The sequence below is a fragment of the Akebia trifoliata genome, chromosome 6 (genome assembly GCF_017979445.1).
Source record: "Akebia trifoliata isolate Shusen 1 chromosome 6, ASM1797944v1, whole genome shotgun sequence".
NCBI classification, from domain to species: Eukaryota; Viridiplantae; Streptophyta; class Magnoliopsida; order Ranunculales; family Lardizabalaceae; genus Akebia; species Akebia trifoliata.
Genome location: NC_141380.1, coordinates 28,495,265 through 28,567,353, shown reverse-complemented (window position 1 = coordinate 28,567,353; position 72,089 = coordinate 28,495,265). Strand labels below are relative to the sequence as shown.

Below are 72,089 nucleotides of genomic sequence, written 5' to 3'. Positions count from 1 at the left end.
CAAATATTTACTCAAAAAATTCCCAAAGAAGTCTAATAATTTCAAGTAACCAAAATCATGAAAACTAGCCAAAGGACACGACAATAAGTTTTTACTAAAATTCAACCATCTTTAATCCATTAGTAACTTAACACACACACCTCTCTCTCTCACTCACACACACACACATATTCAAAGGAAAAAAAATAAGAAATCTTAAACTCAACTTAAACAAACTACAACAATAAACTTAACACATTGTTATAAATGCCGGGGAAGAAGATTCACACTTACATATAAAATTAGAATTAAAAAGACCTCCACCAATCCAACCTCTCCAAAGGGTTTTTAAAATAGTAAAAAAAAAAGTGATGAAAAAACAGCGACCCCTACTTCAACAACTTAAATCAAATCTCATCTACTATAAGACCCTCTCCCTGTAACTTACAGATCACTCAATTCATCAATAAGAACAACATCTTCCCAATTCAGAAAACCCCAATCGATTTGACCTTCTAGGACTTGGAGATTATCGTTTGGAGCTGCAATAGAAGAATCAGAGCTTCGCTTCATCAACTTCTTCTTCTTCCCCGTCATCCACCTTTTCTTAGAAAACAAACCCATGATTGAGAAGATAATTTTCTTGAAAATTTTGACTTTGACCTGTCCTCGCTTTGGTGGAAACCTTGCATTTCCCTGAGACATTGAAATGGATTTTAGAGACATAATTAATTGAAGCTTGGTGAAGATGAATAAAAGAAGATAAAAGTAAGTTCGGGTTTTATAGGAATCATAATTTTTAGAGGAAATTTCTTGGTGATAATGTCTCCATGAACAATTCTTGAAATCAAAGTTTTTGAATATGGGACACATCGGATGAACTTAAAAATCTATTTTTCACCATTCATTGTGATTGGAACACGTGGCGTATGAGTCTCTCTAATTTTCCAACCTTGGGCCCTTACAATTTACTTGAAAGGAACTGTCTTTGTCACCGGAAAATGCTGAAATGATTAAAAGTACTTACTGCGATTCTCACAGTCTGATGCGGAATGTGCGCATAACCATAGGGCTATTTTCTCGCGATACGATTAAAAACCATCTACGGTTATATATGCATATCCACGTCAGAATTGTGATAATCACAGTAAATACTTTGTCACACCAGCACGACTCGTAAATAAAATAGCGGAACCCACGTAGGTTTTACGTAACACTCAAAACCGAGAAAGTGGAAACACGGGATTCCACTTTCCCATCATAGTATAACTGCCTCTCTCTCTCTCTCTCTCTCTCTCTACTATGAGTAATACTAACCTTACTAATTTAGTAAGATTTTCAATCTTACTAAGTGTCACTGAGTTCACTTTATGGCATCCAAAAACATGATTCGATGCCACATGGATTTAGAGGGAAAAATTTTATGAACTTCAAAACAAATACTTATTTTTCACCATAAAAATTTTAATTTTAAATTTAGGAATTCAATAGCAATCCATTTTGAAAACCTTGGATGAAGCCAAAACAAATAATTTTTTGAATTTTAATTTTTTAGATATGAGATTTTTAATAAAATATAGAGGGATGTAGTGTTGGATTGCCAATTTGGTAATCTATTTGAATTCAACAGTCCTTGTTAGTAAGGAAAGTGTTTCTCCTCTACTTTGCTCAGCTCAATTTTCTCACACTAATCCATCAAAATTATTATTTTCAAAATTAAGATTTCTCTTGAAAGTCTCATACATCTTCACTTGAGCTTCTTTGTCATTTCCAATTTCTGTAGGTTTCAATTATAATTTTATAAAAAATCATTTTGATTTTAGAATGGACATTATTTGTTATATATATATATGGAAATGTCACCCAACAATTTGCCCAACATGTTTTGTCCTACATGGGTTAGAAATTTTGGAATGGGCTGATTTTTGGTGAGGATGACCTCTACGGTTAGAAGATCATCATCACCAAAAATCAGTCCATTCCAAAACTTCTAACCCCATGTTTACAAGTTGAAAAATCATGGACCGTCCATTTCTTATAAATCATTTGTGATGGGGTTAGAAGTTTTTGGAATGGACTGATTTTTGGTAAGGATGATCTCCTCACCATAGAGATCATCCTCACCAAAAATCAGCCTATTCCAAAACTTCTAACCCATGTAGAACAAAACATGTTGGGCAAATTGTTGGGTAAATGGTTGGGTGCCGAACGGAACCCATATATATATATATATATATATATATATATAGGGTCAGGTTCAAAGGACAACCATTTCTACACACATATAGACAACGTGTTTTGTCTTATATGGGCAAAAATGTTTGGAATGGACTGATTTTTTGTGAGGATGATCTCTGTGATGAGGAGATCATCCTTGCCAAAAATCAGCTCATTATGAAACTTCTAGACCGTCCAATTTTTGTTGAAAAATTATAGACCGTCCAATTTTTGTAAATCAATTTTGATGGGGTTACAAGTTTTGGAATGGGATGATTTTTTGCCAGGATGATCCCCTCATCATAGAGATCATCCTCACAAAAAATCAGTCCATTCCAAACATTTTTGCCCATATAAGACAAAACACGCAGTCTATATGTGTGTAGAAATGGTTGTCCTTTGAACCTGACCCATATATATATATATATATATATATAACTAAACAATTCCACAACTAAGTCAAGAAATATTTTTGTCCGCACTTTATGACATCATCCTAAAGTTAGATTGAATGCTAAAGGAATCTTGATATCGAAATTTCAAGAACTTTCAAAAAAATTTCCACCTCGGGTCAAGATTTTTTGGCATTTTTTTCTTTCTTCAAAATATGATTTATGCCATGAGTGGCATATTTTTTAAATTATGAAGAAATATTACTTACTTTCAGTTATAATTTAGTCATATTTATATTTTTATTTACAATGTAATATTAAATTCAAGTTTGGATCATAATATACATGCATCAATGTCACACAAACATGTAGACCAAACCCATATCAAGATTAATGTTAGACAAACAACATGAAAGCTAATCTGGTTTAAGATTATCAGCATAAGGTCAAGGAAAATTCAATTCAGGATATGTAAAATGATTTTGGTAACAGTCAAACAAACCCTTAAGGAAAATAGTGTTACTAAGAGAAGCTTCTAACTCGAAGGCCCACTTTACTTTAAAGAAAATAGTGCTGCTAAGAGAAACCCTTGTCGTTATAAAACACAAGGTGATTTAAATTTATTTCACTTCCCTTCATTTCAGTCAAATTGGGAACACCTCCTTGAAAATGCCATATGTAATCCAATGGAGTGGGTTTTTCAAAGTTTTTCCCATACCACTAAGGTTGTCCAAGTGGAGGGTCGAAAGATAGGGTTCATTGAATGTCGTATAGATTCTATTTGTTGTTCCTACTTTCTTATACAAATTCCCTTCATTCGGTCAAAACTTTGGACCTTTCACATCATATTAAGTAAATTGATCATGAAATGTTGGATTTTTTTTCTTCTATCAACTTGATCTTAAAATGTTTCACTACCATTTTCACATGGATAATATTTCAATGATTATTTGAGTCATTCTCATATTGATGATTGTGGTAATTTCTTTTTAAAATGTCATTTTAGATAAATGAGCAAACTTTTGAGTTGAATCTCCAAAACCATTTCCCAATCTTCAATGCAAGTGTAGTATCTGTTAGTATCTGTGACGTTAGATTATAGATACTAAACAAAAAATGATGTGAAATAAAATAACAAAGTACATTCTAAATGTCATAAAATATACTATCTTAATGTTGAAATGAGCGAGGCTTGTATTGGACACAATAGTCTTAAGATAGATTTCGCCCCTGTGATGTGCTAACAGTCTCTAGATGTCTGTCTCCCAAGATACAATGTTCTACACTTGTACAAGACAACACTCCAAGTGTACACGTACAATTGAATTTATATTGTAACTAGTATTCTCAATGATAAACAAAGAAATCTCTTGAATGCAAAAAGGGCGTTATGCAAATAAAAAATTCAAAAATTGAATGAGGAAAGTAATGTTAAATACAAGTTCTTATCCAAACAGTCATCAGAAGTTGTGACTTTTCGAACAGACACACCTGTCAGTAGAGTTTGGGTTTGGGTTGTGAATGATTGTACACATGTCTGTAGAGCTGAGTTTCGAACAGCAAAAGTGAGCTTCACACGCACCAACGTGAGGTTTAAATCCGAAGATTTGTACCCCCCATGTGCGCGCATCGCATACACACACATGCGCAATAAGGTTTTTCGGACCAAGGGGTCCAAATCCCTTTTAAAACCCATGAGTCTTTATGTGCATGTGGGCTGTGGACACGTGATTTATTCAATTTTGAATATATTAACCACTTTAGGAGGGTTTGGAGTCGCTACCATTCATATTTGAAATGGGTGTGAATGGTCACCCAGATTGCATTTTTTGAAAAATCATGTTTTTTGGCATTTAATGGCTCTCATACGGATATGGCTCATTTGGTCCAACTTTTGATTCAAGGTAAGAGAGTCCATTTTATGGAGTAGGGAAGGTATTATGCACTCTACTCTATCCACAGTTGGTGGTAACCTCGAACTCTATCTATTTTTGAAAATAAAAATAAAATAGAAATGAATCGAAAAATATGATATGTGCTCTCAAGTATGAGAGACTTTAATATTGATTCAAATCATTGAGGACATCCTTATTGAAATTGGGGCCTTTTGATAGTTCAAACCATTGGTAGTGTGTGTAGGTGTAAAGAGGGGAAGAAGTAGAAGAGGGAAGTGGAGAGGAGAGAAGGGGGTGATCCTTGTCTAAACCCACCTTGAACTTAATTTGATCTTCTTTATCCTCCCAAAATATGAGTCTTCTTTTCTTGATCTTGATTATGATTATGAGTTAGACTTTTGATGGTTAAAGGTTGAATTGATAGAGTTGAGAGTTGAGAGTTGAGATTAGAGGGTTGAGTATGATAATGAGATAGATGGATTTTTTCTTATGAGACTTGATGGTGTTTCTCAAATTTTCATTAGGTAGTGAGAATTGAGAATGAGAGGGGTTTTATAGAGTTATGAGTTGTTTTTAAGGGTAAAGTTGGGTGAAATGAGAATGAGTGGTAAAATGGTGTGGGGTTTAAGAGAAATGTAGAGGTAAATTAGAAGGATTTGGAGGGTATGTATGTAAGAAGGTTAAATGGGTTGTTTTACAACTCAAATGGATTGGATCTTTCAACCCATTTGGGTTGAGTGTTAGGTGAAGGATAATAAATGGTGAGGATGAAGTGTAAGAGAGTGATGGATGGATTGAGCGTTTGGGGAGTGGTGTTTGGATTTGAGAGAATGGGGTGGTGTAAAAGGGTTATTGATAATATTTTGAGAGGGTATGGGAGATGATGTCATTTGTTAAAATGGGTGAAAATAAAGGGTTGAGATGAATTAATAGAAGAGTGTGATTATTTGATTTGAGAGGAGGGTGTGGGTTTAGATTGTAGATGTAGGTTTTGTAAGGAATGATGATGGTAAATTAGGGGGAGGTATAGGTTATAGGTGAGGGTAGATTAGATTTTTTTAAGGAAAAGGTGATGGGTTGATGTAGGTAGATTAGGGAGGTGAGTTGGGGTGGTGACATGTGTCCCATCTTGATGATTGTGGTGATTGGTTGTGATGTTGGGTTGGGTTGAGTTGGGTTTGGGTATTGAGTTGGGCTTTTGACTTTGGAGTTTGGTAGTGGATTGGACTTTGGGCTTTTTTTACTTTTACTTTTCTTTCTCTTTCACTTCCATTCAAACATTAAGATAAATCCCATATTAATCCAACAGTATCGAAAACACTCTAATAAAAATAAAACGAATAAGAAAAGTTGGTTTTCTATTTGAGTCATACTAAAGTGACCTCAAGATTGTACCTCATATCGTGCTTTCCATAGCTATTTATTTTGGGATATTTACGAAAAAGTAATCAACTTTAGACGAATTTACGATAACAAATTCGGAGGTTTTTAAAGTGACTATTTTGCAAACAGGTTTAAAGTGACTAATTGAAAATTGTCACTTTAAACTTTCGGAATTGTCACTTCAAAATTGTCGAATTCAATATTGTTCTGATTTTTTTTCTTTTAAACAAAAACATGATCATTTACATTTTGGTAATTAATCTTAATAGGCTCAGGTTGATTTTTGGTAAAGTCATGCACATTTTGAAGTCACTACTTTCATCAAAATTATTGATCCATCTCCATGTGCTAATTGAAAAATAGTTAAGAGGTTTTATGACATAGAAAATTGTTATTTCAAAATATATTTGAGTCATTTCTTTTTCGATAAATTACACTTTCATCCCTTGTGTTTTGGCATAATTCCATTTTGACCCCTTAAGATAATTGCACTTACCTCACCAACAGTTAGCTAGGTTCATTTACACCTTCCATCCACTTGCAACAGTTAAAAAAAATGATTTTTTTATTATATAAAGGCTATTTTACTTTTCATCTAACCCTTTTTAAAATGTTATTCTTTTTTTTTTATATAAGTATAGGGTTGTGAAATAAATTCAAAACTCCACGTGACAGGTAACAAAAAAAGCAAACATGAGACGACCTTGTTAACATGTATCCTAAGGTCACACGTTAAGCTTCAATAAATATATCTTAGAAATTAAATTTCCTACTCTCAAATGCTTATTTTCAAGTTGTATTTATTGCACCTTAGCGTGTGCCCTTAGAGCACATGTTAACAAAATCCTATTTTAAAAATTAAATTGAAAATTGGATCAAAAATTCGTTAATCTGATTGGACCAATGTTGGATCCTGATTCAATTTGGTTTGACCAATTAACATTTATGTAAAATTAAAAAATATATTAGTGGTCCAACCAATTTGATAAATTTTATGTGAAAGAAAGAATAAGGGTCCATGATGAAGCAGTCCAAATGATATAACTTGCCAGCTAGTGTGAGAAAATATTTTGACTTGACTAAAATTAATCTGAAAACAACTAAAAAACATATATCATTTTTGCATCTAATGTGGATGTTGTAGACATATCTTTTCTTTATGCTTCTCAATAGTTATTACCAGGACTGTTAATTTTTACAATTTATATAAGAGAAATCAACATCATCAAGAATTGCCATATTTAATTATGAGGATCTTAATTTGTGATATATGAAATGCAATAGATGATTATACAACACATGCTTGAGGTAAATGTCCTAATAGGTTGATGAACGAATGACGTAACCTTGTTTGTATATTTGTTTCAGTTTGATTTATGATTATCTCACAGACACTAACCAATAAGGGGATGGTGAGATGGCCAAGACCATGCCTCAAAACTAGAGGTCCACAATTTGTGAAAGCGCCCTCGATCCGCGGGTACGGATCTAGTTTTTAGTGTTTTGGGAGTCGCCTCCTAGTTTTACGGTCTAGGAACTGAAACATGACTCAAAATAGATAAAGAAGTACCGATTTGCAAAAAAAAAATGGGTCCGAGGATCATGTTACGGGATTGAAAAGTGTTAGGCATCAATCCTGCCCGACGAACGTCGATCTCTACTTTCTCAAAAATTTACATTGCAAAAATAATAACCTAAAAATTAAAATAAAAACAATACCTTTTTTTTACCTGAGTGACTGCGACGGTCGATTCCCTCAAAATTGGTGGAGAGCGTTCATCATGTGAGTTTTCCTATTTTTCTCTCTATTTGACTAGGTTTCTGGATGTTTTTTGAGTAAAAAAATGGGGCTTGGTTGCTAGGTAGAGATTTGGGGTTTCAAATTTAGGGTTTTGGGAAGATTTGAAAAAGTTTTTGGCCTCACTTTCCTAAGTTTTTTCTAAACCTGCAAGTTTAGGTTTTAGAGGTTCCTTTTTGTAAAAAATTTTTGGGAGTTTTTCCGTTTGACTAGGTTTCTTCAAGATAAGGTTAAATTGTTTAATTAAAGTTTAATTAAGTCTCTTGAATTAGGGGTTTTAGTTCTTACATGCAATGAAAAGTTTTTAATTTTTTGGATAATCCCCTAATTATATTTTTAATTCTTTGGGACCCTAAATGGAATGGTCTCTTATAAATTTTATGTGGGCCCCACTTAAATAAATGGGCCACCACTTAAAATTTGGCTCGTGGACTTAATTAATTGGTTTTATGTGTTCAAATTTTTAATTCAATTTATTAAGATTTTACTTTACGTTAATTAATATTTTAATTATTAATTTTGAAATTTTAAATTTTTAGGATTGGAAAAATTATCGCATTGCCTTCAAAGAAGGTTTTTCAGTTAAGAGGTTGATTTTTGACGTTTTGAAATGTTTTGAAATCTATTTTTTGTAAGAAATTCAATGGGAGTATTGATTTGTGTCGCTTATGGGTCTTTGACGTTAAATGATTATGTGCTCTAGAGGACGTTTTCGTAATTTTATCGAATTTGGTTAAAATCGGTAAAATAGTTTATTTGATTTTAATTTATTGTTTTATGTGTTTGAAAGGATTTTCCTAATCGTAATGTAGGCTCTAGGGATATTTTGAAGTTAAGGGTATTTTGATAATTTAGTCATTTTTTAGTGATTTTTCTCGTAAAACTTCTTTTTGTCTCAAAATGATGATTTCTATGATTTTGGGTCATATTTTCCTAGCGTAGCGTGGTTTCTAAAATTTTACTTACTTGAGATATCTCATCCGAATTTTTGAAACATACCTAACAACAACAAAAACATTGGAATATTCATCCATTATTGGGAACCATCACAATTTACACTTAGTCATTTTGCTCAAACAAATACAACATGGTAATTAACTAAGGAGATGTGTGTAAACTACTTTCGAAGATCTCTAAAAAATAGCTAGTTGAAAAGCTAAGAATCTCTCAGAAGGAGGAAGACTTATGTTGTTTTTTCATGTTCTCTCCTCAATCCTGATATACTTGATTTCCATCCTTCCCATTCCAAAGTCGATTTCCTCTTCTTTGGAAGCTTTTTTTGCAAACTTCTTTTGAGGTCAGGATGAAGATTGCAATAAAGTTCATTTGGTGGGCTGGAATAAGGTGTATAAATTAAAGTTTGAAGGGGGTTTGGGTCTTAAAAATCTCCAAGATATCCATAAGATCGGAACGATCAAGATTTGTTGGAATTATGGAAAAGTGCTTATGGGTCAATTTTCCGAATGAGAAGTATGGGGGCAATTGTAATTGGTGGAATGTTTACTTACAATCTGGGGGTACTACAGATTGGAAAAGTGTTAAAATGATATATGTAGCATACATTCTTGAGATAAAAATTTGTGGTCTCGAAAGGAACAAATATATCTCTTTTCCACCATAATTGGATGGGAAATGACTCTTTAATTGATCGATATCTTGAAGGAAGTTTATCTCTGAAAATTTGCGATATGTGATGTAGGGTTCTTGGAAGGCAAATGCGATCAGACATTATATTCAACTGAGAAGGTGGTGTGGATGGAGGCTATATCAGGAGGATTTTCTTCGAAGGAATTCGATTCGAGAAAAAGAGGTTGAGGATCCTTCTTGGACAACAATCTAGACAATCAAAGTACCTACTAAAATATAGACATTTTCTTGGAAGGTTCTGCATAACGCGTGTCCTGTGGACTTTGTGTGGAAACATCGAGGGCTCAACTTTCTTTCGAGATGTCCTTGTTCCCAAACTCACGAGGAAACCATAGATCACTTATGATTCTCATGCCATGTTACGGCTAAAGTCTGGAGATTTTTTGTTCTTCATCTTCTTGATTCAATGATGGTTAATGAATAGAAGAAGGTTACAGAGGTGGGTTGGCCAAAGGAAGAGCCAATACAAGAACGTGGTGAGCATGGTTCGTTTTATTCTTTGGTGGTGTGTATGACTTCACCGCAACAAAATTACTTTTGATGAAGTCCAGCCAAGTTCTCAAGGGGTGATGAAGATGATCCTCCATTGATTGCATTAGCTTGATAGTATCTTTGCCATTAAGGCCAAGTTGATTGATTGAATTGACCTAATTGAAAAATCTGGGCTTTTCATATAGAACTCTTCCTAAAATGTGTATTTTAAAGGTACTGTGGGAAAACCTCTTCTTGGCTGGGTAAAGCTAAATATAGACGATGCATCTATAAATAATCCAGGGTTGGCAAGATGAGGTGGTACCCTAAGGGATGATAAAGGTAATATGAAAATGGCAGGGTATTGGTTTTTTGGCAATGTTTCCAATGATTGGGTATCTCCAGGATTCAACCTAGTCTTGACCTGATCCCATTTCTCTACATGTTTGCACTACTCAGTAGAAACTTGTACTTTGTCTCTTTAGGATGTCCTAAAAAAATATGGAAAAAAATTCTCACAAATAATAGAATGAAAATTGATAAATATGAGAAAATTTAAGTGAGTTGTGTAGATATGTGGATTTCGTCATTACGACGGCCACATCTACTAAAGATTGGAGTCGCCACCATTCATGTTGTAAGTGGGTGTGAATGGTCACCCGTTAAAAAGTGACATTTTAGCTCGTAGTGACTCGCAATGGATAAGAACTAATCAAACCTAGGGATTTGGGTAAGCGGCTCAGTTGGAGAAAAAGGAAGGTGTTAGACACCCTTTTCTCCCCGTCAAGTGACGGTAACCTCAAAGAACTTGGTCATTTGATAATTAAAAAAAGAGAAAATAAAAGTGTCACGTGTGTACATTTTGTACCCTAGATAGGGATTCATTTTCGGCTTGATCATAGGATCATTTCATTGATGAAAATGACCCTTATGAACCTTTAGCCTTAGGGTCCATTCATTCCAAATCATAAAAATAAAATGAAGGGGAAAATGGGTAGTAGGAGAGGGAGGAAGAAAGGGTAGAGAGGAGAGGGGGAAGTTGTTCTTTGATCCACCTTGAAGCTTCAAAGTTTTCTTTTCTTTTCTTTCCTTCCTTCTCCTTCTTTGAGTTTTCTTGAGTCCTTAGTAGAATATGAGAGTATGAAAATGGGAAGAGGTGATTAGAGAGAGTAGGGATTTTTTTTTAGTGAGACTTGGTGTGGAGTTAATGAGAGATGATTGGTAGACTTGGTGAGAATTGGTGATGGTTGTTAATAGTGAGAGTTGGGGGAAAATTTTTTATAGTAAAAGTTGGGCTTTTTTTGGAAGAGGAAGAGGGTATTTATAGATGTTGATGAGTTATTTTAGAATGGTGTAGGATTTAAGAGAAAAATGGAGGTAAATTAGAGATGATTGAAGGGCATTTGTGTAAGAAGGGTAAATGGGTTGGACCTTTCAACCCATTTGGGTTGAGTATTAGATGAAATAAAATAAATTAGAGTGATTGAGAGGATGTGATTGTGTAAGAGAATAATTAATTGGTGAAGTGAGTTGAGGGGATGAGATTTTAATTAAAAGAAGGGTTGTGTAAGAGGGTGGTTGATGATATTTTGGGAGGGTGTGGGAGATGATGACATGTGTAAAAATGGGTGAAAATGAAGGGTTGACATGGATTGATGGGAGAGATTGAGTGTTTGACTTGAGAGGATGGGTGTAGGTTTAGGTTATAGATGTAGGTTTTGTAGGGAATGATGAGAGTAGATTAGGGGGAGGTATAGGTTAGGGGTATGGGTAGATGTGTTTGATTTGATAGAAAAGATGATGGGTTGATGTGTAGGTAGATGAGGTTTAAAGAAAATTAATGGGGTAGGTAGTTGGATGAGGGAGGTGAGATGGGGTGATGACATGTGTCACCTTTTGATAATAAAAATAGTGATTGGTTGATGTGGGTTGTGGTTTATGGGTTAGGGTTGTGAGTTGGATGTGAATTGGATATGGATAAAGGTTTGTGGGCTTTTTAGTGTATTGGGCTTGGGTTATGAAATGATTTTGGTTTTAGGAATTGGTTGGAGGCTATTTTGGATTAGATTTTTTAGGGTGTAGATTAGTTTTATATCTTAGGTGATGTGGGATTGAGTTTAGATTAGGGGGGAGTTAAGAAATATAATTTGTGAGTGTTGAGGGTTTGCGGGCTTTAGGTGGGCTTAGGATAATTGGATTCGGGAGTGGAGTGGTGGAAGTAAAGGAGGGGTAGGCATCCCAAGTCTCACATTTTTTAATTTATTAATTTTTTTGATATTTTTGACAATCATTGATTTGATAAAAAAATGTCACGTGTTGGCAAATCGGATTTTTTATGCCCGTGAGAGAATTTTATCGAGTATTCGGGTATTCTTGGATACAAAGGGGGAGCGGTGAGGGTTGGACAAGTGGAAGATAATTCAAACCCCTTTAGTGGGTCCTTTAGACCATTGAGAGGTCTCAGGGGCCTCGATTCGATTAAAACACCATCTTTTAGTGATTTGGGCTTTTAAAGCCCGTTGGTCAATTTTATCGAAAAATTGATGTTTTGAGTGAAGTGGGGTAGATGGGAGCATGCCTAGTCTTCTTGGCGGGCTTCCTAAACCATTAGGAGGTCTTAGGGGCCTTGATTCGATCAAAATGTCACTTTTCAATAACTTGGGTCATTGAGGCCCGTTGACCCATTTATTTGAAAAATTTGTATTTTTAGGCCTTTCGAGTAGTAGCTCGTTCAAATTGAGGTGTCTACAAGTTGTAATGATTTTTTTTTAACTAATGGGGTTAGGAGTTTATATAGTAGTAGAGATGAACCTGAAAAATGTATCACAATAAATTGATACATGTCCCACATAACCTTCTAACTAAGGTGCATTGTACATGTATTTATTAAACACATGTCCTATAATACCTTTCAACCTTAGATTTATCTCTAAATTCATTCATCTAGAATTAACGAATACTCATGATATATGAACCAACATAAATGTCATAAACCTTGATTAATATACCTAGATTCATTAATTTTTGTTCATGAATTTAAGTTTGAACTAGATATAATGAATATTTTATTTTGTTCATCTCTACACACTATACATCTCTTTTAGAAAGAAAATTAAATTTTAATTAATTGTTAAATTTATTTATATAAATCATAATCCAACAAAAAATCATTATCGAATTAGACTCTCCTCATAGTCAAAGCTTTGAAAGGAGCCAATCATCCTTGATCCCTTGATTCAATGCTAGATTAGATTAAAGTTCATTTAAAAGGTTTTACCTTCATCTTAAGGTATGTATGGAGAGAAGGCAACATGGTAATAGATGATCTGGCTACTATCAACTCATATTCATACCTAAAAGACTCAGGGAGATTATAGGCTTTAGATGAGGATAGGCTTTCGCTGCCTTATCTTAGAATTTTAAACTACTAAGGGGAGTCCTTTTGTACTATTTTTTTAATTCTTTATTTCAATATTTTGCTTGCTCCACAAAAAAAAAAGTTAAACTTCTTGTTGCTATAACTTTTTTTCTAAACGAAAGGAAAACTTTACTAGATGCATTTCATACGGTTTGTTCCAACATGAGTCAATAGAGGGGAGCATTTTTAGTTTAGCTTTTCCTTTAAGGGTTTCTAAAAAAATAATAATAATACATTGTGTGCTTAAAAGGAGTACTTTCTGGTAATTTTCATTTTTTTTTTGTATAACGGTTACCTTCACGGCCATAGTTAGTAAATTCGCAATTGATTCGCGAAGTAGACATATATTACACTTCTTGATCAAAACTGTCATTGATTTCAAAGATTCAGATTAATTCGCAGATCTTTGAATCCCAACGACTAGATTACGATTTATATATATATTCGATAAGTATTTTAATAAAATACTTCGTATTTTCCTATTCTCACTTCCTACTTCAAAACTCAAGAGAAGGGAAAAAAAACCCTAATAAGTTGAAAATCGCCCTCACTTGCCACCGTGGAGTTTACTTGTTGGCCGCTCATCATTCGGTGAAATTTTCGTCACCGATTCTCAGTGATCAAGAATATCATCAGCCGCTCCACACATCCTCACAATCTCTACATGTAATTTCCCACCCTCTCTCTCTCTCTCTGGTCTCTGTAGTGAGTTATCGTAGTTTCTTATTTGCATAGTCTGGACCATAGGATCAATAGGATCATCTAAAAGACCACTCCTTGATTAAAAAACATCAAGATAAAAATCTAGTCCTCTCTTTAGACTTTTGTTTTTTGTGTACTACAGGGAGTCAGGGATTACTACATTTCCATGCTCCCCTAATATAAAATTACAAAAAGAAGATGAATCACAGCAGATTTATCACATGGGTGTTCTTGGACATAGTTTTGTTGGGCTTAAATAAAACATCCACTAAAGGTCCGGTCCAACTAGACCTGGCCCATTATAATTCATTTAAGGACCTTTGCACTAAAGTAAATTTCTCAAGAAAATATTTTCTAGAAAACTATACACATCCTTAGGGTCTCTATGATTGGACTTGGAAAATAGGTGACAAAATTATTTTATTTGAAAATGTGATTTTTAGGTGTATGGTTGCACATTTTCTATAGAATTCATTTTCCCTCCCAAAATAATTTTCCTCCTTCCCTTATGAAACGATTTTCCCACTCCCAAATTTTATTCTCTTCACTTATGCCCACACTAAAAACTAAAATCTAATTCTTTTACACTTTTTCTAGGTGCAATCAAACTAGGGGTGCAACTTAATTCGGTTCAAATCGAGACCTAAACCAATCCGTGACTTTTCGATTGGGTTGGTTCGGTTTTAACTAAATAACGGTTCAGTTTCGGGTTAAAAAATTAAAAACCGATAGGTTCGGATCGATTTTCAGCTCAGGATATGTAAATAACCGAATCGAACCAAAATTCTATAAATATTTTAAATCCTGACCCTCTCTACTCTCTCTCTCTCTCTCGTCTCTAGTTCTCTCCGGCTGTAGCAGCGACTGTGACCTTCGACGGTCCGAGCTTCACAAGGTGCGATTGGTCGGTCCCTCCATCTCTCTCTCTCTCTCTAGTTATCTCCGGCTGTGGTTGCGGCTGCGACCCTTCGACGGTGCGATCGATCGGTCCCTCCCCCCCTCTCTCACTCACTCACTCACTCACTCACTATCTCTCTCTCTCTCTCTGGTTCTCTCTAGCTGTGGCTACGGCTGTGACCTTGACCTTCGACGATGAGAGCTCCTACGGGGCAATCGATCGGTCCCTCTCTCTCTCTCTGGGACATACGGTTGCGGACCATGCCTCTTCTCTCTCGTTCGTCTCTACGACTTGCGACTGCCGATCGGTGTGTGTGTGTGTGTGTGTGTGTGTGTGTGTGTGTGTCTTTCTTCTCTCTCTCTCTCTCTCTCTCTCTCTCTCTCTCTCGTCTTTATCGTCTCTGCGACCTATGGCTGTCAACCGTGCCCCTCTCTTTCTTTTAAGCTGCAAAACAAATTCAGAGTTTGATCGAAAAAATAAGTGAATCTCTTGACAATCCGTGGAACCGAACCGAGTTAAGATCGGTTTGGGCTGGTTCGGTTTTAGATCAATTCGGTTTGGTTCTGGTTCTCGTATAATAGAACCGATGTTAGTCGGTTTGGTTCTGATTTGCTCTAAACCGAACCAAGTTGCACCTCTAAATCAAACGGTGGAATTCTCTCTCTCTCTCTTTCTCTCTCATATTATGAAATTTTTTATTTTTTATGTTCAACCTTCAAACCTCATCAAATTGCTAACTATGGACCCAACTAACAGTCCAACCAGGTTTGACTAGCCAATATTGGTTTCATTTGTAGAGAACCCATATGTACCCATCAAACTGTTGGTCCTTATGAATCCATTGTGAAAATGAAAGACAAATCTTTAAAACTTAAGCATGTTTGGTATCCACTGAAATGTCCAAAATTTCTAGCCCAAAGTTTTACTACCATTCTGTCAACATGTGAGTATGTGACACTGACAACATAAACCTTACTAGAAAAATGTGGATGTAATTGGGATGTGAAAATGTGAGTGAAGTTAATTTAGAGAGCTTTTATTGTCACACAAATTTTTTTATTAAGAACATCCCAATTTGTTATCAACAAAGAATTAATGGATATTTCCCAATGAGTCGAGATGAATGTATGCGGTAAATCATACGTGGTTTGTCCATGATTGATGTGGCAAGGGCACATAACCATAGATCTTTTCTTTGGGATACACAAAGACAAAGATTTGCAGTTTTGTGCCCTTACCACATCAGTCGTGTAAAGATCGTGTATGATTTATCACATGCGTTTATCATTATTTTATTTCAATATATGTGCATCTTATGTTCGAATTCTAATTCGGTACATTATTCATTTTAATTCCCAAAATACATTTTCTAACGAATTTTTCACTTTCAATACATGTTTGTTAATTTAAAATGACTTCTATTATTAGCAAGTTTGGTAGTATAACCATAAATATTGTTCATCGAGATATGAATGAGGAACATCTCTGGTTATCTGTAATTAATAGTTTTAATTTCTTAGTTGTGAATTTTAATAGTTTCTAGAAGGGTAGTGTGTTGTTTACTTTTGACATGAAGGTAGTTCTTCCATTAATATTATGTGTTATTATTGTAGAAAAAAAATGACGAGAAGAAATGATGAATTTTGGGAATATACAGATGATCTAAAGGGATGTTTCATTTGTAAATTTTGTAATATGAATTATCATGGGGGAGTAGCAAGAGTGAAATCTCATTTGTCTCAACAATCAAAGCGGGATATTGCATGTTGTTCTCTTGTACCAGATGATATTCAAGCTACAACTATTTTAACTATTAGAAAGAGTGGCCATTTTTACAAGAAAAGAAAGACAACACCATTTTCATCACAATCTGAGGAACAAGATTCGACATCAGGTTTACATCAAACTACAGTACCAGTAATGTGTCACAAGAAAAATAAAGAATTTGTCGATAGAACACTTGTCCAAACATTATTTATGAATAATATTTCATTTAATATTATTCAAGATGCATCATTTATCGAATTTTGTAGGGCTCTTTCAAATTATGGTATTAATTATTCAGTGTCATCATATTCAACTTTACGTACAAAATTAGTACATAATGCCAAGGCAGAAGTTGATTAATATGTTTTAGAAATTAAAGACTATTGGGTTCGAATGGAATCATGGTGCACATTTATGTCTAATGGTTGGACTGATTTAAAAGGACGATCTTTTATAAATATGATTGTATACTCTCCAAAAGGAGCTATCTTTTTAAAATTATTTGAAAAGTCAAATGAGAGAAAGGCATATATGTATCTTAGAGATTTATTTTGTAATACTATAGAAAAGATTGGAACGAAGAACGTTGTGCAAATTATCACGGATAATGCATCTAACTATGAAAGTATCGGTCAAATGATTATGGAATTGTATCAACATATTTATAAAACACGTTGTGCTGCACATGAAGTACAATTACTTCTTAAAGATATATACAAGGAAGTTGATTGGGTACAAAGGATTTTTAATAATGTAAAAGAAGTTGTGGATTACATGTACAAGTATATTACATTCTTGGTATTGATGAGAAAGATAACAAATAGGAGTTGAAAAAGTCTTGTAAGACTAGATTTGCATATCATTTTCTGATGCTTCAATCCTTTTTAGAAGTTGAAGATGGGTTGCACCAAATAATTGGCTCACTCGAGTGGAAAAACATGAAATATTCTACTTCTGAGATGGTAAAGAAAATAATAAATACAATTTAAGATACTACATTTTGGAATGAAATTAGAGTACTTTGTTTGGTTGATGGTGAAAGATCAAGTACGGGGTACTTGTACGAAACGATGTAAGGGGCAAAAGAGTCATTAAAACATCGATGTGATAATAATCAATCAAAGTACATAAAACTGTGGGAATTATTTAATTGAAGAAAAGATATAAATATTCTTCATAATGTTTATGCGGTTACATTTCTGAACCCATTGTTAATATCAAGTGGAAAATTTATATATTATAATCCGAAAATTAGAAAATGATTACTTTTTATTGTTGAGAAGATGTTTGACACAAGTTATGAACATAGGGCATTTGGTACACAAATAACATAGTACAATACTCAAAGTTCAGATATTTTTACTACTCTGACAAGAGATCAAATGGAAACAATTCACTCTCGTAAGTATTTTATTATATTATTTTTAAGTTATTTATTAATTATAAATACAAAATAATGTGTTTTTCATTTTTTTTAAAACTTACATATAGGTATGTGATAGTCAGAAAACGGTGGACCGATTCCTATAATTCAAAATATTGCAATTTGTATCTTAAGTCAATCATGTAGTTCTTCATCATGTGAGCGAAATTGGAATGCATTTGAAACTATACAAACGGAGAGGAGAGATAGATTAACACCTTCTATGTTAGAAGATTTGATTTACATAAGGATGAATTCAAAGATGAAGATTAATTGTGGTGATCTTGAAAAATGTGATACAAAAATAATTAATCTTGAACAACTTGGGAAACTTCCAGAATACGATGATGATTGTGAAGATTTTAAAAAGAAAAACGAAATTACACCTAATTGTGAAAATATTCTTTTTGACGAGCTATTTGATCCATCTACTTCGCATTAATAACTTTTTAGAAACGATAAGAATTTTTTTTTTTTGAATTTAATTAGATCATGGTACATGATGATTTTAGCATTAATTAGTATATTATGTTTTATACTTTTCATTTACATTGATTAAACCTAAGTCTTTATTTGCGAATATATATTTTATTGGATAAATGTGATTGTGGATTGCTTACTTAAGATATTTTTAATTTAAATATTGATACTTTGATTAGTAGATTAGAATTGTTAGGTTATATCATATGTTATATATATCCGAATTTTTGAAAGTTTTAAAAATTGTGGATCCGAATCATTCTCGAACTATTTCCATATCGTATTTTTACCGTCCTACTTTTTTCGTCAAATTTTTTAGCGAACCGGTGTTTCGTTATCGCGAATGATACCTAATTTATTTTTGTACTGTCTTTTTCTCGTCCATCAAATTGTTAACTATGCTCACAACTATCCACTAATCCTAAAATACACAACTTACCAATTTAACATTATTCCCTTGAATTGGTAACAGTGATTGAATCAGCAGAAGTATCAATGTTCTCGTTAAAAGTAAATGAATTGGATATAACGTCTTTTCTAAGCAATAAATGTGTCAACATTTGAGGCATCGAAAATAAATTGCATCCAATCACAGGCCTTGTCTATCCAGTTAGCACGCCCAACTACCACTCCGTATTCAATACAATTTTTCTTTAAAAAAAATTACCAACGGCTCTATTTTAAATAGCTTATATTGCCACACCAACTTTTACTAATGGCATCCCAAGATGTGTGCTAATTCTTTGATGATTTACATATGAACGAACTCCAAATTTGATCATGACAAGTAAGAATTTTAGGGTTAGATTTTGTAATGTGGCTTATCTTAGAGTTTATTCACCCAAGGTTTTCTAAGAATGCCTTCAAGAAGATAAATCATCTCAGATATGAGAAATGTGATATCTCTAGTATTATTTGATGTGCAATTTATAATTGCATTGATTGGTATATCATAAGTAAACGTTTTTATGGTAATAATTCTTTTCTAAAGTAAATGAATACTTTAATAGGCACATTACATAGGGCTTGTTCCAACATGAGTCAAAGGAGGTGGGATTCGATCATCATTTTTTAAAATATAGGGGAGCATTCTTAATTTACCTTCTTGTTTATGGGTTATTAAAAAAATATATTTTTTATTCAAAATAAATTTAGGATCTATCCAAGAATAATTTTCTTGCACATCATGTGTCATAAAATGAGTTTTTTTATTTTTTTGTTGGTAATTTTTCATTTTCTTTTCTTGAAATGATTACCCAATGACTTTGGCCTTAATCTTGGCATGTATAACTGGCTATCTAATCAAAGCTGTCCAACTATAACTTCTCATTTAATATATATAAAAAATTCTCATTTATTGTATTATTATTATTAATTATAGATTATTTTGGGCTTCCATATATTGTTATTTTTAGTTAATCAAAATACATAAAAAATTGCATGGCCTGCAGAGGTGCTGACCACATTGTCAACTTTTTTATTTTGCCCAAAAATATATTTTCCCTATTTTTTGACCTTTTGAAATACCCCAAAAGTGTGCACACTATTTTTTGTATTTCTCACGACAACTCTCCCAAAGAAGTCCCAAAGCAGGTAACCATCTCATATAAAAAGCATGGAAACTTTTTCAAATCTTCTCAAACTTTTTTAAATGTCATCCAACAATTTTCTCAACATTCCGAGATCTTTTTTGAAAGCTTTCTAATATTTCCTTAAACTTTCCCAAATCTTCCCGAACACTCTCGAAAACACCTTAACATTGCTCTCGAAAACCCTAAAAGCTAGCTCAAATGAATATTCCTAGAATCTTACTCGAAATCCAAACACCCTTCTCAACAGATTCCCAAACATTTTTTGAATAATTCTAAATACCATTGTAACCTTTTCAAAAAACCTCCTAGACCTTTCCAGAAATCATAAAATCGTTTTCAAAAAACCTCAAAGTCTTTTCGAAAATCCCCTAAACCTTTTCCCAGAAACCCAAAAATATTTTGAAACATTATCTAACTTTTCCTATAAACCATTCCCAGGAATCCTAATTCTTCCCAAAAAGCTTGCCTAGAAATCCCAACATTTCCCAGAACCCTAAAATTTACATCAGAATCCCCAAAAATAACCCAGACCCTTAGGATTCAATCCCTACCCATTTCAAACCTAAAACCCTATGATGTCCATTGATTGTGGGATGGGCCAGGAATTGTTATGACTGAATTCCACATTCGTGCATGACAAGACACCCATCTGCTTAAGCAAACATATATGAATTTTAGGGTTAGAATTTGTAATGCAATTTTTCTTAGAGTTTCTTCATCCAAGATTTTCTGAGATTGCATAAAAGATGAAAATCGTCTTAGATATGAGAAATATGGTGTCCCTAGTCTTACTTGGTTTGCAATGTATAAGTGCATTGATTGGTTTATCATAAGTTAAAGTTTTTGTGGCCATAACTTTTTTTCTAAAATGAAAGAAAACTTTACTAGGCACATTAAATACGGCTTGTTCCAACACGAGTCAACGGAGGTGGGACCAACTGTTATTTTGAAAATATGGGGGAGCATTTTTAATTTATATTTTTCTTTAAGGGCTACTAAAAAATTAATATTTAGTTCAAAATAAATTGGCCCAAACATAATTTCCTTGCACACCACATGCATAAAAAAAGTACTTTCTGGTAATTTTTCATTTTTTTCGTATAGCGGTTACCCAACGGCGAAGCACTAAACCTAGCATGCACAACTGTCCAATTTAACACTATTCCCTTGAATTGGTAACGATGACTGAATGAGTAGGAGAATCAATGTTCTAGCTAAAAGGAAATGACGTGGTTATAACACCTTTTCTAAGCTATAAATATGTCTGCGTTCGAAAAATCCAAAATAGATTGCACCCAATCACAAACCTTGTCTATCTAGTTAGCACGACCAACTAACACTCCGTATTCAATATAATTTTTCTTTAAAAAAAAAAAAAAAACACACACACACATAAAATACCAACGGCTTTATTTAAATAGTTTCTATTGCTACACCAACTTTTTACTAATGGCACCCCAAGATGTGTACTAATCCTTTGGTGATTTACATATAAATTGAGATGTTGGTAACTAAAGTTGGTGTGGCTATAAAATCTCTCTGATTTTATTACCATTAATTATAACTTATTTTGGAGTTGCATTGTTGAATATGTAAGAAATAATAAATTAATATATATCACATTTAGGATCACCAATCAAAAATATTCCAAAAGAATTTGAATTGGACTATTTTAAAATTGTTTACTAAGTTAGACTTGTATTTTAAATTCATATTAACGTAAGGCTGTGTATGGTGGCTGATCTGACTTTGACCATGATCCTGTCCAGATCAGGTCGTTGACAGTTTTTTATTTTTTTATTTTTTAAAATTTTAAATTTTTGACAAACACCAAAGATAGGGGTAATTGGGCAAACATGATACAGACATGTAATAATGCTAAAGACATCCTTATCAAAACTTGACATGAAATACCAAAATTGCCCACACCACCATTAAGTTGAGGGGTACCCATATTAACACCATTATCAATAAATTAACTAAACATACCAAAATTGCCCATGTCACCCTTAAAAGTAAAGTATCATTCTCCCTAATAATATTATAATAATATTATAATAATATTATTCTCGTCCAAATGAATTTAAGTTCTAAGTCCAATTCTCATACATTTTGACATTGATTCTAAATAGAAATAAGGAAAAAATAAAGATTGGGATTCGTTAAAACACAAAATCCAACAATTGGGATTTAGCTTATTCTCGATAGTCGAATTTTATGTTTTAATAGTCAGGATTGGTTGTATTTGTATTTATCATTTTTTTCGAGTCTCTAACACCCAAAGAAAATTACTCAAATCCAATGGACAGAAATCATTCAATACAGAGTAAAACCACTAATAATAGGTCAGCCAAACATCATAATTTATTCCTTTTACATATGTGATAGTAGTTTTCTTTTACCACAAGAGATAAAAGGAATGCCAAGTCTGTGAACTAAAAAGTTTATTTACATAGAAAATTGTAAATTAACCCTTAAATAACCACTGGAAAAACCCCAAGAAGAAGAAGAAAGACTGACCCGACCCGACCCGCTAAGACCCCCGTTGAGTCTTTTCATGTTCTCAACGCAACCTCACATACACAGACAGACACACAGATCCCTATATACAACTATACTACTAGACACCAAACCCCAACAAATAAAATACCAAACTCAACGACCCACAAACATGTTTGTTCATCTATACATCTAAGACCAGCTAGTAATAGGATTCGGGTTTGGATTCGGATTCGGATTCGGGTTGGGGTTGGGGTGCGAAACCGAAGTCGTTAAAGAAGAGGCCAAGCATTTCTTTTCCTCCTCCACTTTCATCAACAAATCCCCCGCAAATTCATCCAAATCTTCAAATATATCATCCTTGTCAATCACATCATTATCATCTTCCTTAACCTCTTGGTTTCCCACACTCTTATTTGTAGTATTATCATCGAATAGGACTTCTATGTTCTCTTCAAAGGCATTGATTTTGAATAAATCCGATAATTCGATAGATTTTTCGAGGGGAATATCGGGAATTGGCAATTGGTTGAATCCCAAGTCCATGTTGAGGTGCCATTGCATTTCTCCGATTGGGTCCTCGTTAATCTGCATCTCCGATTTCATAAATTGCGAGATTTCTTCAAATGGTGTTGCTGGTGGTGGTGGTGGTGGCGGTGATGCCAATGGTGCTAGTGATGGTGGTGGTGGTGGCGGCGGCAGTAATAGTTGATTTCTCATGTAATGGGTGATATCGAAATTAGTAACTGCATTTGTGCCTCTGTATCGTATGGCCGCCATGTCGTATGCCTCAGCAGCTTCTTCTTGGGTACCTATTAAAAATAATTGAGATTAAATCAAATATCACAACTTTAAAATAATCCTAACCATCCAATCATTCTAATCAACAAGATCATCAAAGTCTAATCCCAAACATTTCATCAGATTGACTAAACAAATCATATTTTTCAATTCAATTCTATCGGGAGGGAATATAATCCATCAATTAGTTGGGGTTCATAGGTATATATATAAAAATAGGGTTGAGTGTATTAGAGTAATCCCATATATACCAGTAACCAAACAAGTACCCTCCGTTCTTAAACAGTGATATTTTCGTCTTTTCTTAATGAATTTCAAAATATATATATATATATATATATATATATATATATATTAAAATGATCGGGTTGGGTACGAAACCCACACCTATCGCAATCACCAAATAATCTAAAAGAGTTTAAGAAATGTGGGTCGGTCTCACATCATCTAATAATGGGCCCCATATACCATCGCCATGAGGTAGAGAAGAGTTTTAGTTCACGAACGAGTATGCATGGCTATAGATCCACGTGTACATCCGCACGTGCTCTAGCCAACTAAAAGCTCGAACACGTGCCAGCTCACGTGATAAAGCCACCACCGCTACTAATCAGAACAGAAACTGACCCACAACCGAACTTTCAAAGAACATCCCGACGAATATCTCACACACACACACACACACAAGGAAAGTTGAAGAGATTATTACTGAAAGTTCCCAAATAGAGATATTTGTTGCCATAAACACGGCCAATTCTCGCCTCCCACCGTCCATTATGATGGTGCCTGTCAAAATTCCGGCAATGTGTGTCAGATTTCAGTCACCGGAGAACCCAAAAATCTGGTAACTCAACAAAAAAAAAAATTGTTACCTTGCCACCCCACGATACTTAGAAACACCTCTAGCGAATCCACTGCTCCGCCGTCGCAGCATAGCTAAATACTCCTCCTTTGACACCATTTGCATTTCTTGAAACTCCTTTGTATATGTATTTAACTACATTACAATTAAAAATTAAAGATTAAATTTAAAAAAAAAAATACAAAAGAAAACAACAAATAAATCCAAAAAAGCCTCAAAATTAGATTATTATTTTTAATATAATTTCATTAAATTACCGGAAAATTCAAGATGGTATCTGAACCCCAGTGCTTAAGAGCAGCAAGATCATATGTGTGTGCTGCAGCCTCCTCATCATCATAAGCTCCTACATTTTTCAAATTAAAAATTAAAAAAAATAATAAAAAAAGATCTATACAGGATCTACTAATTGCGCCGGAGAGTACTCGGCGCATGTTAGCATTTTTATTTTTTATTTTTTTTAAGAGAAGGAGAGAGAAAGAAAGAAGATTTGCAGCTTACCTAAATAAACTAAAGAACGACAAAAGCCGCATAAGAACGTTACAGTTGCAGATCACCACACAAGAAAATAAAATTAAAATAATAATCAGATCAACATGAACAAAACCCAAAAAAAAAAAAAAATGATTTTTAAATAAAGAAACAGAGACACAGACACAGAGATCTTCTCTGTTTATATGGAGATGTACTCATCACCTTGTCTTCCTTTCTTGTTCTGAATCGGATTCCAAGAGTTCTTATCCCACAGGTGGGCTTCAAACCTACCTGTCCACCTATGCCTAATCATGCAAACAGATTTAGATCAAACCCATATAATAAAAAAAAAAACTCAAATTTTCATCTTTAAAACAAAAAATCTAAAAAACCCATTAGAAAAAATGATGAATGAGAACTATACTTAGTGACTCCTCGGTAGTTTGAGCTTCTCTTTCCTGCAACTTGTTTGTCTTCGTTGAGATTTCTTCTGTTTCGTTTGATGTTTAGTTTAGATGGTTTAGTGAGAGAGACAAGTGAAGATGGTTCATTAGATGAAGCTGAAGAAGAACAAGAAGAAGGAGACCTCTTCATTTGAGGTGGATTTTTGCTAAAATGGGCATAACTTGGGTTTCTTAAAAACTTCTTTTATCTCAGCTTTTTTTGGTAACCTAAGTTGGTTTACCAAAGCAGGGGTGAGTATAGTTTATACTTATAGTAGGGTTCAAGTGAGGTTAACCTTGGGTTAAGTAACTGCCTTACACTTGTCTAAATGTATAGCCATGCTCCCAATTAGGTTTCTTCTCTAGACTGCCAACCCTGGTTTGGGCATCTAAAGTCCTCAAGTTTTAGTGAATTTTATAACTACCCCCCTTGTTTTAGAAACTAATGATATGCCACCCTTGACCAAGACTAATAAAAAGACCCAAAAGCCCTCATTTTCAAACTCTAGTCAAAATCCCTTAATTTTTATTTTCAAAAACATGTCATCTTTTCCAACCCTAAATTTAATCCTTAAACCAACTCCTAAAAATAATAATAAATAATAATAATAACGAATTTGAAAATAACTGATTTTAAAAAGAATTTTTGCTAGAGTTTGAAGATGAGAGTATTTTAGTCTTTTTATCAAAAAAAAAATGAGATAAAGGAGTAAGTCATTGATTTCAAAACATAGAGGGGTATCTCAAATATTTATCAAAATATGAATACAAAGGAGGGGATTACATTTACGTGTCAGCCGTTTTTGTCGGTGTTAGGTTATTGTAGTCTCGATGGTAAGTTAATAAGATGACCACTTAAAAGCTAGTCGTTGGATATGACGGTAGTAACGTCATTAGAAGATTAATTGTTTCTATTACGGGAGTTATTTTAACAGAAATTGTAATAATTACAGCTGAAAAACTTGACACGTGGTAATGCATATCTGAGTGATGGTGAATTGAAGAAAGCCATCAATTTTACATTAATTACAATATGCCACTCATGACTCTTGGCGAAATTTTACAAAAATCGAAGCTTCCTTGCAAATGGATACCAATATTTAAGACACGGGGCGTAAATGCATGGGGTTGGTAGGAAAACTCTGATTCGTGGCAAATAGTAGATCTTATTGGTTGAAATTTAAGTTTATTAGAGTGGCTTTTCACTAAAGATCTGAACCGTCCAAAAGACACTATTTTTTTTTTTTTAAAAGAAGATCATCTAAGATATGAGAAAATATGGTGTCTATAGTCGTATAGTTTCATTGATTGGTGTTGTTCCAACATAAGTCAATGGAGGTAGAGTCGAATATGATTTTTGAAAATTTATGGTAGCAATCTTAATACCTTTTCCTTTAAGGGCTCACAGAAAAATTAATATTTAGTTCAAAATAAATATAGGTTCGGTCCAAAAATAATTTCCTCGTACACGTTTTCATAAAAGAATTACTTTCTGATAATTTTTTTTGTTTTCTTTCTGTCTAACGATAACCTAATGATTAGGGGCTAATCGTTGCATGCACAACTGGCCAATTTATCATTAACGACAAATGAATATAAAACAAAATTGACGTTCTCCTTAAAAGGAAATGACGTGGATGTAACGACCTTTCTAAGCAATAAATGTGTTACCATTTGAACTGGAATAGATTGCACCCAATCATGGGACAATTTAATTAACATGTCCAACTAGCACTCCTCATTCAATAAATCTTTTTGTCCAATTTTAAAACTGTTAGAAATAATAATTTAAAAATGTTATATATATGGGAAGCGTTCTGAGGCCCTAAAGAGAACCAAACATTTTTTAAAATAGGGATTAGAAGTATCGTCGACCGTCCAATTTTTGTAAACCACTTTGAATGGGGTTAGAAGTTTTGGAATGAACTGATTTTTTATGAGGATGATTTCCATGATACCATGATGATCTTTCCACCCTTATGGATGAAGGGAAGTGTTGAATATATATTTTCCTCCACTCTTAGGTGGGTCATACCCTAGTTAAACCTCATGACCTTCTTAAATTCATAGTTCTCCCCTTCTCTAATGAATCGATCTTTTGGAGTAGTTGGTTGGTTAACATATACTATCTTCGTTCTTTAAATTAAAAATCAAATATCGATTATATCATTTCTCTCTTCTTAACATTAATTATCTCTCTCAAAATCATCATTAGGCTCACATGGTCACAAGGTGATCCAACACCACAACCTTCTAGGTTCTATGATAATACTCTGATTTTTTATATAAATAATAAAAAGATTAAAAATAAAATATTTTTGAATTTGACTCATGTTTTTATGTTTTTAAAGAGAATAGATGTTGAAAGGAAAGAGAGAGAGTGAGAAAGAAGATATAATATATATTTGATTTTAATAAATAAAAATATTAAAAATATTTAATCTTTTAAAATTATGTGGATCTCACATTCCCATTTTATGGTTTGTTGAGTAACAAACTTGATAAAAAAACTCCTTTGAATTGTCAAAACTCCAATGATCATTTTAAAGAAAAAAAATAAAAATGTAATAGGGTTCTGTTAAGTCTCATTCTTTATTTCAAACTTCAGTGGGAGTTATATTTAAAAAATAATATAAATAAAATCAATAAGTTTGAAGATAATTGATTTTGAAAAGAAAAATTAAGAATTTCTAACTAGAGTTTAAAGATGAGAGCATTTGGGTCTTTTTATCGAAAACTGAGGTAAAGGAGTAAGGCCTCGATTTCTAAACATACAGGGTGTATCTCTAATATTTATCAAAATGTGAATACCATGGAATTACATTCACATGTCAGCAGTTTTTGTCGGTGTTACGCTATTGTAGTCTCGATCGTAAGTTAATAAGATGACTACTTAAAAACTAGTTGTTAGAATATCGATTGTCTCTATTACGGGTGTTAGTCTAACAGAAATTGTAATAATTACAGCTGAAAAACTTGACACGTGGTAACGTATATCTGAGTGATGGTGAATTGAAGAAATGCCATCAATTTTACATTAATTACAATATGCCACTCAGGACTCTTGGCGAGATTTTACAAGAATCGAAGCTTCCTTGCAAATCGATACAAATATTTAGGACACGTGGCGTACATGCATGGGGTTGGTATGAAAACTCTGATGCTTGACAAATGCTAGATCTCATTGGTTGAAATTTAAGTTGATTAGAGTGGCTGTTCAGTAAAGATCTGAACCGTCCAAAAGACACAATTTTTTTTTTTTTTATTTATTTTTGAGTGGGTTAGTTGGACTTGAACCCACAGCTTCAAAGCTGTTTTGCAACGTGTCAAACCAACTGAGCTATGGGTCTAAGCCCAACAAACACTATTTTGATTTCCTTAACTTGTGCTTTGGCCCACTCCTTGGTGACACTATTTTCAGGATTGAATTTCATGTTTTTCTAAGGGTTTGTAATGCAACTTATCTTAGAGTTTCTTCTCCCAAGGTTTTCTAATAATATCTAAAAGAAGATCATCTAAGATATGAGAAAATATGGTGTCTATAGTCGTATAGTTTCATTGATTGGTGTATCATAAGTAAAAGTTGTCGTGGTAGTAAAAAATTTCTAAAATAAAGGAAAACTTTAATAGACATATTATATAGGACTTTTTCCAACACGAGTCAATGGAGGTAGACTCAAATATGATTTTTAAAAATTTACGGTAGCATTCTTAATACCTTTTCTTTTAAGGGTTCACAGAAAAATTAATATTTAATTCAAAATAAATACAGGTCTGATCCAAAAATAATTTCCTCGTACACGTTTTCATAAAAGGATTACTTTCTGATAATTTTTTTGTTTTCTTTCTGTCTAACGGTAATCCAATGATTAGGGACTAATCGTTGCATGCACAACTGGCCAATTTAACATGATTCCCTGTAATTTTTAACGACAAATGAATATAAAACAAAATTGACGTTCTCCTTAAAAGTAAATGACGTGGATGTAACAACCTTTCTAAGCAATAAATGTGTTAGCATTTGAACTGGAATAGATTGCACCCAATCATGGGACAATTTAATTAACATGTCCAACTAGCACTCCTCATTTAATAAATCTTTTTGTTCAATTTTCAAACTGTTAGAAATAATAATTTAACAATGTTATATATATGGGAAGCGTTATGAGGCCCTAAAGAGAGCCAAACATTTTTTTAAATAGGGATTAGAAGTATCATGAACCATCCAACTTTTATAAACCACTTTTGATGGGGTTAGAAGTTTTGGATTATATATTTTCCTCCACTCTTAAGGGAGTCATGCTCTAGTTAAACCTCGTGACCATCTTATATTCATAGTTCTCGCATTCTCCAACAGATCAATCTTTTAGAGTAGTTGGTTGGTTAACATGATATCAAAGCACTAGTTCGTATAGGTCATGGGTTCGAATCTTTCCACCCTTGTGGGTGAAGGGAGTGTTGAGTATTGGAATTGGCTGATTTTTTATGAGGATGATTACCATGATACCATGATAATCCTTCCACCCTTATGGGTAAGGAGTATTGAATATATATTTTTCTCCACTCTTAAGTGAGTCATACCCTATTTAAACCTCATAACCTTCTTATATTCATAGTTCTCATTTTCTCTAACAAATCAATCTTTTAAAGTAGTTGGTTGGTTAACATATACTATCTCCATTCTGTAAATCAAATATCGATTATATCATTTCTCTCCTCTTAACATTAATTATCTCTTTCAAAATCATCATTGGGCTCACATAGTCACAATGTGATCCAACACCACAACCTTCTAGGTTTTATGATAATACTCAAAAATTTTATATAAATAATAAAAAGATTAAAAAGAAAACATTTATGGGTTTGACTCATGCTTTTAGAAGAGAATAGATGTTGAAAGGAGAGAGAGAGAGAGAGGATATAATAAGTATTTGATTTTAATAAATGAAAATATTAAAAATATTTAATCTTTTAAAATGATGTGAATCTCACATTCCCACTTTATGTTTTGTTAAGTAACAAACTTGATAAAAAATTATTTTTAGTTATTAGAACTCCAATGATCTTTTTAAAGAAAAAAAATAAAAATGTAACAGGGTTCTGCTAAATCTCATTCTTTTTTTCAAACTTTAGTTGGGACTATATTTAAAAAATAATAAAAATAAAAAAATAAAATCAACAAATTTGAAGATAACTGATTTTGAAAAAAAAAAATTAAGAATTTCTAACTGGAGTTTGAAGATGAGAGTATTTGGGTCTTTTTAATCCAAAACTGAGGTAAAGGAGTAAGGCATCAATTTCAAAACATACAGGGTGTATCTCTAATATTTATCAAAATGTAAATACTAGGGGATTATATTCACATGTCAGCAGTTTTTGTCAGTGTTACACTATTGTAGTCTCGATCGTAAGTTAATAAAATGACCACTTAAAAACTAGTGGTTAGAATATCGATTGTCTCTATTATGGGTGTTGGTCTAACAGAAATTCTAATAATTACAGCTGAAAAACTTGACACGTGGTAAAGTATATCTGAGTAATGGTGAATTGAAGAAATGCCATCAATTTTACATTAATTACAATATGCCACTCAGGACTCTTGGCGAAATTTTAACAAGAATCGAAGCTTCCTTGCAAATCGATACAAATATTTAGGACACGTGGCGTACATGCATGGGGTTGGTATGAAAACTCTGACGCTTGACAAATGCTAGATCTCATTGGCTGAAATTTATGTTGATTAGAGTGGCTTTTCAGTAAAGATCTGAACCGTCAAAAAGATATTATTTTTTTATTTTATTGTTTTTGGATGGGTAGACTAGACTTGAACCCACCACCTTAAAGTTATTTTACAATGTGTCAAACCAACTAAACTAACCTATGAGTCTAAGCCCAAAACACATTATTTTGATTCCCCTAACTTGTGCTTTGGCCCACTTCTTGGTGACATTATTTTCATGATCGAATTTCATGTTTTTCTAAGAGTTTGTAAAGTGATTTATCTTAGAGTTTCTTCCCCCAAGGTTTTTTAAAAGTATCTAGAAGACGATCATCTAAGATATGAGAAAATGTGGTGTCCATAGTCTTATTTGGTGGGCATATATGGTTTCATTGATTAGTGTATCATAAGTAAAAGTTGTTGTGGCAGTGATTTTTTTCTAAAATAAAATAAAACTTTAATAGACATATTATACAGGACTTGTTCCAACATGAGTCAATGAAGGTGCACTCGATTATGATTTTTGAAAATTTACGATAGTATTCTTAATTTACCTTTTCCTTTGAGGGCTCTCAGAAAAATTAATATTTAGTTCAAAATAAATGCGTCTGGTCCAAACATAATTTCCTCGTACACGTTTGCATAAAAGGATGAGTTTCCGATAATTTTTTTTTTGTTTTTTTTCTGTGTTACGGTTACCCAATGATTAGGGGCTAATCCTTGCATGCACAACTGGCCAATTTAATATGATTCCCTAGAATTTGTTATAGTGAATGAATATATAACAAAATCGATGTTCTCCTTAAAAAGAAATGACGTGGATGTAACGTCCTTTCTTATTTCCTCGTACATGTTTGCATAAAAGGATGAGTTTCGGATCATTTTTTTTTTTTTTTCTTTCTTTCTTTCTGTGTAACGGTTACCCAATGATTAGGGGCTAATCCTTGCATGCACAACTGGCCAAGTTAATATGATTCCCTAGAATTTGTTACAGTGAATAAATATATAACAAAATCGATGTTCTCCTTAAAAAGAAATGACATGGATGTAACGTCTTTTCTAAGCAATAAATGTGTTAGCATTCGAACTGGAATAGATTGCACCCAATCATGGGAAAATCTAATTAACATGTCCAACTAGCACTCCTCATTCAATAAATCATTTTGTTCAATTTTTAAAATTGTTAGAAATAATGATTTAACAACGTTATATATATGTGTGTGTGGGAAGCATTCTGAGGCCCTAAACATATCCAAACATTGTCCCAAACATTTTTTTTAAATAAGGGTTAGAAGTTTCAGAATGGGCTAATTTTTTTTTTTTTTTAAGATGATCTTTGTGGTGAAGAGATCATCCTCATCAAAAATCAGCTCATTCCAAAACTTCTAACCCTAGTTTACAAGTTGAAGTATCGTGGAACGTCCAATTTTTATAAACCACTTTTGATGGGGTTAAAAGTTTTGGAATGAACTTATTTTTTGTGAAGATGATCTCTATGATAATATTTCCACCTTTGTAGGTGAGGGGGAGTGTTGAGTATATATTTTCCTCCACTCTCGGGTGAGTCATAGCTTAGTTAAGTCCCGCGACCTTATTATATTCATAGTTATCCTCTTCTTTAACAGATTGACCTTTTGGAGTAGTTGGTTGGTTAACATGGTATCAAAACGTTGGTTTATATAGATCGCGGGTTTGAATCTTTTTACCCTTATGAGTGAAGGGGAGTATTGAGTATATATTTTCTTTCATTCTTAGGTGAGTCATACCCTAGTTAAGCCCAATGACCCTCTTATATTCATAGTTCTTACCTTCTTCAATAAATTAGTATTTTCGAGTAGTTGGTTGGTTAACATATAATATCTTCATTCTTTAAATCAAATACCTATTACATCATCTCTCTCCTTTTAACATTAATTATATTTCCCAAAATCATCATTGGACTCACATGGCCACAAGGTGATCTAACGCCACAACCTTCTAGGTTTTATGATAATATTCTGATTATTTATAGTAATAATAATAAAAAGATAAAAAGGAAAACATTTTTGGGTTTAACTCATTGTTTTATAAGAGAATGGATGTTGAAATAAGAGAAAGAGAGAGAGAAAGAAGATATAATAAGTATTTTATTTAAAAAATGAAGGTATTAAAAATATTTAATCTTTTAAAATGATGTGGATCCCACATTCCCACTCCATTGTCTGTTGAGTGACAAACTTAATAAAGAATCATTTTTAGTTGTTAGAACTCTGATGATTTTTTTAAGACAAAAAGAAAAATGCAGCAAGATTCTAGTAAATCTTTTTCTTTTTTTTTAATAGTGTTGATAATTTGACGTACTTTTGGCGCACACACGATGACGTAGAAGCACATAACTTATTAAAAATAAATAAAAGAGATAGTTTCTCTCTCTTGCACAAAGTGAAAAAAAATGAAACTTTCATATCTGATCACCTTGTGACATTTAAAATCATGATCTAATGAAATGGGATTGTAGAGGATAAAATTATATGAATTTAAAAAAAAAATAGTTATTTTTTACCAATGAATTTTATTTTTAAATTTGGGTACTCGGTAGCCATTCATTTTAAACACCTTAGATCAAGTTCGAAAAACAATTGTTTTTTATTTTTCTTTTTAATATGAAAATTTTCATGAAATCTAGATGGTTGTGTTGTTGGATTGTCAATGGGAGAATCAATGTGGGCCCAACGATCTTTTTTAAGATTTGAAATCTAAAAAAAAAAATATGTGGGCAGATAACAGGTAAGAGAGAGTAACTTTCTCTATTTTTTTTTAATAAGTTATGTACTTTCACGTCAGCGTGCGTTAGGTGCATACACCAAAAGTCCATCAAATTATCAGTGCTCTTTTTTCAAACGTTAATGGGGACTATATGTAGCTCAACCCCTGCTTGTGAAATAAGTAATATTAGGTTTAACCCCTTGCAAATACAGTATTACATCAACCCCTTGAACAAAAGTGAATATCCTTTTGTTTATAAGTTAATGGTGAAAATTCCACCATTAAATCATCAATAAAAAGTGATCTTCACCTCTGGTCAATAGGGTAAACCCAATCTTGTATTATGCAAAGGGGGTAAATCTAACATTGCCAATTTCCGGAGGTGATTTTACTAAATAACCCAAAAATTATTAGGGGAGTACATGTCGGTAGTTTCGTCGTTGAAAGTGTAATTAGAGAGATATTAGGTGGATTCGGTTGTAAGTTAATAAGTTTACCACTTAAAAGCTAATCGTTGGATATGAGTGTATTGAAGTCATATCGATGGTTTCTATTAAGTTGTTGTTATTCTAAACTATCAGAATTTGTAATAATTACAACTGAAATACGTGACGCGTGGTTACGTATCTGAGGAGTGGTTGGTGAAATTTTATTTACAACAAACCAAGTTTTCTTACAAAAGAATGCCAATAATTAGACACGCGGCGTAAATATATGGGGTTGGTATCAACGCTCTGATGCTTCGACAAATACTAAGATCTCGTTGGTTGAAATTTAAGTTGAACCAAGTGGCTCTTCAACAAAGATCTGAACCGTCCAGTAGAGGGAGATGCACTCTTCTGGGCTTTGGCCCAATTTTTGGTGGGCCACCAACCCAAAAATTAGAGCACACCAACTTTTATTTGGAGCACCCCAATTCAAATGTCTATATAATAAAACAAAATAGTGGGTCCTACTCTAAAATATCTCATTCAACTAATGTAGTGGGGTCCACAATAGTCCATTTTATTGTCTTTCTTCGTTACCCCCTTTGAATTTTATTATTTTTCCTCCCCTCCCTTCCCCAGGATATTTATCAAATTTTACTATATTTTTTTTTTTTTATTTTTTTTTTATTTCAATTTTCGATAATACCCTTTAACTTTAATATTTTTCCTCGTTTACACCTTTAACCCTAAAAAGAATGTCTATGAACCCCATTCAGAAACAGTTTTGTGAGATATAAAGATTGAAATAAGAAAGTGGGTTCTATACAATCCCACTATATTGTCCTTCTTCTCTTACCCTTTTTTTTAATAATACTCATCTAATGTTATTATATTTCCTCTTTAACCCACTTTATTATTTTTCTTCTTCTCCCAATAACTTAAGAATATATATTCAACTTTTACCTCATTAACCCCAAAGAGGATATGGCACAAGCGAACTCTAGTATTGAAGAAGACTTAACCCACATTTTGGGGTTTTCTATGGGAAAGTTGGTGTGCCAATATAATCTCTAATAATTTACTTCAAGCACCCAACTCTTTAGGCATTTTGGGTATAATTGAATGGAAGTAAAAGATTTATTTAATATACTCTAAATCTTTGGGATAAGATTTGGACGATATCCAACCCAAGTATTTCTATCCATCGATCTCAAGATATTTGATTTGGACTTTTCTTTAGGCATATTTGGATCCAAAGTTTAATTTTGTTTAAAGAATAGTTACACTATTGTTACGATGTAAAATTTTTTATGTGATTTTAGATCAACACAGGATTCCTAAATTCGGTCACAATCTTTATAGATAAAACTTTGATGATGATGACGACAACGGTTAAGATCACCACTCGATCTACAACATGGTATGTAAGCCCCACATACCACTGTCGACAGACTGGACCAGACTTGAAATCAAATCCATTATACTCGGATAACATAGGGTATGGAATAAGGATTTGAATTCCAATAAGAACCTGATTGAGTTCCAATAGCAATCTGATTGAATGAGAAATGTCAATATGATTGAGTTCCAATTGGATCAACCATATCTTTATCATAGTTAGCAATTTTACATATGGGAAATTTTATACGGTCAATCCAACCATGATTCGAAATGTACCCTAAATAAATTCATTTATTAAAATTAGGTCGGAAAGAAGAACAAAAAAATCAAGATTCAAGAATAGTTAGTGTATAATTTGGGTACAACATTCTTAAAAAGTTTCAAATTTTTTGATATATAAATAGGTCAAAACTATTAGTCAAGTAATTAAAATTTTCGCCCACCATCTTTTTTGTTTCTTTATTTGGTAAGCATGTTTTTAATGAGATTAGTTATTTGGTACCAGCGAGAATCAAACCCAAGTCTATGTATCCATTTAACTGAAAAGGGAGTTGAACCGATATGAACAGTAATTGTTAGGCTCTATACAATGGGTTCCCAAAACTCATTTATTTTGTCATTTTCTTATATACTGTAAACGATTTAAGGTATTCTTTTATTTTAAAATTAATGCATGTTATATAAAATTCTTCAATTTTTCATATAAATTGTCAATTGAAACTTAAAATAAGTTATCTCTTCTAAAAAAATTATTACTTTTAAATAAGATAATTTTTGTGAGTGTGGATGTGGGTGTAGGGGAGGGGGGCCATCAACTTATATCTTTAGTGTAGCAAATTATAATTAGGTTAATAATTTTGTAGTTAATATATGTCAATTTTTTAAAAGGATAAAAGTTTTATTATGATTTGAAGTATTTTTTCTCATTCGATTCTTGAGAATCGAAGCCAATGGGTACCCATGTTTTTTTTGTGCTTTCAACTTCATTTATTTTGGAATCGGACCTGAAACCAATATGAATAGGAATCGAAATAAATGCAATGGTTATGGTTCTAAGTTCCTTAGGAACCGACCCACTGATACCCTGCAACTATTTCCAACCATCACCCCCAATTTGTTGAAGCTTTCATATTATATAAATGTTTGTTATTATAATGAGAGAAGGTAGAGTAGAAGTGGTTCGACGCCATAATTTGGATTCTAAAAATGCCTCCACTTTTGTACTTAAATTTAATGTAATTAGGGTCATTTTGGTTAAAAACCAAGAAATCCCCAATCTTACATCCCTAAAATCACGTTGGTTAATTTTCAAAACTTCAAAAATATCTTTTTAAATATCTAATCATCAAAATCACCCTTAATTAATATTTTAAATCTTTACTAATGTAACGAGAGAAGGAGTACACACCAAAATTTGAATTCCAAAAATGCTCCCACTTTTGTATTTAAACTTAATATAATTAAGGTAATTTAAGTCAAAAATCAAGAAAACCCCAATCCCACGTCCTTAAATCACGTTGGTTAATTTTCAAAATTATAAAAATATCATTTTTCACTATGCGATCTTCAAAACCACCCTTTCTTGAAATCATTGTAGTTAGCCTTTATCTTTAAACTCGGAGAGTACAATCTATTTTTCTCTTATTTGTGTCAAATACCATCCACTTTCCCGTACATGTTGATCAACGAAGGTATTAAAGTCATTCGTGAAAAAATCATTTTCCATGGGAAAAGAGATGTTTCCTTCTTGGTTAGAAAATAAAATTCAAAACTAATCTTCTTTTCGACATTTTCTCAAATTTATTGGATTTCATTTACCGACATTTTCTTGTAAAATTCATTTCCCTTGCAAATTTGGAAGGCTTCTATTGTTTTTAAGAATTGGAGAATTGAATTGAAAATTTGGATTTCATATTAATCTAAAGAGTCGTGATAATTTGACTCAAAAAAACATACACAGTTGGTAGTCTGTACGTGGTTGACGTGGCAAGTGAACAAAACCATATATCTTTTTCTTCGGGATACACAAGGTATCTCATCTCATTTGTCTTGTCTCACCTCCTCTCTTGTATAAGTCAAAATCATTTAAATCAATTTGAATTTATTTAATATTGTATATTTATATTTAAATAATTAAAAAAAAATTATTATAAGGTAAATAGTAGATCGGTGTATAGATAACAAACATTTAAATCAATAAAAAATAAGTATTTTGTATTTTTTTTTAAAACAAAAAAAACAACCCTGTTGATTAGGTCAAAATTATTATAAACTTGGTCAATATTTGACAAGTTTTTGGTCAAGTCAGCTTGGATCTCAAATGAGTCAATTTGATGGACAATTCACATTGACTACGCGAACAAGTTTTAAAATCACGATTCCAAGTGATCGACACATATGTTTAATGAATTTGAGTCTCTTAAAAAGAATTAAAATATAATTTTGTGGTAATTCAATTAATTAAGCTAGAGACTTAGGGGTTCATGTGGGGAGTTAGTCACCTCTATAACTACCTTTCGTGTTGTTTTGTTAAATGGTTAAAGAGGACATTAGGTTGCCAAATTAAGATGGAAAGAGACGAAGAGAATCAAATGGTTTCTTGCAAAACGGTTTTCAGTTCAAAATGGGTAATTTAGACATTCCTTTATAGGTTTTGGTGAATATTTGAGATACCCCTACTTTTTTCAAACTTATGACATACTCCTTGACTTCTTTTGGCTATTGGAGATTAAAAGAAAATAATCGAAAATACCCGACCCCACATCTTCAAACTTTTACCAAAAAATTGTTGAAAATTTCAACAAGTATACATACTTATAACCCTAAAATGTAGGGGTGGCCTGCAAACACGATACGAAATTAGTGGATTTGTGTCATAATAGTGTCAATCCGTCTAACACAATTATTAAATGAGTTGGATTCGGGTTAAGGACGTCAACCCATTTTAACACGTTTTATCATTCTGTTATTAACGTGTAGTTTTAAATATATTAACAATTATTAAAGAATTTTTTAATATACCCATTTTTTATGATAAAACTTGATTTATGTTTTGTGATACTTAATTTATGTTGGTAGATATTAGTTGATGGATGTGTGACTTTATTTTTAGTAGTAGTATTTTATTTTTAGTGGTGGAAATGGATCTATTTTTTTCAATAAAGATTAAAATTTTATCAAACAAGTTATATATGGTTGGGTCAGGTATACCTATTTACAAATGGGTTGGATTTGGGTTTAAGTTTTTTACACGATTATTAAATGGGTCAGGTTGGGTTTGGTAAATTTTTTTAATACCCTTACCTCAACACGACACAGACACAACCCAACCCATTGCCACCCCAATTTTTGAATGGATTGCAACATATATCAATTCAAATATTTTTACTGGAATTGAAATGTTCTAATATATATATATATTTTTTAATGAAACAATGATACAATATTTTTCATATATTCCCACTTATGGACGCATATAAATATCAACTTAAATTAAACAATTCAACAGAATAGTAAATTGTACGATTGTAATAAATTTCTAAATTCTCAACCCTCACTCCTTGTTGAAACCGAAGACCTTGTAGTTGTTCGCAACCATTTTTTAAGGATAAAATTTTGCCATGGTTTCTTGAGGGATGTCTTGGGCTACGTGTGTCAATGGGTACCCATTTTTTTTATTGAAACCGAAAACCTTGTAGTTGTTCGCAACCATTTTTTTAGGATAAAATTTTGCCATGGTTTCTTGAGGGATGTCTTGGGCTACGTGTGCAATGGGTACCCATTTTTTTACCGAGCCAGAATTGGAATCGAAAACCTTAATATTGGATACCCTTTTATTAAAAATGATTAGAGTTAGATCTAAAAAAATCCAACCGATTAAGAATAAGAACCAATAGGTTCTACAAGTCGAATATTTCATTAGTATTCTCTTTGAACCAAATATGTTAAAAATCCTAATCAAAGCAATACATTCGTTTTTGTAACTTGTAAGATTCATACATATTCTTATTCTTCTTTTTTGATAATTAGGTATCCCTGTAAACAACGGTCCGGGCCCATATCTAGGTTTTGCCCAATCCATAGACCGTGGTCTTGTCCAAGGGCACGTGCAATGCCTACATATCACACACACAAGTAAGTGAGGGTATGCCCTTGTGGGTGGCACATATGAGGAATTAATGCTCATATTGGGTATCGAACTCTCGACCATGGTCTTTTTTTATTTCTTCTTTAAATGTTATTTATGATTTATTTTTAGTATTTATTTATATTTTTATTCGCAATTAGATATCTTTTATAGTTTGTATAGCTTAACTATTAGTTTCATTTTCTTAATTTTAAATTAGCTTAAGAATTTAAGTACCCGTTTGAGAATGATGAAATCTTCAATATTTTTATGATTTTGATTCTGATTCTGATTCGATTACTTTGATAATTGGTACCAAAACCAATAGGGTGTGTGTGAAACTTTGCCACCAGACCTTCATAAATTTTTTTGCTTTGCATTTAATTACAATAATTTACTGTAACAAGCATCAACAAGTCCCAACCATACAAAACTTCTTGTGATTTGTTTTAGAGTTGCTATTGCCATAACAACTTGTGTTAATGACACACCAACTAGAGCAATTCCTTGGTGATTGGGATTTTCCCCCAAATGTGAATGAATTCGAAGATACTAAAAGCGACGAACTCACGAGTTCGTAGATTATAAAAATGATAAATGCATATTTTGATAATTAAAATGAAAAGTGTACCAAACTCAGACTTTAGTCATATTCAACGCACAAAATGGAGATTCACACTGGGTAATTTACATAGGAATTGGTGTGGCAATACAATGTCCCCAAATACTTATTTTTGAAAATCTGTATCAAAAAATCTCTTCTAAAAAAATATTGACTCTTTAGTACTCATTTTTATCAAATATTAATCTAAAAATGATTTTTAAAGTGAAAATACCGTAATTACCCTTTTAACGAATTTCAAGGTTTAAAAAACGTGTTTATTTGCGAATATTTGAAGTAATCCTATGTTTTAAAATTAATGACATGCCCATTGACTATGATCATCTCTTATATAACAATGAAAAAAAAAAAAAAGACCTAAATGAAAGAAAAAAATCTTTTTTTTTCTCCAAAATTAATGATTTTTAATTCACATAGATGATGATGGAGATGATAAGTTATCATTATCATCAAACTAATTTGATCTATGTATGGTAGATTTATTAAAAAATATAAATAATTTTAAATAATTAAAACATTATTTTACAACTCGACTTGAATGTGCATCGAATTGATTCAATTAAAAAAATTAGCAGATCTACTTAAATAAGTCAAATAAAATTATATTGAAATTAATAAAAATATTTTAATAAATAAATTTTTTTTTTTTACAAAAATATTACTAATCAAATAAATTGTTCAAGTTTTTTATTTGACAATCAAAATACCTTTAGATTAAATTATTTTGTAAATTTGTTAAAAGGGTATTTCAAATATTTTTTTAAAATTTTTTTTCAAAAAATCTTTAATAAATGAATATTTTATTAAGTGAGACTTAAATGATCTGTAATTTTTTCTTTAGTGGACTAATTGGTACATATTCTCAATAAAGAGTTCCTCATATTCATTGTCCCTTTTGTTTTTTGTTTTTTTTGGATTTTTTTAAAGTGAGACTTAAAAAACACAAATTTTCCGACGGTCCAGATTAATTTCTACTACTCTCATGCTAACCGTAGATCTCATTATTAATGGACGGTGGTGAAAGCAAGATAAATGTATCCCTTAATTAACTTTGCTCGAGTGAGGTCTCAAGGACTCGATTTTACAACCATTTCGTTTGGTGGTTTGAGCTTCTCAGTTTCTCGTTTTTTTTTTTTCCTCCAAATTTCAATCGGAAATTGTCGGAATTCTGTTCGAAGATCACCGAAATTTTTAATTTTTGAGGTCTTCTTGAGAAACCCAATGTCGTTCAGATCTTTTCGATGGTCTTTTCTTGATTTCTAGGGTTTCAATTCGATTCCTTCGAGAGAAGGAGCAGATTTCCTTCATTTCCACGAGGTATAGATTCTATTCTACAATTTTCTTTAAATTTTGTCTTCAATTCTTTGTTCCTGATTCATAAGAAGTTAGGGTTTTGATTTTCTAGGTTATTTTGTAGTTTTTGAAGAAGTTAGGGTTTCGGAAAAATTGGATTTTTGGAAGAAATTAGGGTTTGAGAGTTTCTAACTATTTGGCTTTGAAGTAGAGATTTATCTGAGGGGGAATTCTGAGCTAATTGGGGATTTCTTTTTTCGTGTTTTTTTTTAAATTTTATGGCGTTTGAATTCCATGACGAATTCGGAGATTCGTCGTCGAATAATTCTTTAGATGATTGTATTAATAGTCCTTGGGATGAAGAAATTCCATTTACTCAATCGAAATCCTATAACCTTGATGTTGTTCCGAATTTTGATTCCGAGACAAAAAATCAGAGATCTTTAGAAGTGAAACACAGTTTGGGTTTCAATCCCGAAAGGGGAATTAAAATTACTAGCAGTATTAGTAGTAATAATTCAAAAATTCAACCATCCGATGATTTGGGTTCGAACGGTGATCGTTCGATTACTGACCTTCCCCCAGCATTGGTATCTGAAATCCTCCATTGTCTCGACGCCAAAGAGCTCGGTATCGTCTCTTGTGTCTCAACACTTCTCCACAAACTTGCATCCGATCACCAAGGTTGGAAGAATTTCTATTGTGAAAGATGGGGAGCACCATTAGGTCCAATTCCTTCAAGTTCAGGATTTACCGAAGAGAGATCATGGAAGAATCTCTTTGTAGAGAGAGAATTTAGGAGTAAGACATTTATGGGTCGTTACAGCGTTGATGTTCTTTATGGTCACACCGAATCAGTTCTCTCAGTTTTTCTTCTATCTTCCGCGAAGCTTATATTTAGTGGAGGTTATGATTCGGTTATTCGGATATGGGACATGGAAGAAGGATTTTCAATTGCAACATCTCGTCCTCTTGGGTGCACTATTCGGGCAGTTGTTGCCGACACCAAACTTTTGGTTGCTGGGGGGACCGAGGGATTCCTCCAATGTTGGAAGTCGGTTGAAGGGTTACCTCATTTGTTTGATCTCACGTGTTCCCAAAATCAGAATCTCGAGTTTCGTCTTTGGGAACATAACGGTCCTGTGACTTGCCTTGCTTTGGATCTAAGTAGGATTTATAGCGGCTCGTGGGACATGACCGTCCGAATATGGGATCGGTCTCTCTTGAAATGCTTAAAGGTTTTGAGGCACAATGATTGGGTTTCAAGTCTTGTCCCTCGTGGCTCTACCGTTGTTAGCACGACAGATGGGGCTGTGTATGTGTGGGACATTGATACAGGGAATTTGGTAACTGTCATTCAGAAGGCTCACCAGGGTAAAACTTGTTCTTTGGCACGAAGTCACACAGGGAATCTGCTTTTTACTGGAGGAGAAGATGGGGCGATCCATATGTTTGAGATCACCGACTCTAATGTTTCAAAGGTCGCAACTTGGATTCCTCACATGGGTGCTGTCCATTCTCTCGCATTTGAGTTCCCTTGGCTTGTTTCAGCCTCTAATGATGGGAAGCTCTCATTGATCGATGTGAGAAAGTTGTTAAGACCTCACAAGCGTTCTTTGCAAAATGTCGAGGCCCCACAGAGGATGCTACATGGGTTCGGCTGCAATTTGTTCTCCGTTGGCATCGGTGCTGATAGAATTGTAAGTGGTGGTGAGGGAGGTGTGGTTAGGATTTGGAATTTTTCACAAGCTTTGGAGATTGAACAAAGGGTTCAAGCCTTGAGAGGTGTACGGTTAGAGAATAGAATGAGGAGGCGGAAGGTTCAAGTAGAAATGAATAGTAAGGGTGGCCGTGCAGATCGGTGCTCTATTGCAGCAAAGAAGAACCAAGTCAATGGTGATCGGAGTGGCATCTGGCATGGTAGGCGTGGGGTTAATGGAAAGGTGAAGGTGTAGTAACGGGTCTCACCGTCACTGATTGCATGTAAGCACTTTTATTCTTGTTAATCTTGTAGAATGACCACAGTTCTTATGATTAATCATGTAGAGTAAGTTCTCATAGTTTTTTCATTCATAGTAGGTGTTTGAATTTTAGGGGGGAAAAAAATTATTCCATTTCATGGTTCTCATGTGATGAGTTGTCTCCTTGTGTTGGCTAGTCGCCAATGTAACCTCAAAAATGATAGTTTCCGATTTTCTCAGTATGCAAAGAAGATTTTCTGCATCAAGGTTGAGAACTCGGTGATAGATTTACTTTTAGAGTTCATGCCGGATAGTTGCTATGTATTGAGGATAGATACCTTAGGGTGTGTTTGATTGGTTTTTTCATGGAAAATGGATTTCCACCCCCATCTAAAAATACAGGGATTTCATTTTCCCACCATATGTCCCATGGGACAATGAAATTTACCCTTCTTCTAATTTTTTCTTTGTGGGTATTTTCCAAGATGCAATCAAACAATGAAATTTTGTTTCCCTACCCATTTTCCATTATCATTTTCCTATGGATTTCAAATTCCATTGAAGATAAATTTCCATGCAATCTCACACACACCCTTACTGTCCATCTGATGTATTATATTCTGTTAGGCAGAGAAGTATTGAAAATTTTCCAGATTGTCTATGTTGGAGGCAGAGAAGTATTGAAAATGTTCCAGATTGTCCAATGTTGTTAAATAGCATGTGCCATGGTGTGCGACCAGGCATATGCGATGGCATAGTAGGAAAAAAAGATTTAAAAAAAATGCAAATATTATAACAATCATAGAAAAATATTCTTATAAGCTTTTATTCCCAATGTGATTGTAGTTTACATTTGCATATATATAACAAGTATGCAAGAAGGTAAGAATGCATAGACTCAAGAAATTTAAAAAATAAAATAAAATGAAATCTAAAATCTATATTAATTATAGAAAACTAACAAAGTTATAAATCCTTGACTTGTATTTGATTTTAATTTATTACATTTCTTTGATTTGCTTCGTGTAGAATACTAGAATCTTGGTTCTTCAATCTTGCTTGAGTTGTTTCTTGGCCCGCCTCTTGTCTTGAAATAGAAGAAGTAATAGAAGATAAGAAGTAGAAGTAGAAGATGTGGAAGTTTAAAAACTAAGAAAACAAAGTCATATATTAAAAGAAGAATTGGTTAGAAGTAGAGTAGTAGTAGAAAAATTAGTGGTAGTGAGCTTTTAAGTGTATGTAAGTGTGAATTTGGAGGGTTATAGTGAGAAAATGTGGTCCTTTAGATGCTTAAGAGTGATAGGAAAGAGAGGGGAGGGAATGGGGTGTTTATAGAGAGGTTTGAAGAAGAAAACAGTAAAATAAAAATAAAAATAGTGCATTTTGACTATTGGATGAGTATGCAATCGCATAATACAATATGTGATACATAATATGTGTCTATGATATGTTTTCGACATTTGCCATGATGGCATACGCAACCACATATGACAACAATGGTCGTGTCAGACTCACATATTATAAGCACCTAAGCGTGGTAGAGTATGTTTATTCCATCTGTCATCTATTTGCCAAACAATCACCATGGTGGGTTGACCCAATTTTGTTATGGGTTTTGAAGAAGCACAAAACAGGAATATGGTCAAGGAGATGTTCATGACAATGGGTTTAAAAGGACACATTTTGATATGACCTTCAGAAGCTTCGCTTATGCGAAGACACTGTACAATCTTCTGGAGGAGTTGTTGAAGGCGGCAGAATTTCCTTTATCAAGTTATGGTTTGCGCCCGTTAAAGGAGTAGAATTCTTACCTTCTCAAGGTAAAGGTTATACCATCTTTTGGTATCTAGCTCCATATGGTATGATCCATTCTTCTTATTCCAAACATTATTGAAGTTGATAAACGTTCACTTGGATAGTAATGACATTGGGTGGCATTTTCAAAAGAGTTATTATAAACTGACTTCCGTTGGCACTGTGCTGATGTGGCAGTGTTACGAGCACTGTAGGAAATATATATATATATATATATTATATATATATATATATATATGGGTCAGGTTCAAGGGCCGTCTGAGAAACCGTCTAAGAAAACTTTCGACGGTAAATAAAATTTTAAAATATGGGTTAGAAATTTTGGATTGAGCTGATTTTTTGTGAGGATGATCTCTATGATGGGACGATCATCCAAAAAAAAAATCAGCTCAATCTGAAACTTCTAACCCCGTTAAAAGTGATTTAGAATGTGGACCGTCGATTTTTTACCACTTTTTATCACTAATTTGTAAATCACTTTTGATGGATTTACAAGTTTCTGATTGAGCTGATTTTTTGTGAGGATGATCTTCTCATCATAGTGACCATCCTTGCAAAAAATCAGCTCAATCCAAAACCTCTAACCCTTATTTTGAAAAATGAAAGTTTTCTTAGACGGTTTCTCAGATGGCCCTTGAACCGCCCCCTATATATATATATATATATATATATATATATATGGTTCTCTCAACACTACACTGCCATATCAGCTCATTGTCGAAGAAAGACAATTCAGTATTTTCCTTTTCAAAATCATGTTATAAGCTAAATAAGCAATGAAACAACCCTGGAGGGATCATCGCTCGTATTCTTAAACACTTGAAAGAAGCCCAAGGGAACAGTTCAAATAGTTCCAAAACTTGATTGTCTGCTAAACATTTTGACGGTGCTTGCAATTTTCAATGCTCATGGCTTGGAAGTTTTATGTATCAACTTTTGCTATCCAGAATCACATCCTTAAGCAATAGGGTCACGGATTCAGGAAACACCAAAAGATGTGGAATCGACACTTTTTTTTTTTTTTAAATATGATACCAAATTTTATGAGACCAACTATAATGAATGAGAAAGTGAATGATAGATCCACCACTTGTCTTACATAATAGGTAGGAAATAAAGTCTCTGCACAATAATATGGTCCATGGTAAAAATTCTATTCACGGGGCAACGGGCCAAATCACAACGTGTCGCTACCCAATTCTAGTTGCTTCACCACCGACAAACATGTCCGCTACCCAATTCTAGTTGCTTCACCACCGACAAATATGTCCAATTTTCTGGCTTGAATCACAAATTACATATTCATTTTCAAATTCAATGGTCTAGGATCATGAAGCATTCCAATGCCCACCTTGATTAAAGCAGCTCACATGTCTGAATGAGCTCCACAAGCCCCATCAAATGAGCTCCAATCGAAGCAGAAACTGGCATCTTCCACAGATGGGGTTGTGTTGTTTAGGGCTGTGATATTAGCCTTTTTTTTTTTAAACTAACATCTGGATAATGGAACCAACCCTTGTTTCCTAATGGTTATTTTTAATTATTCTTGACTGTTACATTAAGGTTCAATGGATCCAATAAAAACAAAGTACTATTTCTTAGGGTTTTTGATTTTGGGGATTGGGAGATTGAAGATGGATGTGGTTTTGAGCTTGAAGGATGTGAAGAGGAGATCAGCGGTAATTGCACTAAAAAACCTCCGAAAATTAGGCCTAATGTGTGTATTAAGAGAGCTCAAGGCATTCTTAAACATTCAACATTTTGAGATCAGTATTCGGTTCGAGTCTCAAATCAAAATGTCATATGACTAGTAAAATTATGCATTTTCCAAGGAATTTTTTTACACAAATTACTGAAACCCTATCAACTGCTTTTACATATAATACCCTTTAATATTTTCTTTTCTTTTTCAAAATCAAATTGAGTCATATTTATCACAAAGGGCTATTTTTAGATTTTAAAGCTTTAACAGATCTTTCAAAAATGTCAAAAATAAAAATAAAAATATGGAGTTGTTTTAAATCATTAAATATTTGGCCTTTTTTTTAAGTAACTGTTCAGATTCCTGTGGCCACAAGAAGTTGGAAGCACAAAACACCAGCTTCAAGTAGTCAAGCTTCCAACTTCCCACAGAAGTGCAAATCATGACTCCGTCACATTAACAAAACACCACCTAACTACCATGCAAAACGAGCAAGAAGCACAACTTGATCGCCATGCAAAACGAGCGAGAAGCACAACTTGATTTACATTTTTTTTTTTAAACAGAGATTTGCCTATGGTTGGAAATCTTCTGCAAGAAACATTCATTCACTTTGCATTCAGAAAACTAAGAACTGTCAAAGACTAACATCAAAGGCATGGGGTATGGTTGTTTGGGGTGTAACCGGGTCAACAACCCACCACAAGTTTTCAATCTTTAATTGACTTGAAGTAGGTTCAGACTGTCCAAACCATTTAAATGATTATGCGACGGATGGCTTTTTTTCAGTAACCAACTCACCTATGTAAGTCAGGTTGGCAGTTGGTTTACATTTATAAAATTCATTTTGAGTAAAATCTAGATCAAAGGCAAGTTCAATGTTACTCAGCTTCGAGAGCCTCAATCTCATACCTGACTTCCTCCAAGTGTTCGTTAATGCCAGTTACAGCATCCTGCACCCCTCTAATGGCTTCCTTGAGGGCATTATCGTAATCTGCATCTGCCTCTGCCTCTTCAGTTCCAGCGGCTACTGTTATCTCATGAAGATGCACACATTCATGCTCAGACGACTTCTTAAATCTGCAGTGTTCGTGGCTCACCGGACGTTCTGAAGGGCGGCCAGCCTTCTTTAAAACCTGAATTGTTACCGTCTTTTGACGGAAGAATAATATTCATCAGAACATCCAGGAAAAATTATCATGGAAAGGTACTGCAAAAAATTTGAACGAAATAATTCTGAAAGATCATATGATAGAACTGATACGAACTCTTTGGGTAGAACTCACCCTTGAAAACCGGTTTGCAAGGAGAGGGTACCCCCCAGGAGCTCATATATACATACCCAAGCCCATACTTGGGCGACATGGGACAAATGATCGTAACATACCACCAAACTCTGTGTCGTTGTCCATGACGGCTGCACCTTCAAGATAGCCTTTTCTGGTGGCTGCATCTTTAGGTAGCCATTTCCAGGACGATGACCACGGAACCGCAGCCCATACTGCATCCAAGCCCATACTCAACGTGGTGCCAGCTCTAATACCATTTGATACAAACTCTTGGGGTAGAACCCACCCTTGAAAACTGGCTTACAAGGAGAGGGAGCCCAGGAGCTCATATGCACATAACCAACCCAAACTTGGGCAATATGGGACAAATAGATGGTAAAAAGTACCCTTTGGATTTGCCAGATGGATAGTGTACCTCAAAGCACCCACATACCTCCCTTCCACAACCCCCCACCACGCGAGTGGGGCCATGTTGCACTATTTATCCATCAAGTAGCAGTTATCAAGTATTTCTTATTTTTAAGACAAAAAAAAGAGAGGAAAGAAATAAAGATGGTCCTCATTTAGCCCCATGGATGGGAGCTTTTTGGTTGGAACTTTCCGTGTAGGGTTGAGGGTGAGGTGGTCAAGCAGGTGAACCCTTTTCATTTTGGGTAAGCTGGGCATGACTCGACAACCTCAAAGAAGCAGGTGAAACACTTTGGTACTGCCTCCTCAAAACGACATTTAGACCTTTGTCTTAGCACAAATGGAATATGATATGAAACCTCAGGCAACATAAATCATATGTGAATGAGGTAGGTCAGTCGTCACAGTTGAGTAATGTAAAAAATACAAATTTGCTAATCTTGATATAATGGTAAATCTTTATGCAAATGTATAAACAGGAAGGAAAAGATGAAGATAAATTGGAAGAAGCCAAAAGATGGATGGTCGAGGTTGATTATTGATGTTGGATGCTTATGGAGGTCACTGGAAACTGGAAAAACAAATAGTATATACCTGAAGGAGTTACATCTTAAGCCATGAAATTTTGTATAACTATACTTGTAGGAATGTCAATTCAATGGTTTCTTTTATTCTTCTTAAAAAAATCTCATAATATTGCCTGCACACATATGTATAGATACATGGTTAAAAATATCGGAATGTATTGACCGAGACCGATGTGAATGTTTCGGAAATGTACTAGCCTGGTAGGCACGGGCATCCTCTTTGGGGTTAAGGGGGTAAAAGAGGATAGAAAATAAAGTTGAAGGGGTATTATTGAAAAAGGGGGAAAAGAGAAAAGGAGATATATAAAGTTGAAGGGGTATTCTTGGAAAGAGTGGAAAAGGAGGAAAGACAATGAAGTTTAGGGTATTCTTGGAAAGAGGGACAATAAAGTTGAAGTTATCGTCAAGATACTTTCTTTATGGGGGGATAAAGGTTGGGACACAGCGAGGGGGACAACCATCCTGTTTTATTAGGGTTATTCTTAAATTGTTGGCATACATGAATTTTTAGAATTTTTGTGAGGTTTATCCTCATCGTGGAAATCATCCATACCAAAAATCAGTCAATTATCAGCCTTGTAATAATAACACAAGTGGAGTGCGAAGTCTAGATCATTAGATACACTATTAACTTTGAATTTATATTTCATATGGCTAGAAATTTTAGGATTAGCTGATTTTTGTGAGGATGATCTCCATGGTTAGGTAGTTAGTACAGATATGAACATAATTGAATTAACAGAAGACATGGTTTTAGAAATCATTGAATGGAAGAACAGGATTCAATCAGCCAACCCCAATTTTAACAAATCGTACTTCCTGTCTGAGATTCAGATTTCACATCTATAGACCAGTATTTAAGCAAAGATAGAAAAAACCAATATAGTGAAAGAGTAGAGGAATAAGTACCAAATGCAACTTCTGCTTCTCGTGTGCCTGAACAGATCTTAACAGGTGGGCCAGGTCATCTCGGCAGAAATCAGGTTTTGAAAATAGAGACTCCATTTCAAGGACCTGCATCAATGTGGGAGCACTCTAGTTCAACACAATGTGCAATAAGAAAATTAGTATGTGAACATAATGAATAACCTACTTGTTTTGAGCAATCATTGAACTCATCCGTAATTTCAGTGCAAAGTTGTTGGTAGGCTGAATCTCCTCCACCAACCATATATTCAGTAAAACCCCTGCCGAAGGATTCCTAATTGTTCACGAAATGTACAAATTCTTGTATATAACAATAGTACCACAATGAAATGTACAAAGATGATGGAGTTGATGAACAAAGAAGGTAAATTACTTGGAAATCTACCAGGAAAAACAAAGAACATTTATAATAATTGAACAAAAATCAGTTACCAACTTAACAATAATGGATTTCTTATTCGTTATAAAAGGAATCACTCCAGAGTTTAAACCTGAACTGTTAAAACTCCATGAGAAACATAATATAGAACAACATTTTCTGGAATGGATATCAACCCTTGAGGATTTCAATTGGCATAGATTGTAAGTGGAACGGAAAATCCAATTCAAGCGATTGAGATGAAAGCTTTAGCGTTATTTTGATCAAGGAAACAACAGGAAAATACCAAGAAGAAATGAGAGAAATTATTAGCTTTTTTTTTTTCTTTTCCATTACAAGCCAATGTTGGACATGCAAGTCCAAAACTAAAACAAGGTACGATGCCTATGGAAGAATACGTTGACAAGTTCTATAAAACCCAAGGTTCAAAGTGGACTTTTTTCCGACACTTGTAGACCCCATTGAAGATGTCTTTGCTCTATGATTGAGAAATCTTGGAAAGGCCAATTTGTAAACCCACTTGGGATTACAAGAAGCATATCATAATTCACAGGACAAAGGCCACAAAAGGAAGACATGAATTCTACATGTTGCAAGCAAGGAATCATGAAACTCAAAGCTTAATCTCACAGAGGCACTTACGGTAAAGAAGGTGTTGACTGTTGCCTAATAAGTCACAACAATATGAAAAGATGACTAAAAAAGCCACACCACCCTTCGAACTACAATAATTGTGAAATCAAATTGTGTACCGAAGTTACTGATAATAGAAGAGAGAAGTAAACATTGTTGTGAAAGAGCCGGTCAGTTAAGCTAAAGCTCCATTTGGAGTCACATCCTCAAATCACATGCAATCCCTTTTGTAAATGGTAATTCAAAGATCAACTTAACCTAAAGATGAAGATGCCTTGGTCTTTCAACACTTCCAAGATCATAGTGTGATGAAGTTCGTATAATTGTCGTTATCTAGAGTAAAATGAATCATTTCAAGGTTGCTTTTTTCATATGGTCTGCAGCTACATTTTTTTTATAGGTATGGGGATAGGGGTTAGCAAATGAAGTTGGGTTCAAGCTGGTTTGAGCCTACAACGTGGGGACAACACCCCACATGTCTTACCACTAAGCTAAGTTGGCACTTCAGCTACAAATAATATCCTAATTTTTTATAATCTTATGATTCTTGGGATTGCTTGAGTTGATTTTGGTTTTATGTGCAAATCTTTTGGAGAGGTGGCTAATCATATCTTTGTGATATTTCATATGTTGTATGGTCTAACTTATGTCATAAATTCACCACTATGGATGTCTTCCTTCTTCCATTCGTTTTGTTATTTGAGAGTTACTTTAGAGCAAGAGAGAGGATTTTCTAGTATTTAATACATTTTTCAGTTTGTTGGAGAATTTGGACGGAGAGGAACAACCAAGTGTCCGAGGAGAAGGAGCAACAACATTATCAATAGCAGTCTGGGTATTGTTTTCTTTTGGTGTAAGCTGTTTGAGGAGTTGAATGGTGTCTTCTTCGAAAACTCAAGATTCAGGTGGGATTTAGATTGTAAGCCAGTGGACTAATGCTTTGTACACTTTCCATAGTGATGGTTATCTCGACCATCACTCTAACTTTTTGAATAAATCTTATATTCTTAAAAAAATAAAAAATTCAAAGTTTGTATAAAAATGTGTTCAATGATCAAGCATTGCAATGTTGTTTTTCCAAGTAATAATTGAATTTATGCCCATCCATTGCCGGTCTCCTAAAGGAATGTAGTTGAGTGCTCTAAGAGGCCTGGATACCTCAGTTCCAAAAAAAATTGTGTAATAACATATATCCAACAAAAGCTGGTTATCATGGTTTGGATACAAACTTTTAGATCCACTTTTAGTAATCGAATTGAACACCTGGGCAAAAAAATTTCATATACCAACCAAAACCAGATACCTGACTTTGTACGATAGATGGCGTTGATTTAGTCATTTATGGGTCCATCTTTCATTTCCAAGTAAAATTGTCAGTTTTTTTGGGTGGTGGCTATTGGTTGGGTTGGATGCAATGCATCAAATGTCCATACATCCATCAATTAACATGTGTCTGAGATACCAAAATTCATGCATACATACATACATACGTTATAGAGTGTGTATAATGTATATGAAATTCAGCTAAAATGAAATAAGAATATCAAACATAAATGGGCAGTCAAAAAAATATATATTAAATTTAAATAAATAAATAAATAATACCCATCTCATGAAATTCAATATATTGTAAACCCCAATAATAAAATCCACAATAATGGACAATCAAACAAACATGGGCAACCAAAAAAACAAATACCCATCTCATGAAATTCAATAAATTGAAAACCCCAATAACAAAATCCTCAACAATTCGAAAAATTAAAATAAAAAAGGGTTTATATGTATGTGAGTATTTTGGGTGTTAGTACCTTCGTAGCTTTGCATATGCTTCTGCTCTTCGCTGCTGAACAGAGAGAAATCTTCGAAGCAAATCGACGATTTTGGAAGATTTGGAGGAACAGTTTTCCTCTCTATCGACCTCCATCGTCTCTGTTATTGAAATCTTCTCAAAACCTTCCATTGTTTTTCTTCACCGCCCACTCCTTTACGCATCTCTGGCTGTTCAGGAATAAAAACTCAAATCAAAATAAAAGAAAGTGAGATTCTATTGGCACACCAACTTTTACTCATCTGTTGATCGCTGTGTTATACGTAAAAGTTGGTGTGTTAATAGAAGTTCTCAAAAGTGAAAAACGTAAACAACTTTTAAATTCCGATTTTGGTATTATTCATTTTAATTCCCTAAACATGTTTTCCGGCATTCTAATTTAAAGGGACACTAATAAATTTATAGAACTGTTATTGGCACCCCAACTTTTACTTATTACATCCCAAATTTAAAAACTTAAAATAAATAAATGTTGAATTTAAATAGTAGTTGGAGTGCCGATAAAACTCTTCTTTTGTTTTTTCTTTTCTTTTTGGGAGATTTTCATTTAGAATGCCTATTAGCTAACTCGTTCGAAAACATGTTTTGAGAATTAAAACGAACAGTGTATTAGAGTTGGAACTTCATGTCTCATTCAACAAACGAATTAGTAATTTGTCCTAAAAGTAATAAAAATAATCATTTTCTAACACCCCCTCTAACAAATACCCCCTAACGTGGCATGTGTTACTATCATATATTATTTTCCTCAGATACAAAACTGCACATATTTATGAAAATGTATAATTGTGTATCCGAGGGATGGGAAAAAAATATATGATTCTAGCTTAGGCCATGATTTTTAAACTCGTCCAAGACCGAGATGTATCGTCCGAATTAATTTGGTATCAGAGCTGAACAAGACCAACTCACAAAGTCATTTTTTGACCGAATTTTATGTCTCACAGTGTAATTTTTTGAGTTATCTCACGAGACGTCTCAAATGTATCGAAAAACTCGTCCGAGACAACTCGATATCGGAGCTGAATGAGACGAGACGCGATACCGAATTTAAAAACCATGGCTTAGGCCATGCGGGGGCATGTGTAAGACAATCATGACTCAAGTAACAATGGAAAGGTAGAGTAGGATTTCTGGATAAGCCATCTAGAATACAAGTCTACACAGTCACTGGTTTGGACTTTGTAGCCATACGTCTGATTTAATGACACGTGTCATTAGAACTGTCAATAGACATGTTTGGGTCGGGTTTAATTGAGCCAAAACCCAATCCTAAAGAAGCAAGTTCTACCTTATACCAGTCCTATACTCCTATCAGTCGGGTCGGGCTGGACTTTGCAGATCCTAATTTGACCCACATTTTATGGATTAGAAAATTTTGTGTCCAACCCTACCTTTACAAGGTCGAGATCAAGACCCTAACCCTTGTTTGTGTTTTAGTTGATTTTGGATTCTTCCATCCATGTTTGAATGTTGGGCCATCCCCATCCGTAACCAAAAACAATGTTTTGGATGTTGAACCATCCCTACTATTTATAACTTTCTCAAAACAAAACAAACAAACAAACAAAAAGATTTAAGAACATTTCAATCAAATTTGATTTCTTTATGAAAATCTCATCAACTCAAGTTTTTGACTTAGATAGAATTCCTCATAATGATCAAACCATAGTGATAAAATTGCTCTCCCTTTGAATATGTAAAATTAATTTGAACAAGATATTTTCGAAAAATGCAAGGGAGGTTGGTTCATTCTCAGTATAAAAAACCATATAAAAAAAAAAAAAAATCTGATCTATCAAACCAAACTCAATGATTCTATCTTGAGATTTGCTAACCATATGGTGCAATAGGCCCTGAAAACAATTTTAATGCAATTTTAGATTTCAATGATATATCATGCCAAACTGATATTTAAATAGCAATTGGGGCCGTTATCAACTAATTACAAACATAAATGGAATCGAAATCAATTGTGGCAAGAAGAAATTAATGTAGTAACTCGTAGGGATTGTTTCTGTGAAGAATCAATATATATCTCATCTTCAATAGTCTAGACATCCAATTAATCAAATCTGAATTAGGAACCTTGAATATCGTTACGTAATCTGAATTCCAATTATTTGAAACATAAACCCCAAAAAACAGCCATACATCTCTCAGAAGGAAACTGATATCAAACTTGCAGCCATAAAGCTCTAACACATAACATCATCGGTCCTCCCATCCATCCAACGGAGAGAATGGTTCAATTCTATTTTAAAAAATATGATCTCCAATGTGGTGGTAGTCCTCCCATTCAAAAATACTGCGTGATTTCCATCGCCGCATCAGTGATCAAGAAAAACCATATTGAATCCTAGCAAATTCAATGTTTAACACACATCACGTCGTGAGTTGCCGTTGGACTCTCCATTCTGAGGCACAAACCACTTCTGCACGCGTTGTAGAGCCTTCGCCACCTGCATACAAAAATCAGAATTAATTTACATTATTTATGAGAGCAATTTCATGGATTCTTGGAAGGGGAGTGCTGCAGTCTGACAAATTTAGAAATATTTACAAAATATTCTCAAGCTTCAAAAATCTCATGTCAAGGCAATAATATGCTGATTTGGAGAAAAATCAAAACAGTCTCAATCGAAACATTCTCAGACAATCCGAAATATTCAACAGCGTTCAAGGTTTTCGGGATCAATGTCTCATTCCAGTTTCAGCAAAAATCATGCGGATATTACAAAATGGGAAGGGGGTCCATACATTGATGACATGGACCTGACGTAGACATAAAAGCGATGTGGCGTCCTCGTAATGTTTTGAGAAACCTACCAAGTCAGCATATAGACGAAATGGCAACTTCCAGTTGGGACATCATGATAGGATAATAGGAGAAAGGCACTTCCCGACTAGGAATTGACAATTAGGAGGTAATGACATGGTGTTGGATCATTGGGATGTCATGGAGAGAGATTTTTCAGAAAGCTATAACTACTCTTCCTAAGAGCCCGTTTAGATAGAAAGTAGAAAACAGCTAGGAAGGAAGTAGTTTCCTTTTGCTTTTTAAAAAGTTATGATTTTTACTTTTTAAAAGTAATTTTCTAAAATGAATCCAAACGAGCTTTCTAACTTTTTAACTTTCAAAAGTAAAAAAATTACTTTTCTATGTGTATCCAAACGGGTTCTAAATGAGGAAAGAGGACACGAACTTCAAGAACCTTACCTAGTATCATCAATCATTGTATTTTGACCCAAATACGACACACAATCCGATCGAGTAACTTTTTTTTCTATAATGAGGAACATATTTTCCTAAACTAAACCCATGTTCATGCCAATTGTACTGTACAAACCCATTTAATAAACTCTCATCCGAGTGTCCACAACTCCAACATGAAGCAAACTTATAGAAAGAAAACCAATCAACAAACTCAAATACCTGTTTATCCCAATCAGTTCTCCAGGTAATGATTACAAGAACAACAGTTTGAACAGCTGTGCCAATCAACATTCCAATCCAAATCCCCTACAAAGCAATAAGAGTCAAGAGAAAAAGCTTAGCTTTATGAAGAAGACGATTTGCAACTTACCTAAGAAAATGAATGATTTCAAAGACAAATATTCAAAAATAGCAAAATTTCTTTAGCCATAGATGTTATTTTTTAAGGTATAACTCACTGTGACTTGGAAATGTATAACGTAACCAAGAACAATTCCAAGTGGAATCCCTATCAAGTAATAACATGCTATGTTCACGTAAGCTACGATGCTCTGCCAACCCGCACCAACAGCAACCCCTGTGAATGAAAACAATACACCATTACTTGGGAAACAAATTATCATCATTTGTAAAAACAATAAACACCATAATTTCAGTTTTATTGGATTGCATAAGCAACACTAAGGGCATGTTTGATTTCACGTCAAACTCTTTGGAAAATAGTTTGTCATGGATAATTTAAATATAACGGTGTTTGAGAGCAAAAAAATTTTAAAAAGTGAGGAAAAGCACAAGATTACCCACCCCTCCCGCATGACACCAAAATTTCGATCTCATATATGCCCTCATTTTTAGTCATTTTGGTCAAAAACAGAAAAATTGCAACCCACGACCCTATAATCACGGTGGTAAGTTTACAAAACTGCAAAATATCCATTTTACTACATAATCTTCAAAAAACCCTTAATCAGTACTTTAAATTACAAATAAGCCCTTTAGATACATGTGCGTTTGCACATGCCACCTTCTACTTTAAATTCATTTTTTTAAAAGACGAACACTTTCCTTCCTGAGTAAGATTTCAAAAATGGCAATCCAACACCACAGCCCTATAAGATTTGATGGAAAAAACTTGATCCAAAAAAAATAATAATAATAATCAAAAAGACAATTTATTTTTTACTTGATCCTTTGTTTGAAAATGGGCAGCTATTGAAATCCCACTGAACTTCCAAATTTAACAATGAAAAATAACCTTTTTAAAGTTAAGTTTATAGAGTTTTGTCCTCTACATTCCTATGACATCGACCCTTGGTAAGATTGTAAAATTTGAAATCTTACTAAGGCTGGACTTACTAAAGAAATCTAAACAGAAGAAAAAAAAAACTATACGACCAAATTTAAATGAAAGAGTTAAAAGAGATTTCCGTGTCATTTTCCATGATGTGCTCAAAAAGTGGAAAAGGATTTGCTTGTGCATCATTTGCCTGGAAAAAGATTTGCCAAGTAAATATTTTCCCTAAAATCAAACATGCCCTAATACATTTATATTCGACAGCCCGGTTATTTTAGTTGTAGACACTAACAGAAAAGGTCAAGAGAGGAATTAGAAGCTAAGCTCACCTGAGAGCACTGGTTGAACACTGTTGAGAAGTATGGAGACAGCCAACAGAGGTGAAAGATTTGCAACTGCTTTGGCCACTGCGTTATCCTCTGTAAATATGTAAGCCAGTCTCCCACGGAAAAACAGAAAGAACACAAATAGCACAAATCCAATAATCAGTGATGTAAGGACGGCCACCACTATGGAAAACTTTGCAGCTTTCGAACTCCCTCTTCCTAACTCATTCGACACCCGCACACTGTTTTTTTTTCAAACAAAAAACAAAGCAGTGGTAAGAAAAAATTATCTCAGAAATTTATCATCAAGAATATTGATGGAATCAAAGTAAATCCTGATCCGATTTGGTCGTAAGTTTTCGCTAAATGATTCCCCTGGTACTAAGACTGGTCAATTTCTTTATGTTTGTTCAAAATTTTTTGAAAATCAAATATAAAAGAGTTGCGATAGGGTGTCTATGTGGAACGTTTTGGTTGGAGATTAAACTTATAGGTCTGTGTACCAAGTAGAAAACTGCTTGGTTAGGAGCTCAATGTGCTTTAAACTCCTACGAAAAACGTGTCACGTAGACATCATTCCCATTCAATATAAAAATGACCAATGGGATGTTGAACTACTCAATAAGAAAAAGGTGTTAGTATTTGAATTTCACTTCTATTAATAAGAATGTTTCAAAGAAAAAGTATAAAAAGGTACCTTGCTGCAGCCAAGAAACCAAGAGATATCATCATCTCCCACCCATTGATGTTGAGGCTGTGTGAGAAATTAAAAATATTTTATATCATTTAATCGATGAAAGAAATCAACAAAATTAGCAAAAGAAAAAAAAAATAGTAAATAAAAGAAAGAAAAATATCAAAGGTCACAAGTACCAGATAGAGAGAGCATCAATAGCTACTTCAGCATTTGACATGTTTCCTGTTAAAAGAACCAATATGGAGTTGTACCAGAGCTCAAGACTGTTCAAGACAACAGGTCACAAGAAAAAAACAAATCAATTTTTTTTTTCTATCAAGGGATTTATTAGCAGTTTTCTCAATTAGACATCAATATATTGCTTCTTTAATGAAATTATCAAGTTCTTGGTTCACATCATGAATCAGGTGGTTGTATTCATCCTACTCTATGCCACCTTACCATAATAGAGAAAAGGCTAAAGTGACGTTCAGTTAAAATTTTAGCAGCATCATACCATTATATAAAGACAACAAACCAAAAAAAATGATCAAAACAACAACTAGGAATCAATCATGATCGAGTTTATTATTAGTGTATTAGTCCACCAAAGATCATACGATAGGATTAGTGGGCCTAAAACGTGTTACACCTCAAGCTTTATTATTAAGGGGCTCTTAGGGACACATATTAGTTTTTCGCAGTTCACATAATTTTTTTAGGAGAACCACTCGCATTAAACTCATTCTCAGCAACAGACAAGTTGTGTAAGCAATTTGGTCATATAAGTGAACCTACCAGACCATGGCACCAGAAGATATGGAGAGTCTGACGACAGGCCAGAGATCCTTGAAAGCAAGCCATGAGAACCCTTTCCATGTTTCAGGGCACCCACCAAAGATAACAAAGGAAAGTTGACCCAAATTGGGAATCCAATACGCAATGAGGGTGGAAATCATTGCACCAGAAAGGCCATACTTATATTTAACTGTCAAAAGCCACGATAAGAAAACATGGATGATTAGTGATGCCGCGGCCAAGTAGGCAATGATCATGTTTTTGCTCTGTGCTTGGAGAAACATCTGACACGTGAATGACACAACGAAGGCAAATAGCACCGGTATTAACCATAGAGAGATGACCCCAGCAACGTCGGCTATCTGGGGATCTTGGCCTAGAAGCTTTAGGAGCGGAGCGGTGAGGAGAAAGATTGGAAGAAGTACCAATGAGCAACCCACCAAAACAATCCAAGATCTCTGGAGATAGATGCCTAACATGTGATCTTGCTTTGCACCATACGCTTGCCCACATAGAGTTTCCAGTGCACTTGACATACCTAGCTGTAATTCCAAGTAAGAAAAAATATCACCATTCCGCCATAAATGTAAACGAAGACAAATATCAACAACAAAGCATTATCCTAAAGATTTTTTCGTCCATTCCACTATACCCAGAGCCAAGTCTTTTGTTATTGAGAGTGAAAACAAAAAAATATGCCATAACTCAAAATAAATGCCCCACGTCACAAAAGGGCTAGAAAAATTTTCAAATTATAGATAAATTAAGCAACATTTCCATCTATCCTATGTGTCAGGGTCACAACCCGGATGGTGAGCAAATATCATATGCACATGTCAATGAAGAATCAAACTTATTCAAATATTCTCATTATTAAATATTTTCTCAAAAAAGAAACTCAACCTATAGAAACCATATAAAGAACTATGCATTAAGTAAACAAAATTCAAATTTATGTGGATGAATTCACAATGGGTTCAAGGGTCAAAGAAAATAAATAGAAGAGTAGGGTCCATTGAATTTTCTTTAGACAGATGATATGGTAAAGCTTGCCATGTAAAGATGGAAGTCAGGCATTGGACAACATACACCCTCAAAAACCAACATCAACGACTTTCTTCTTGTGACAGTGCCAACTTAGCTAAGTTGGTAAAGGTGCGTGGAGAGTTGATCTCATAACCTAGGTTCAAACCCTAGTGAACCCAATTTCACTTTTACAACTAACGACCGTACTTGCCAAGAAAAAAAAAACTCTTTCTGTAGTGGTGGACTTGCATGGAATTCATGTTTGAAATATTGCTCGTATCTAATTAGAATCGAGATCCCATATGGTGTCCCATTTCCATAGGTAGGCACGGTTTAGGTGGCATGATTTGGTTAGGAAATAAACACATTGGGCTGCGTGAATGGCTTGATTAGGAGCCGAGGTGTTTTGAATACCAATTAAAACATGCCTTTTATGCCACGTAGACACCTATCCTATTTTATAGGAACGGGACACTGTATTGGATCCTATATCATCTAAGTTTCCTAGAAAATGACTCAAAAACCAATGATATAGTAACCTCTGGCAAGAGAACACATGCTACTTACGGGATCCACCTAGATTATTGTTTTTCTTTGATACACATGACTAGGTGTATCAATGTGCTGATCCCGGACTTGTTTTTATTGATAAATTTTAACTAAATTCAGCCCAAAACAGTCATACAAGTCAAATTCAAGCCTGAAAGGCCCACATTAACTCCCTTATACATGGCAATAGTATATTGGTAGCTCGACACTTTTGTGTCCAACCATGACCGACAATATTATCTACCCCTTTGTCCATTATTACAATTTAATGAATTTACCTTTATGCCCTTAAGGTAAGTTAAGTTTCTTTTTTACCAAAAAAAAAAAAAAACCAGAGGACAAAGAAGTGAGAGAAAACATGTGTTAAGACTTCTATTCAGATTTCTTGGAGATTCGTATTACAAAAGAATCTATATGAGCGTATTTTACCATCTCAGCCGCATGTTTGATGTTAGTTCAAAGTTCAAACCTCATTTGAGACTAAAAAGATGTCCAACCAGAGAAGGAGAGGATGACACGTACCAGGATACCGTTAGCAAACCTTAGAAGGACTGTTTGGACGAGTGCAAAGGCAGCCAATTCTACAGAGCCAATGTGTCCAACAAAAGCCTGGCTGATAACAGAGATCCCAAAAGTTGAAAATCTCGTGAATATAGCAGGACCAGCTACAATCCAAAGCTTTTTTGTCTCTTCCCATGTTCTATCTTTCAAGCTCCTCGTATCATTTTCCTCTCTCACTACCAAAAGCTTCTCATTTAGCTCGTCATTCTCCATTTTCCCTTGTTGCGTTCAAGTCCTGCGAAATTTTAATGAGAAATTGAAAACCAGTCCTTAGGAATCTTCATTTTCTTATTCCCACACACACCAACTTTTTTTTTTATAATAATACCCAAATTCAGGAAATTACATATATATATATATATATGTAAGGGACCGACCAGTTGCACACCGCCCATAACCAATTAATTGCACTCCATCACTTAAAAATAAAATTTGCCTTTGCACTGCATTTGGATGGTTACACTACAAAAATAATTCAAAAAAGCGTTGCACTGCTTTTTTTTTTTTTTTTTGCAAGAAACACTTTGTCCTTTCGTAACCATACTTACAAAGTTACGTCCCCTTAAAAAACACATGCGTTCATATTAATCTCTAAACAAAGATTAGAAAATCAGTACCTTAAGTTGAAGCCAAAGAAAACACAAGCAAAATCAATCACAAAGCACGAGCAAAGTAGTGTGCAAGCAGAGAATACAAAGATACTAGTAAAAATAAAGGTTAAACCCTAAATAGTTATGCATTGGAGTGCAAGCAATCAGCTAAAATAGAGATTATAAAAAATGTGCAAAAAATTAATAATAATAATAATAATAATAATAATAAAGGATTTTTTTAGATTAATGTGCAACCAACAATTAGTGGTGTGCAACTAGTCGATCCCATAATATAAAAAGAAAAATTAAAAGGAAGTGGTCATGTTCCTTTAAGCATCGGACCACCTATGATCCAACCCATTTCTAACCAATTGATTCAAGGGTCAATGAAACCAAGCCGACCTGATTTGAATCCAATACAAAACCCATCTCAAAGACCGGACCGAACCGGACCTGATCCATTGATAAGGGATGTCAAATGACCCCCACAGAACAAGAAATCAATCAATGGGAATCTAAAGTTGACAAGAACCCGTTTCCCAATAACCCATCAAATGGTAAGGTAGTTTGATTTGGAGTAGGAGTTGTTGGAATTCATTCTATCTCATTAAATGAACTCCAGTGTTTGATTTCCTGTAGTAATTCAGACGATGAATTGTTCTCGCATTTGATTGAGATAAGATTCGATTCCTCTGTTACTTGAAAAATATTGATATAGTTAATAAAATTCAACCGAGTCATCTGGGTTTATATATTTTGATAAAATAATTAATTTTTGATAATTTAAATATTTATTATCTTAAATAAGTATGATTAATTATGATGAAACATATTCTAATCTAGGGATCAAAATGGGTTGGCTTCGGGGTTAGATATGAGTATATCCATATTCAAATCCGATTTTTTATTCGGATCCGTGTCCGAGTTCAATTTGGATCTTATTAGCTAAAAGTATGCCCTAACCATATTGATTACACTAAATCTAGATTCAGATCCGACCCGACCAAATTACTTGATTCAGTTCGAATAATTTTTTATTGTTCAACATTTTTTGTTATATGTTTTCTATTTATTGTATTATTCTATTTTACTATTATAATTCTTATTTTCTAAGAATTCATGTTATAATAAAGTAGTAGATAAAAGATATTTTGAGAAGTTCAAAAAAAAAAAAATTCAAAGCAATATATCATTCTGATCTAGGCAGATATAAGGATGGATCTGTATGTAACCCGGATCCAACTCGGGTTAGATACAAACCCACTAAATTTGGATCATTCAAATTTAAAAACAAAAATAGAGAGTTTCTAATGCCACACCTATGTTTACTAAGAGCACCCCAAGTTGTGTGCTAATTCTTTCGTGATTTCAGCCTTGCTTGGTATGCTACAAATTATTTGCAAACAACAAGCTGAAATCAATTTTTAGGGTACTTCATTACAAAATGCAAATGATGTGCTTGCCTTGCAGAAAATTTGCATGACTCACCCAAACTCAATAGAATTTTCAACAAATGAATATGAATTGGGATGCTCTTAGGATAAGTTGGTGTGGTAATAGAATCTTTAAAAAAAAATACTATTATATACTAGTTACTAATATTTGATGTGTAGTGATTTTCTAACACACACGCCCCATCACAGAACCGTAGATCATTTGCCTCGAGATATGCATAATCATAAATCTTTTTCTTGTGTATCTCGAGGCAACTGATCTATGGTTCCGTGATGGGGCATGTGTCGGAAGAGGGGGGGAGGTGTCATTGTCACTGCTCATATTTGATTACTCCCATTAAGAAAAGCATGGTAACTGAAAAAAAAATTTTAATGCATTTTTATTACAAATTAGTTGATATAAATCAGAGGTTCAAATGATTCAATGGTCGAACCACCGGTCCATACAAAATAGTGGTTCCCTAACCAATTTTTAGTTTACAAATGGCATCTAAAAGAGAATGTAAGTCAATTAGTTACAAACCTCCATGAAGTGTAGGATACAGACACGTTTAGCAACGAAAGGAGCTCAATTAAAGACACTGCCAAACAATCAATCAAACCTAACCTATAATGCTATAACCTCCAACTAAACATAAACAAAGACAAAAGATGATGCAAAAGACGTGGGCCCAGGGATTTTTTTTAATATATATATATATATATATAATGCTGATGTGATTGCTCCAAACAAGACGCTATCTGGCTTATGTGGAGGTAGGTAGCACTGCACCAAAAGCCGTGTGACCATGTGACACGCCTTTATGACGGGACCATTTTTGTCAGATTGACTAGCTTTCAATCAATCATATTTTAGACATACCCCTCAAAGATTTGGTGAATATCTTAAATACTCCCTGTATTATTAATATCCAACATTTACACCTTGACCCCGGTCTTTTATAGGAGACTAAAGATATATCTCGTAGTTTTTCCACCAAAATTTCCACAACAACACTATTTGCATTTTGCACGACCACTGAAAAAATTTGCAAATTGGAATTGCATGACAAAAATTTTGGGAAAAATATATTTCCAGTTAAAAAAGATTTTTTTTTTTTTTCTTGCAAACGAAGAAAAAGTGGAACCCTCAATCAATTGGGCCCACAATGTTTTTAAAATTTTCATAAAAAAACAGAGAGACGAAAAAGCTTCCAACCTAAAAGCATAGCGGCTTTGTTAAAGTCAAAGAAAGAACAGCTAATAATTCTCTCTCTCAAATGTCTAAACTGCCCTCCTTGTATTTGTATGTAAGTACGGAAAGTAGCAAAAAAATGGTTTTTAAAGGGTAAACATGGAAAACGTGGGAAAGAAGGTATAGACCGTCTAACTTGCCAACCCACCATGATGGACTGAATCTCATGACAGGAACCCAGAGGATAATCTTGATTGGACGGTTGAGATTGTCCAATCGGATCTAATTTCGAAAATTTACCAAATTGACCTAGATGCAAATAAAGAATATTTGACATACCCCTTCACCTCAGTCTACTCTAGTAGGTTAAAAGAAAATGACTTGGATGCCATCATCTTCGACATTTAACCAACACAAAATTTGAATTTTGTTCCTAAAACCAATAACCTTTAAACTTCTGGAGATAAATTAACTTTAAGCTTCATGTTCATTCTTAAGATTCTATCTACTTCAACCATAAAAATTCAAGGGCAAAGAAAGGAATTTTTTGTAGAAAAGTTAAAGAGTTTTGAAAAAATCATGGATTGAAGGTGAGATTAATTATATTAAAAACTATTTATCATCTATGTTGAAGAGAAAGAAAGATGCATATTTGTTCCTTTTTTTTTTTTTTTTTTTTTTGAGAAAAAAAAATTTTGAGTTTTATTGGCTAAACGTTGAAGATAAGGTCATTTAGGTAATCTTACATTAGTAAAAATATATATATCTAAAATGTTAAAAAATAAATGGAGGATAAGTCAAAAGTACTGAGAGTGATTGCAATAATTTTCCACATAAATGGAAATTTTAAATCTTAAATTTTACAAATATTTTAAAAATCGTCAGAACCGACATGACTCGCACGAGTCAACTCGGAGATCGGAAGACTAAGTGCAACCGTTTTCCTCTCTTCTTCATCTTCCTAAGTTGTTCTTCTGTTTCTTTCTAGTTCACAGATCTGCAAAATCGCCATCATCTCGTCCAAAATAACAAGATGACTCTTCTGAGTCCTCTCGGGAACGTTCATAAACGAGACGAGACGAGACGAGACGGTTTTCCAATATTGAAAATCACGTCCGATCGGATCATCAATAAACCCTAGAAATCTCTACTAAATTACCAAACTATAAATCCAGTCAAGAATTCTATCGTGCGCCGTAGGTACAGAGACTTCAAGCAGAAAAACGAACAAGAAAACCATACGTAAACACGCGAGCGAGAGAGAGAGAGAACTTACAGGGAGGCGTAAGATAGCAACGAGAGATTCTATCGCCAAAGAAACGAGCGGTGGCAGTGTCGAAGAGTTGGAGGAGAAGCTATCATGCGCAGGGAGGAGCGACTGTTACTTCGGACGACTTTGGTTTTAATAGACTTTTTATTTTGGTCCCTCTATTGGGAGTAGTTGAGTCTCTCACGGGCCATGAGAGAGGGCAAATATAAATATATAATAGAATCGGGATCCAGAACAGCGTTCCGTTCCTAATAATCTAGGTTGATGTCTACGTGGCTCGTTTTGGTTGGAGCTTGTACCACCTAACTAAATCTTAACACGCCGCTGATATTTATAGATTCCAGTAAAAACATGCCACGTGGGAAATGTAGGTTGTTATAGTGACTAGCACCGCTCTAGATCACAATAAATAATAATAATAAAATAAGAAAAAGAGAGTTGGCTAACTCGAGAGAGGGTAGAGGCAACATTAATTGGAACGAGGCGGCTGTAAGTTTTTCCACCACAAACGTGGCAATTTTTTGTAGGAAGAAGGACAACAAACTTATGTTATCTAGCTTGACCTCAGTCTTCTCTAATAGATTAATGAAAAATTACCTAAATATCCTCATCTTTAACTTGATTGTTCTTTCCCAATATTAGTCATTTTCATGGTCTTCAAGTACTGGTAAATTAATGTTGTTCTATTTAAACTTTTTCAACCCATTGTTTTAAACTACAAAAGGTTTTATTTTGGTTGTATGGTGAAGATAAGAGCATTTAGGTCATTTTATATTTGTCCATTGTGAAGACTGAGGTCAAGGGGTCATATCATCAATTGGAAAACATGGGCGCAACTCAAAATTCAGAAGATTTTGACATGTCTTTTTCCATGTTTTTGTGAATATTTTTTATATTCACATGCTCCTTGACCTAGGTTTTCTACTATAAACTAGTGTAAAATGACCTACATACCCTCCTCATTGACTTGTAAACAAAGTTACATCATTTTTCTTTCAAAAAAACGTGTCTTCTAAAGCTCGTCAAAAATCACATATTGTTCTCGTGGCTAGAAATAAGTAAGTAACGAGTGGTCATCGATGAGGGTAAAAAGATTTTACCTAAGTGGTTGAAGTTGACTTGATTTTGGATTTAAAAAAAAAATCAAGGATTTTCAAGTTAAGGATAAATACAAGGGCATTTTAGGTTATTTTTTATGTATGTGGTAGAGGACACCAATGCTAAGATGTATGCCATCAGTTTGAAAGCATAGGAGGATTTAAAATAGAGAGGTGCCATTGCCATATCAATTTTTACTATTGCCCCACCAACCATATGCAACTATTGGGTGATTTATAAATGAATTGGTGTGGCAATAGTAGCTCTTTTTAAAATAGTCTTTAAAACATGGAACGTCAGTCTTAATCAATTTGTTATTTTATATTTTATATGAGTTGAGATCCGTTGACTCGTGAAAAACATAGGTGGCACACAATCATTTTTTGAAAATATGTGTCAAAAAGTCCCTTCTAGAAAAATATGGACTCTTTAGTACTAAAATTATCAAATATTAATCTAACAAAAAAAATTAAATTGAAAGTACCGTAACTACCCTTTCAATGATTTTTGAAGTTTAAAGAAACATGTTTATTTGAGAATATCTGAGCTATAATTAATGACATGTCCCTTAACTATAGTCATCTCTTATTGATCAATTTAAAAAAAAAAAAAAAACTTATTTTACTTACCAAAACAAGTAATCTTTAAATCACAAAAATGATAATGACTACACCAATGATGATGATGATGATGATGGAGATGAATATGATCATCATCAAACTGATTTGATCTATATATATTAGATTTATTATAATATATAAATAATTTAAAATAATTAAAATATAATTTTAAAACTCGACTTTAATGTAGGGGTGCACATGGTTCGGATTTTGACAAAATTGGAACTGAATCAAACATGATCTGTTCTACAAATTTGAAACCGAACCAATCCAACTACCCTATAGAGTCGAACCAATCCAAACCAACCTTGGTTCAAATCGGTTCTCGATTTTCATTCTTTCAAAATAGAAAAACTAGTATTTTTCTTTCAAAAGAGGAATCCTTTAAATAAGATCATAAATAATGCCTATTTTTAAAATGAAAATGATTTTATGATTAAAATTTAACTGAAATTTGTAAAAATTGAAAATTAGAGGAAGTTCAACGAGACAAAAAAAAATTACAATTTAAAAATTGGTATTTTGGATGGATTAGTGAGGAAACTAATCCATAAATGGTAGATTAACGAAAGTCTAGGTTCGTATAGTATATTTCATCTAACAGACACGCATAAAGGTTCTCGTAAAAAAATAAGGAATCAAACTCTTTGATAAAGTTTTTTCATAAATGGGTAGATCCATTTGAGAGTTGAAAGAGAGATTTGTACATTTTTTATAAGTTTTTGTTAGAGAAAAATAAAGGAAATGAAGTTGATGACTTTGATGAGTTACCTCTCGGTAACATACTGACATAGTTGAGAGAGAAAAAGAGATAGGTTACCTCTTCATTTTTCGACGAGACGGCAAGTGGAGCGCGGCGAGGTGAGGGAGACGAACGACGGCTAGATTTTCTTCAAACTTGAAGAAGAGATAATAGAGAATAGAATAACGAAACTAAGAAAGGGTTTTATTTTTAGATAATTATAATATATATATTATAATAGATACTTCGAATTGGTTCGGTTCTCGAATTGGCTTGGTTCTATTACCCCTAATCCAAAATTGAATCAAATCAATCGAATTTTTTTTTACAATCCGCACCCGAACCAAATCATGCTCAATCCGAACCAATCAAATCCAAAAGGTTTCGGATTGGTTCAGTTCTCAGATTTGCCCAATCCAATGTGCACCCCTACTTTAATGTTCATCGAATTGATTCAACTCAAAAATTAGCAAATCAACACAAATGAGTCAAATATAATTATATTGAATTTAGTTTTTAAGAAATAAAATTTTTATTTTTATTTTTCACATAAATATTAATAACTAAATAAATTGATTAAGTTTTTTATTTGACTCCCTATATTTTTAGATTAAACACTTTGTAAAATTGTTAAAAGGGTATTTTAAGTATTTTTCTTTTAAAAAAATCTTCAAAAGATCCTTAATAGACTACTATTTTATTAGGTAAGATTTAAATGATCCGAATCCTTTACGAAGGGATTGTTCAGTATATATTCTCAATAAAGAGTCCTTCAAAGTCATTCTCCCAAAAAAAATATGATATTAGATCCCGAATCTTTAAATAAGAAAGCTCTTATCGCCCCCCCACTTTTACTAATAGCACTTGAAGATGTGCATTAATTCTAGTATGATTTGCATATGAATTGTGTTATTAATAAAAGTTGGTATGGTAATATAATCTCTCTTAAATTATACCCTTTCAACTTTCCGTGGAAATTAATCATGGTATTAGAATAACTCCAATGCACTTTAATTCTATATCCTCTTACAACTGTTATTTTACAGAATCAGGACCTTTTGAAAGCACTCCAATGCACTTGGACTAGGACTCTCCATTCGAAAATATTTTGTAAAGAGAGAAAGAAGGGGAAACAGGAGTGGTGCCAAGATTTTTTTTTGTAGAGGGGAAAAACTATAGTTAATGGTATACTAAAGAGCTTTTAGATGAATAGTTTTGGAAAGATATTCATAGATTTTATGTTAAAAGTTGACGAAAATGATATTTAGGTCATTTTAAATTAGTCAATGAGAGAAGACCTAGTCAAGAGGCAACTTCACCTTAAAAAAATTGAAGGGGGGCAAAAATTAGAGGGAGGTGAGGGGATGGGGGCAAATAAAGCATATAATTGTTGAAAATAAGAGGTATCTCAAAGCAAGTACCCCCACTACTTCCTTACTAGCTCTGCCTCTAAGAAGAGGCAAAAGAAGAGAGTAAGTTTTTTTTTTCTCTCTATCTATTGGCAATAAAAAATAATGTCAATTATAAAACATTTCATTGTAGCTAAATTTGTAGTAAGTTATTTTGGCTAGAATGGTTGGAGTGAACTTCCTTTGAAAAGTTAAAATGACTCTCCACAATAAAATGCCTACCAAATATGCCTATTTGAGTTGGAGTTGCTTTTAGCTGCATGGTTTTAAAATTCGTTTTGACGTATCGTCTGTAAACAAAATCGAGTCATCTCAAACGAGTTGTTCGATTTATTCGAGTCATCTCATTCAACAATGAGATAATGGAACAACTTTGAGAAACATATCAAATTTGAGATGACTTGTCAACCTATCTCATTAGTGGATGATATCATCTTAGTCTCAGATGAGATTTAAAACCGTGCTTAGCTAATAAATTAATTAATAGTAAATGACAAAAATACATTTACATTCAACCTTGTAGACATGAGATGTTCATTACAAACCTTAATATTGCGTTGTTTAAAGTCATCACCATTATTTTTTAGAAATGGGTGTGAATGGGGACCTAAATTGGTTTTTTAAGAATATTGATTTTTTAACATTTTGTAATGACTTTTATTTGTGGAAAAAGACACGATCTACTTAAACTCTAGGTAAAAAGATTCGATTAGGAAATGACGTAGGTATTAGGCACCCTTTTCTCTCCACCATAAAGTGTTTTACCCTTGAGACTTGATCACTTTGAAAAATAATTAAACAATGCATAAAGAGGTGTGAATGTGTGCATAGAGTGGAAATGTACCTTTTAAGGAAGGGATTTGATGTTAGTGTTAAAATGTTGGTTTACACTTTTTTACATAAGTGGGAATGTTGGTTTAAGTTTTGTAGAGAGATTTCATGGTTGGAATTCCCTAGAACCATAACCTTGATACATGCATACTTAGTTAGAAACTCAGTGTTTCAATCTCATCAAGGGGATGACATATTTGTTCATCATGGCTAAATATGTATGGTGTGTGTGTTATATACATTATGATGCATGTAAGATTCGATGAGTTAAAAAAGACTTCAACCTCCATCCTTTCGATCAAAGCGTCGCAAGTATTTCATGCCCAAGGTCGAGGTTCAACCTATTTGAGATAAATAAAAGTTCTTCATTACATCCTAAGAATTTTCTAAAGAAAAATAAAGAGATTGATAGAAAGAGAAAATGCAAGTTCTTTAAATAAAATTAAATCATAACCCACGTTGTCTCTTGATAGTCTAAAATGAGTGTAGACACCCCATTTGTGCATCCGCCTGATTAATCAACTCGTCAACCCGATCGTAATGATTCTCAATGATGGATGTGTATTCCATTGCTTTATTTTGTTACCAGATGTGTTTCAGAAATCCAGATAAGATATCTCGAACTGACAAAATCTTAGAAACTACGCTACACTAGGAAAATACGACTCCAGAAACATAGAAATCATCATCTTGCAGACCAAAAAGAAGCTTCACGATAAAAATCACTAAAAATGACCAAATTACCAAAATACCCCTAACATCAAAACAACCCTAGAGCCTACGTTACGATTAGAAAAACTCATTAAAACACATAAAATAACAAATTAAAATCAAATAAATCATTTCGCCAATTTTCACAGAATTTAACAAAATTACGAAAATGCCCCTCATAAAGTTCATGACCATTTCACACAAAACAATTTCATAAATGACACAAACTAATATTTCCATTGAATTCCTTACGAAAAATCGATTCTAAAACATCCTAAAACATTAAAAACCGACTTAAAACGTGAAAAGTCCTCTCCGGGGGTAAAACGGTAATTTCACAATTTTCATAATTAAAATTTTTGAAATTAATAAATAAAACATTAAATAATTAAATTGAAACATTAATGAAATTAATTTAAAATTTTGAACTAAAGAAATCGATCAATCGGACTCTCGGGCAAAATTGTTGAGGGTTCGTGAGATATTTCTTTAAGGACCCCTCTATTTGGGGGTCCAAAGAATTACAGATATAATAGAGGGGGGTTCTCCAAAAATTAAAGTCAATCAAGCAAGACTAAAGTCAAGGTATTAAAGTCAATCAAGTGAGACTAAAGTCAAAATTAAAGTCAATTAAGCAAGACTAAAGTCAAGATATTAAAAGTCAATCAATTAAGACTAAAGTCAAAACATTAAAAGTCAATCAAATAAGACCAAAAGTCAAAATCATAATAGA

The 72,089-nt window shown here is 33.6% G+C and overlaps 4 protein-coding genes across 4 annotated transcripts; 1 reads left to right on the top strand and 3 right to left on the bottom strand.

The window, feature by feature from the left end:
• Positions 1-22,382: 22,382 nt before the first annotated feature.
• LOC147400643 (uncharacterized) lies at positions 22,383-25,400 on the bottom strand. The gene is made up of 6 exons (XM_086446416.1): positions 25,123-25,400; positions 24,921-25,003; positions 24,482-24,570; positions 24,235-24,359; positions 24,072-24,148; positions 22,383-23,373 (listed from the first exon to the last, which is right to left on the bottom strand). Exons 1-6 carry the CDS (start codon positions 25,290-25,292, stop codon positions 22,754-22,756), a joined length of 1,164 nt encoding a protein of 387 aa, XP_086302542.1. The 5' UTR covers positions 25,293-25,400; the 3' UTR covers positions 22,383-22,753.
• A 15,842-nt stretch (positions 25,401-41,242) lies between these two features.
• Positions 41,243-43,744, top strand: FBX2 (F-box protein 2). The gene has a single exon (XM_086446415.1). It carries the CDS (start codon positions 41,754-41,756, stop codon positions 43,428-43,430), a length of 1,677 nt encoding a protein of 558 aa, XP_086302541.1. The 5' UTR covers positions 41,243-41,753; the 3' UTR covers positions 43,431-43,744.
• Positions 43,745-47,476: 3,732 nt separating this feature from the next.
• Positions 47,477-53,194, bottom strand: LOC147400641 (DNA repair REX1-B protein). The gene is made up of 4 exons (XM_086446413.1): positions 52,988-53,194; positions 50,331-50,424; positions 50,147-50,251; positions 47,477-48,104 (listed from the first exon to the last, which is right to left on the bottom strand). Exons 1-4 carry the CDS (start codon positions 53,137-53,139, stop codon positions 47,835-47,837), a joined length of 621 nt encoding a protein of 206 aa, XP_086302539.1. The 5' UTR covers positions 53,140-53,194; the 3' UTR covers positions 47,477-47,834.
• Positions 53,195-55,018: 1,824 nt separating this feature from the next.
• LOC147400640 (protein DETOXIFICATION 21-like) lies at positions 55,019-66,120 on the bottom strand. Its single transcript, XM_086446412.1, has 9 exons — positions 65,952-66,120; positions 61,416-61,689; positions 59,319-59,860; positions 58,718-58,804; positions 58,542-58,598; positions 57,848-58,086; positions 56,683-56,801; positions 56,444-56,530; positions 55,019-55,469 (listed from the first exon to the last, which is right to left on the bottom strand). The coding sequence occupies exons 2-9, from the start codon at positions 61,665-61,667 to the stop codon at positions 55,383-55,385; spliced, it is 1,470 nt and encodes a 489-aa protein (XP_086302538.1). The 5' UTR covers positions 61,668-61,689; positions 65,952-66,120; the 3' UTR covers positions 55,019-55,382.
• Positions 66,121-72,089: the final 5,969 nt, after the last annotated feature.

Excerpts from the sequence above, each read along its gene's own strand:
- LOC147400640 (XM_086446412.1), bottom strand. The coding sequence starts at position 61,667 with ATGGAGAATGACGAGCTAAATGAGAAGCTTTTGGTAGTGAGAGAGGAA. Across the intron at positions 58,087-58,541 it reads GGTTTCTTGGCTGCAGCAAG|TGTGCGGGTGTCGAATGAGT; the intron begins GTACCTTTTTAT and ends AAAAAAAAACAG. Across the intron at positions 56,531-56,682 it reads TTATACATTTCCAAGTCACA|GGGATTTGGATTGGAATGTT; the intron begins GTGAGTTATACC and ends ATTGCTTTGTAG.
- LOC147400641 (XM_086446413.1), bottom strand. The coding sequence starts at position 53,139 with ATGGAAGGTTTTGAGAAGATTTCAATAACAGAGACGATGGAGGTCGAT. Across the intron at positions 50,252-50,330 it reads TCAATGATTGCTCAAAACAA|GTCCTTGAAATGGAGTCTCT; the intron begins GTAGGTTATTCA and ends ACATTGATGCAG. Across the intron at positions 48,105-50,146 it reads AGAAGCAGAAGTTGCATTTG|ACGGTAACAATTCAGGTTTT; the intron begins GTACTTATTCCT and ends TTCCGTCAAAAG.
- LOC147400643 (XM_086446416.1), bottom strand. The coding sequence starts at position 25,292 with ATGAAGAGGTCTCCTTCTTCTTGTTCTTCTTCAGCTTCATCTAATGAA. Across the intron at positions 25,004-25,122 it reads AACTACCGAGGAGTCACTAA|GCATAGGTGGACAGGTAGGT; the intron begins GTATAGTTCTCA and ends TTGCATGATTAG. Across the intron at positions 23,374-24,071 it reads TCTCTATTTGGGAACTTTCA|GTACCCAAGAAGAAGCTGCT; the intron begins GTAATAATCTCT and ends TATTTTTAATAG.
- FBX2 (XM_086446415.1), top strand. The coding sequence starts at position 41,754 with ATGGCGTTTGAATTCCATGACGAATTCGGAGATTCGTCGTCGAATAAT.